The sequence below is a fragment of the Moschus berezovskii genome, chromosome 22 (assembly GCF_049115385.1).
Source record: "Moschus berezovskii isolate FMDL1 chromosome 22, NW_MosBer_1.0, whole genome shotgun sequence".
Classification (NCBI taxonomy): Eukaryota; Metazoa; Chordata; class Mammalia; order Artiodactyla; family Moschidae; genus Moschus; species Moschus berezovskii.
In genome coordinates, this window is record NC_142481.1 from 56,005,922 (window position 1) to 56,056,895 (window position 50,974).

General features: G+C 48.4%; 1 protein-coding gene across 1 annotated transcript; it reads right to left on the reverse strand.

Moving 5' to 3' along the window:
* Positions 1-8,156: 8,156 nt before the first annotated feature.
* On the reverse strand, positions 8,157-43,695 carry BCO1 (beta-carotene oxygenase 1). The gene is made up of 11 exons (XM_055411138.2): positions 43,632-43,695; positions 38,817-38,945; positions 31,623-31,752; positions 28,924-29,071; positions 27,255-27,406; positions 24,611-24,830; positions 22,409-22,666; positions 13,971-14,076; positions 11,824-11,918; positions 10,422-10,533; positions 8,157-8,589 (listed from the first exon to the last, which is right to left on the reverse strand). Exons 1-11 carry the CDS (start codon positions 43,693-43,695, stop codon positions 8,360-8,362), a joined length of 1,644 nt encoding a protein of 547 aa, XP_055267113.2. The 3' UTR covers positions 8,157-8,359.
* Between the last annotated feature and the right edge of the window lie 7,279 nt (positions 43,696-50,974).

Genomic DNA, 50,974 nt, shown 5'->3' on the forward strand with positions numbered 1-50,974 from the left:
GATAAAGGGATCGGGTGTGTGGGGGTGATGGAGAAATCAATTTGCAGTGTTAAACTACATACAGGAAATCTGTATTGAAGGTGACATTTGAGAAAACTTGAAGGTGCAGGGACCACACACATCTTGAAGCCCAGACGATGCCAGTGAAAACAGTAAGAGGCTAAGATTCACGCACTCACTCACCAAATATACACTGAGTGCACTAAGAGCTCTTTGCTTGCGGTAGGCTGAACAAACGCCCCCACAGACACCCAGGTCCTAACCCCTGGAGCCTGTCTGTGCCTGTCAGCTATATGGCAGAAGGGACTTTTCGGATGTCAGGAAGTCAAGGATTTTAAAACAGGGAGATGGTCCTGGATTATCCAGTGGGCCCTAAATGCAATCATGGGGGTCCTTATACAAGGGAGGTAGAGGGAGATTTGACTTTATAGAAGGGAAAAGTGAGGTGAGGAAGACAGTGGAGAGAAAAAGGTGGTGGGAGGCAGGACCATGGGCCAAGGAAGCTGGAAAAGGCGCTCTTGACTGGAGACTTCACAAGGAACCTGCCCGCCGACACCTCGAACTTACTCCCATGAAACTCATTTTAGACTTGTGACCCCTCAGTTCAGTTCAGTTCAGTCGCTCAGTCGTGTCCGACTCTTTGCGACCCCCTGAATCACAGCACGCTAGGCCTCCCTGTCCATCACCAACTCCCGGAGTTCACTCAAACCCACCTCCATCGAGTCGGTGATGCCATCCAGCCATCTCATTCTCTGTCGTCCCCGTCTCCTCCCACTCCCAATCCTTCCCAGCATCAGACTCTTTTCCAGTGAGTCAACTCTTCGCATGAGGTGGTCAAAGTATTGGAGTTTCAGCTTTCGCATCAGTCCTTCCAATGAACACCCAGGACTGATCTCCTTTAGAATGGACCCCTGGAACTGTAAAAATAGATCTGCGTTGTTTTACACCACCAAGTTATTTGTTACAGAAGCCACAGGAAACTAACACAGCACTATTTTAGACGACAATATAGTGAAGAACAAAACTGGTGAAAATCCCTACCACGTGGATCCCTGGGTCACTCATTCTGTGCCTGGCACTGGCCTGTGTCTTCAATACGTAGCATTCTTTTAATGATCACATCCGTCCTGGGAGATGGCCGCTGTTTGAGCTGAGACCGTGTAACTAGGAGACCCTGTTCTTTACCCATTGAATGGTCTTCTGGTCATACCAGATTAGACTGTTGTGTGATGGCTGTTTTGGGTGTGCCAGTGATATGCTTATGTCATGTCTGGTGCTACTGTTGACTCTGGGTGCCTGGGATGCGGTCCCCTTCTTCTCTCCCTAGACCGTGAGTAAGGCCCCTCCCAAAGACAGGAGGACTAGCAACAAGTAGCATCCTCTGCATGAACTGCCCCAAACTGCTCCCACAATCTTCGTTAAATCAAATGGTGACAGCTCAGAGGCAGGCACACCTTTCAAGGGCTACAAGGACATTATTTCATCCTCACTGTAGCCCTGTGAAGTGGTTCTAATGTCATCCCCATTTCACCGCGCAGGAACCAGAGGCACTGGGAGTTTAAACAACTTATCAAAGGTCTTATGACTCATAAGGTTTGGGAGCCAAGATTCAACTTCTTAACTGTTTTTAAGGCTCATCGACAACAGAGCTAAAACTTATTGAGCAACTATATGTGTCAGGCAACCTTCATTTAAGTTTTGCAACTCTCTGGATGAGGGACATGTACTGTCTCTGTTTTATGGATGATGAAACTGAGGTGACATCAGGTTTCGAGAGGATCAAAACCCAGGCGGTAAGACTGGAGACCCTATTCTCACCTCTCACTGTCCTTTAATTACGCACCCACTTTGTCCCAGGCACTATACGAAGTCCCGAGGGTGATGAAGTGAATGAAATTAAGACAATAAAAGTAGTGGTTAAGCAGTTTGACTTTGGGGTCCCAGGAACCACCTGCGTGATCTTGGGCAAATCACGTTAAGTGTTGTGAGACTCAGTTTTCTCATCCATAATACGAGAATGGTACCAGAACCGACCTCAGGGCTGCTGCAGTGATGATGTGGGAAACAGCACCCGTAGGTGTCAATACGTGTCAGCTAATGTTATATATACTGTTGCTACCAGCACAATAAGCTCCATTTCCTCCCTTAACTAGAGAAGAAGCAGTGTAGCCATCACTGTTCCTCCCACATTAATTCCAGTGATAATTTAAGGAACCCTGAACTAGGCTGAGACCGCCTGCCTGCCCAACCCAAACGGCAGACTGAAGACAAAATCAGGGAACCCGTGCCTTCCACTGGTCCCAACCTCCTGGAGGGGGTCAGCATCTCAAAGAACACCAGCCACCCTCAGCCCTCCAAGAACACAGTGGACGCCCTTAAGGAAAGAAAGTGCTAGAAAATCCTACCAGGGCATGTGATTCTGAATTGAACATGCATATGCTGGACTTTCCTGGAACTTTGCCAGGCCCCAGAGGTGAAGACGGAGGAAGATGCTACATCTCCACTGACTGAGGCTTCCATCTTGGCTTCCTCGTCCTGGACCAAGGCCTTGCTGGCACAAGCAGAGAGCTGTCCTGCAGTCTCTTCTCATTAGCTGAAGGAGCCCTCTTCTAGGGGGTGGTGGAGGAAAAGGACATACTTTTGTTTTCTCTGTGTAGATTTGTCAACCCTAAATGGTGACTTCTATTCTTGGACAATTGTACACCTGAATGCAAAAGAACAAAGTGGGACCCCGAGCTCACACTGTCGACAAAAGTTAACTCAAAGTGGACCACAGACCTAAATATAACTGCTAAAACTAAAACATTCACAGAAGCACACATAGGCATACAGCTCTGGGACCATAGATTAAACAACAGTTTCTTAGATACAACACCAAAAGCAGAAGAGATAAAAGAAAAATTAGATTAAATTGGACCTCATCAAAATTTTAAAACTTTTGTACCTCAAAAGGCGCCATCAAAAAAGTGAAAAGACTGCCCAAAGAATGAGAGAAAATATTGCAAAGCATAAATTTGATGAGGGATTTACTTCTACAATATGTAAAGAACTGTTACAGTTCAATAATAATTAAAGAAAAAACTCCAAATACCCCAGTTTAAAAGTAGCAAGGGATGTGAGTGTATATTTCCTCAAAGAAGATACACAAATGGCCAATTAGCACGTGGAAAGATGTTCAACATCATTAGTTATTAGGGAAGTGCCAATCAAAACCAGGATTAGATACCGCTTCATTGTATCTAGGATGACTAAAATAAAAACAGCAGACAATAACAAATTAGGGAGGATGTACACATACTGAAACTCTCAGATGCTGCTGGTAAAACTATAAAATGGTGCAGCCACTTTGAAAAACAGTTTGGCAGTTCCTCAAAATGTTAGACATATTCACCCTAGGATCCAACAATTTCACTCATTTAAGAGAAATGCAAACATACGTCCACATTAATAACTTGAACATGCATATTATTCACGACAGCCAAAAACAGGAAACAACTCAGACGTCTCTCAGCTGATGAGCAGATAAACAAATTGTGGTTTGTTTATACAATGGAATATTATTTATCCACAACAGGAACGAAGTACTGATTCATACAACATAGGTGAAGCTTGAAAACATGCTAAAAAATCAGTTACCAAAACATGCCAATATTATCATATGATTCCATTATATCAAAACACGCACATATGGTATGATTCCTTTTGTATGAAATGTCCAGACTGGGCGAATCCATAGAGATAGAAAGTAGTTTGTGGCTGCCTAGAACCAGGCCGGGAGGGGGGCGGGGAGGGATGCAGAATGAGGGGGGACTGCTCATGGGTATAGGATTTCTTTTACAGATGATGAAAATGCTCTAAAATTAGACAGTGGTAATAGTTACGCAATACTGAATATACTAAAGGCCACTGAATTGAGCAGGAGTGAATTTTATGGTATACGAATTAGATCTCAAAAAAGCTATTATTAAAAAAAGTTACTATCAGTCCTTGATTGTCCTTGAAGAAACCATCAGAGACTTCTCTTTAGTTAATGCCAATTCCACTTCATAGCTGAGTATGGATAAGCTGGGGTTCTGGCTGAAACTTGTCTTTTCTGTCCATCTTCTGTGCCACGGAAGTTCTTGGTAAATGTCTATCCCAAGTTTACCAAGTTCTCTCCTGACTCCATGCCCTTTTCTTTATCTGCTTTGCCCGTTTTACCTGGTTACCTACTACCATCCTTCACACGTCAGCCATCTCTGGCTCCCAAGACATTATTAGGGGTCCCTGGGGGTCCCATTTTTGCTGCTACTCCATTGAGTTGTGTTGGTCTGTTCCTTGGTGCTGTGTCCTTCACTGTGCTATATGATCCCTGCAGACCAAGGAGGTACTGGTTCTGCGGGTCATTATATGCCAGTGTGATCCTGGTCATCACTGAGGGAATGGCTGAGTCCACGGGTGAGTGAGTGACTATATGCCTGAGAAGAACGAGTACCTGAACGAGTGAAAAGATACAGAGCACAAGAAAGAACAGAGGGAAGGAAGAAGGGAGGATCCGAACCACAGTTTTTCCGCATGCGCGTACTTTTTTTCCTGTTTGCTGAGAAGGTTGGATTTCTCAGCTCTATAGCCACGGTGACCATTTGAGCCTCTTAGACTGTAGAATGGCTTCTCAGTTTCCTATGAATCAATCAAAACTTTTGGCCTTTGAAAGAACATCCAGACCTTGTTTTTCTACTCTTTGGCTCAGAAATCCAAAGTTGGGAATCTAGCCAATGTATGCGTGCTCAGTCACTCAGCTCTGTCCGACTCTTTGGACCCCCGTGTAGCCTGCCGGGCTCCTCTGTCCATGGGATTTCTCAGGCAAGAATACTGGAGTGGGTTGCCATTTCCTCCTCCAAGGGATCTCCCCAACCCAGGGATTGAACCTACGTCTCCTACTTCTCCTGCATTGGCAGGTGGATTCTTTACCACTGAGCCACCTGGGAAGCCTAATCTTGCCCCCCCACCAAAAAAAAAGATGACAATAATAAGAACCTGAATGTAGAGGGAGATGTGGGGTGGGCCTTGGAAACACACACATGAGGTCACACATCTTGTGTCAAAATGTCCACCAGCAGGCTGGTGCATATCACACCATGTCCCAGAGATGGAATAATCTGCATCCCTTACAAGAATTTAGTGATCTGGGAAAAATACTTGTATAGTAAGGGAAAAAAGCAGGTTATAAGCTGGTGGGTTATAAACCTATTGCCAATATGTAAACTGTGCATCAAAATTTTTTTTAGATGGGGGAAAAATACACCAGAAGGATTTCAGAACTTTTTATTTTGTGATAGGGTATAGCCAATTAACAGTGTTGCTGTAGTTTCAGGAGAACAGGGAAGGGACTCAGCCATACATATACGTGTATCCATGCTGTTCCAAACTCCTCTCCCATCCAGGATGCCACATAACACTGAGTAGAGTTCCATGTGCTGTATAGTAGGTCCTTGTTGGTTCAGGGGTTTTCTTTTGGTAATGGGGTTATGGGTATCTTTTTCATTTCTTGGTTAACAACACGAGGGGTTCTACAATGAATATATATGAATTGTATAATCACAGAAAGCAAATCCCCTTAATTCTCTCTCTTTCCACTGCTCTCCCGGTGAATTCACTCTGCACCTGCTTTGTTCAGTCAACCCACCTCTGGCTCCACACCCTCATCGGGAGCTGCACCCTCAGCATCTTGCCAGCTGCTCCCGAAGGCCACTCAGCACGTCCCTCCTGGTCCCCAGGAGGAAGGCAGGCTGGCTCATCCCCAGCTGTTCCAACACAGGGCTCCCACATCCCTCCCCACTCACTGTGTGCAAGGAAACTCCAGCCTCCTGCTGGTGCTTGACCTCGAGAGTCCACTTCCAGCTGCAGCAGGTGGCCCTATGTCTGCACCTGGTTCCTACTCCTGGAAGGAACCTGAAGAGCAGAGGCCCCGGGTCTCACCGTTGTTGGATGAAGAGGAAATTGGTGGCGACTTTTCTGTCTGCATGTCCTGATTTGCCGTGAGAAAGACTTTTCCCGGCCATTTAAAAACTATTCAAACTGTCTCTAAACAGCGTAAGAAGTGATCAAAGGTGTTTTCATGTAACCTGAACATGCAGCCATCTCAACAGTCAGTCCGATGCTTGGTGACTTTCAGAGGAAATGAGTACAACCCAGTAACGTGGATACAGTTGGAATGCACTTATATTTTCTGTGAGTTGATATTCCCTGGTAGCTCAGCTGCTAAATAATCTGCTTGCAATGCAGGAGACCCCGGTTCAATTCCTGGGTTGGGAAGATTCCCTGGAGGAGGGATGGGCTACCCACTCCAGTATTCTTGCATGGAGAATCCCCATGGATAGAGGAGCCTGATGGGCTACAGTCCATGGGATGCAAAGAGTTGGATACAACTGAATGACTAAGCACATGTCCATGTGCACATCTAGCTTATTCCTGGGGTGGAATCGAATTAGAGGAAACCTGGAAGGAAAAACTTAGTGGGTCAAACATTTGCAGGCTTACCATGTACCTGACACATCCTCAGAGCGACTGTGAAATACTGTGGCTTTATCAAAGCAGTAAACAAATCCCCGGTGATTTTTCCTGCAGAACTTCCTGGTCACCCACATGAAGCATAACAAGGCAGGCTCCCAGGGTAAGACAGACGGCCTCAGTTTCAAGAAAGGCGCATGCGTCTTGGCTCCTGCAGCCTTTTGAGCTAAATACCCTGGCCTGTGTCTGAAACACAGGGGATCGAGATAAATCGGATGTCCTACCATTGACCTTTGTTGTTTTTGAAACTGAGAAGAAAAGACGTGGTGTGCCAGGCTTCCTCATCAGTCTGGTATTTTACCTGTCTTCCTAAGAAAGGCAAATAAACCATGACATACTTTTCTTCCATGCCGAACTGCACCCTTTTTTCATGGCCATATCTGGGTACTGTTTGGCAATGAGAACTGAGTAGAATAGAGGTGGGGAAGCATTTTTAAAATATCACCCTCTTCTCAAATATATAAAGTAAAATAATGAATAGGTGAGTGACTGTCCTATCTGTCAACACTTTTCCGTTCCTGCCACCCAAATGCAGGCCTCCATTACACGTTCCTTAGGCCACCATGGCTGACATTTCCTCCCGATCCATCTTATCACCACTGGAGACGCTGAGGCACCCAGAGGAGAAGAGTAGATGGTCTTCATTCCACCATCCCCAAGGTTTATTTATTTATTTTGCCATCCCCAGGGTTTGGGTTTTTGTCTGATGGGCTCCAGGAGCTGAGCTGAAATGGAAATGCTGGAATGGTAAACAAGGTTTTGAGGGAGCAAGAGGGGAAGAAAGAGAGACCAAGGATGGCTGGAAGAGGAAGCTGGGGAGTCATCATTGGTCTCCATGTGAACCACCTTCCTGGTCTTCCTGGGAGACCTTCACTGAAATATGCATTTCTTTAAAAAAAAATACCCATTTCTTGTTGGTACATTACAGAGTTGGGTTTCTTTGTTGGCGGAATTCATTCATCCAACAAATATTTAATTGAGAGCCTGATCCGCCAGGCAGTTTCCAGGTGCAGAGGGTAGAACAGTGAATAAAACACACCCAACACAGGACAACGTGGACAAATCTCCAGGGGACACTGCCGAGGGGACTCCTGTCCCATATGGCTCTGATGCACCTTGCTGCCCTGACTCTCAGTCAGGCAAGACAGGACTCAATCCCGGACTCCAGCCGCTCCATGTCCTCCTGCAGTGGGGGACCCCCACGCCAGCCCTCTGTGTGCCATGAGGCGCCTGTCTTTGCCTCTGTTTCTCTGCCTTAGAAGATCTTCAGAGGAAGAAGCCATGTAAAAAATAAAATAAGGTCTGAAAGGGCTGTAAAGTTTTATTTTATATTATGCCATGCCTTGCATGGAATGACCACAAAGCACACGCCTTCTGGGTCAGCTGGTTGAGAAAGCTAGAACTCACGACCAGGTCCACTGGAACGCGGAGAGGGAGTGGGAGCAATCATAAATGTTTCTGTGTCTCTTCTCCAATGGGTCATATGTGCCCATTCTAGGGACAATGATTATGTGACAGTACAGTTTCTGATTCATGGTCATGGTCTTTGTACTCAAGGAAGGGGGCTTTTTTACAAGGACTAGAGCTAATCAATAAATATTTGATTGACTTTCAAGCAAGGTCCTCATGGCCAAAATAAAATGAAAGAAAAGATACTGACACGTTCTGTTTTCAGAACGTTGACTCAAAGCAGCTGCGGAAAGAATAAGTGTGAAATGGAATGAAGGACCACCTCTCCTGCATCTCCCCCGGGGCGGGACCAGCCGTAAGCTGGGCGGAGCTGGTCCCCAGGACCAAAGCCTCCAGGTTGTCAGGTCCGTGGGGCCGCACGTCCGGCAGCAGCCCTGGCTGGCTCCTCCCGGGAAGGGGCCTGTTTCCCCAGGTCCCAGCCTGCATCTGGGATGAACAGCCCATGGATATCCAGGTGCATCTCCACATCGACGGACGCACGGGCCAGTTCCGTAAAAGTTCTGGCATCGAGAACCAGCAGAAAAGGCGACTTCTGGGGATCGGTAGAGACTATGGCCGATAAGATAATCCCTTTGGGGAAACAAAGAGAGACACTTTGAAAAGTGCAGCCTCGAACCTCGTGAATCAGCTTCAACACTGCACTTAGCCTAAACTCAGACCAGCCACATTCAAGTGGCATTTGAATAAGTCCAATCCACCTCATGTGTGTGCAGCTTTCCCCTTTCTGAAACGAGAATAGTCTAAATATTCACTCTCAAAGGGACAGAGGGCTAAACAAAATACAGCAATAAACTTCCAGCAAATAATCCTGATTCTTCCCGAGGCCTCCCGGGTTTCAGAGTGACTGAGCACAGCTGAGGTCAAACCAGCTTGGACTCAAACCCTCCCCCGTGTATGTACTGGGCGTGCAACCGTGGGTAAGTGACCTCACTCTCCGAGCCTTTCCTCTGGTGGAATGAAGACAAGGCTGCTCCCTGTCCACAGGAGAATATGCAGGGCGTATACGCCCAACCCAGGGGGAGGCCAGCCTTGGCAGGAGGTGGCACCAACCATCCCCCACCTTAGAGGTGACAGTGACACGGGTCTCCTGCCTGGCACGCTGTGCCATGCAGGTCAATAGGAAGATACTCCTAGGTAGAAAACCACTCCCTTCTTGCCCGAGGGAAGCAGCTGGCAGCCTCAGCGGGCAGCCTGCCCTCCCCCCCCAGCTGTTGGCAGCCCCACCCAGGCTTCTAGTTACCCTCCTTGGCATCCCCAGGGGGATGGGCAGGGCATTTCTGGGGCAGAAATCAAGGAGGGAAAGGACCTTTTGGTCAGGTGGAAACCTGGACGAGAGAGGAATCCCATGAGCTTTTTGAGGGGCTCCCAGGAAAGTTTACATGCTCAGAGGAGTTACAAGTTCTGACCCAGCCACCGCAATGAATTTTAAAACCAAGATTCCACACTTTGGGCCAGGGCAGTGTTGCTCTGTGGAAAGGAAGTGGGCTTTTGTGTTAGTCTCCCCCAAAAGGAGGTCTCTCCTTCTACCCCTGGGAGATGACGCCCGAGTCCATGGACTGTTGGTCTGATGGAGGGTCTTTGTTTACCTGAGGCCATGCCATCCAACCCGGCCTAGCAAAGTGATTCAGGGGAGGCCTTGGGCCACAGGGCTTCTCAGGAGGCACTAGTGGTAAAGGTCTCACCTGCCAATGCAGGAGACATAAGAGATGCGGGTTGGATCCCTGGGTCAGGAAGATCTCCCGGAGGAGGGCATGGCAACCCACTCCAGTGTTCCTGCCTGGAGAATCCCGCAGACAGAGGAGTCTGGTGGGCGACAGTCCATGGGGACGCAGAGTGGGACACGATGGAAGCAGTTTAGCACTTGGGCCACAGCCATCAGCTCGACCTCCAGAGGGGCGAAGACTAGAAGTCTATGTGGTCCGCGCGACCATGCCCCACGCGTGCTCCGGCCGAGGCTGAGGGAGCACCCCCGGTGGGCTGCGCTCCGTGGGGGCCGTTGGGGGAGTGGGCGTGGTCCGTGACTCCCGCAAGGAGGACCACCACAGACCACCCACGGGACTCTCCCGGATCCCGTCCCACTGCCTTTTCTCTTTCAGTCCGTACCCTTCCGCTGAGAAAACCCGTCACCACGAGTGTAACAGCTTTCAGTGTGTTCTGTGGGTGCTCCTACTGAAGCTGAGGGTGGTCTTGGGGACCCCTGAACTTGCAGCTGATGTCAGAAGTGGGGGTGGGCTTGGGGACTCCCTCACCCTACCGCTTTGCACTCAGAACCGCCTGGACTTCAAAGTATGGCTACACCAGCTGTGTGATGAGGGCAGAGTTGCTGCCCCCGAACGGTGTCTCGGTTAGAGGGGTGACCACAAGCACAGTGCAGCAGGGGGGTTGCCCTTCCCAGGCCTTACCATCATCCTCGTCCTTGGCACCCGGTGTGGGCACGAACAGGGGCTCCGCCGGCCAGCAGTGCGCCTCTCCCCACTTCAAGGAGGACTTGGTAAGAATGTCATATTTTATTATCTGAGCACGCAAAGAGGAGAGACGCGAAATGAATGATTGCAGAGCATGCTCATTCCCAGCGAATACAAAGGCATCAAGGCCCCAGAGAAAGGGTGAGCGCCTCAGATGGGGACCTCACACTAGCAAGCATAGGCCCCAGATGACACCTGCTTCTGGTCAGCACAGAAAGAGAAAGGAAAGCAGCTCCCTTCCTTCTCTGACTTTAAGCTAAGGTCCTCCCACCACCGCAGAGCTGATATACACGCTGAATTCTTTAAGAAATAAGAACCCTGGATTTATCTGGTATTGGGCACTATATTGCAATTTTTATGCATATCAGATAATCTAACGTATTCAATGCCCAACCTTTAAAGCATAATGTGCTTTCTTTATAGCTTTCCAAGCGCGAGTCCCTGGCCTTCTCTCTGACTCTAATAAGCCTCTTTCCCCTTAGGGTGTGGGATTAATGGGGAGTGACTCGGGGCGTGTGGATGTGTGTGTGAGAACCTGAATTTTTCTCATTGGACATTCCTGCACTGCTTGCTTTTTTTAAAAAAAGTTTTTCCATCTTCTTAGTAAAAGATGAAGCTTCTAAGGAAAAGTGAAATTCTGTACAGCACTGAGCATGGTCCCTGGGAAACAGCAAGTGTTCAACAAATAGCAGTTTAAGAATGAAAATATGAACCGCTGTACTGAACACCTGAAACTAACGTGATATTGTTGTTTAGTTGCCGAGTCGTGTCCGACTCTGTGACCCCACGGACTGTAGCCTACCAGGCTCCTCTGTCCATGAGATTTCTCAGGTAAGAACACTGGAGTGGGCTCCCATTTCTTTCTCCAGGGGATCTTCCGGATCCAGGGATTGAACCCTCATCTCCTACATTGGCAGGTGAATTCTTTACTACTGAGCCACTATACTTGAATAAAAAAATTAAAAAAAGCAAAATAAATCCTCCAAGTTTCAGCGCTACCTTCTCTGCTTGAGACAATGAGTTCCTTGAGGGCAGAAACCAGGATCCTCCTGTTCACTTGCTTTTCCTGGGTGCCTAAGCTGGTGCTCAATAAACATGCATCTGATAAAGAAATCAGTGGATTAACTCCGGCCACCACGTCTTACCTGAGTGAAGCCCATTAGGTGCAGTTCCCTCTCCTGGATGCTTCGTCATTGCTTCCAGCGTATTTTGTCCCAAACTGACCTCACTCTCTGATCTACCCCCATCCCCAAGGGGATCTCAGTCCTGACCTCCGTGAGAACTCAGCGTTGCAGACAGACATGACCATCCCAGGCTGCCACCCGCCGGCGACCAGTACCTTGGTTGGGATGGGGCTCCACTGGACTCCAGCAGCAAAGACGTAGCGGTATGGCTTCCCATTGTGGGCATAATTGATCCGAGGCAGTTCTAAGCCTGGAGAGAGATGACACAGCTGACAGAGCCCCCTTCAGGAGGGCTGGGACCACCTGCCCTTCGTGGCATCCAGGCCATGCATCCTTTCTACAAAAATGGCTCCCAAGTCAGGATCCCTGAACTTCACTCAGGCCCTGAGTTGGATCAAGGGTGGTCAAAGGGCAGGAAGGAGGGAACCTCGGATAATTACCCCAGCTCTATTAGAAGCTTCGGGAGTAAGGTAAGATAGACCTTGGTTTTTAAGTGTATAAACATCTTTAATTATCCAAGATAGAAATCAAAGAGAATTGCATGATTAAAATCAGAGGCCACTGCAACTTTTTAAAAGCTCTTAAAAAAAAAAGTATGTGCATGCAAATGTATGTGGGTGTGAACAGAAACTTCTGAAGCGTGGAGGAAGCATCAGTGGGGAATATTTAAATAAATCTAATGAAATCGTATAATGAAAAGTAATATTTACAAAGAATTTCAGTAACATGGGAAAATGTCCCCATTATAACATTAGACATAAAAGGCTGCTTAGAGAATTATCACCACTATGTTATACATGTAGAGAATTATCACCACCATGTTATAAATGTAGAGGAAAACTTTAGAAGTGCTGCTGGGGTGATAACTTCCTTATTGTAGCTCATAGTTTATACTGTCCATTCTAAGTTTCTCATGTGAAAATTTCATTATATCTATTACTTTTGTAATCCAAAAAAGCCTTCAAATTTCATCCATGTATACATATATACATATGTCTGCTGTGTCAAATTAAATTTCTAAGTCCCCCCTTGGCATGGGGCAGTGATGTGGGGAGCCGGGCCCCCGCAGCCCTGCCTCTCCACTCCCCAGCCGCGTCCTGGGCAGGCCCGTTCATTCCTCACTTACGTACTGAGCACACCCTGCTCTGAGCCAGATTCCTGTCTCGTGCTGGTGACCACGCTGAGCACAGGGGCACAGGCGCTGCTCCACAGGCTTATGTTCTAGGACAGTGGCTCTCAGTCGGGTTGCAGGCCCCGGACGCTGCTCAACAGCCTGCAATGCCGCCCCCTCCGCAAGGAATGACCCCGCCCTGTGTCCGCAGCACTGGGCTGGGAAGCCTCGCTCCGGTTGCTGTGGCTTCTCTCCGAGGGGCTTTACGTTCTGCATGTCACACAGCCTTTCTGAGGCCCAGTTTTCTCCTCTGGCCGACAGAGGTGACAGCACCTGTTCTGCAGGGTATTCTCAGTGCTCCCAGGTAGAGATCCGCATATGCTGTGCTGTTCAGTACGTGCCAGCATCGGGACTGTGGTTTCCTCAGGGGGCAGGCCCTGCAGTGGGACTGCTGGGTCATATGGCAGTTTTACTCCTAGTTTTCAAAGAAATCTCCATACTGTTTTCCATAGTGGCTGTATCAGTTCACATTCCCACCAGCTGTGAAAGCAGGGGTTCCATTCTCTCCATACCCTCTCCAGCATTTAATTTTATAGATTTTTTTTTTTTTTTGGATGATGATGGCCATTCTGACCGGTGTGAGCTGATACCTCCCTGCAGCTTTGATTTCCATTTCTCTAATGATAAGCGATATTGAGCATTTTTCGCAAATGCACAACAGCATTTAAGATAGAGAACAAGCTAGTGGCTACCAGTGAGAGGGAGGAGGGGGTGATACAGGGGTGGGGAGAGGGAAGTACAAACTATTGGATGTAAGACAGGCTCAAGGATGACTGTACAGCATGGGGAGCAGAGCCAATATTTTGGAATAACTAAGTGGAAAGTATACACTTTAAAAAGTGTATAAAAATTTAAATGCAATAAATAAATAAATGTTTTAAAAGAAAGCAAAAAAATCACATGGCAGCATTCAGAAGGCCAGCCGTGAAAGTTCCTGGGTCTAGAGACCACCCCAGTGCTGGGAGGGGTGTGGCGGTGCGTGAGAGAGAAGAGTCTCCAATACGGTGCCCAGTGTCCCAGCCTGCCTTTCCCTCCCTGGTCCACACACCGCGCCTCTGCACTGGAAGGAGGCGTTAGGTAAAGAGGGCATTCGCCCCTTCCTCTAAACACAGGAGAGAAGATGCGTTTTACCTTCATGGAGCAACTCCGGCTGACAGTAGACTTGGTCGTCTTTTTCCTTTAGGGCTCGTGCTGTTGTAGATGACAGTTTGATTAAATTGGAGCCCACTTCTGCATTCTGAAAGAGATCAGTTTTTCCAAATAAATTAAAACGTTGTCTACAGCAAACACTTGCTTTATGTGCACATTTTTAAAAGAATGCTTCAGTGTCTGTCATCTGGTTTTGGCCTCACGCTAGCCACCAGAAGCAGCTATTATATGATTGATGTTCTCAGTTAAAAATGAGAACTGGGGACTGGAGGTGACTCCCCGAAGAAGGCAAAGCTGGTGGGTTGTGGAAGGGGGCTCCAAAACCCTGGAACTTTTCTTTTGCTCTGGGCTGCCTGATCCCTCACAGCTGAAATGGATGTACTTATAAGTGAAATGGATGTACTTATAAGTGAAATGGATGTACTTGTAAGTTCTTATAAGTTCCTGCTTTTTAAATACTGTATGATTCACTTGTAAAAGGCTGCATCAGTTATTAAAAAGGTGTTTATAAAGAGTTCATAATAACATGGGAAATGCTCATGATAGAACACCAAGCGAAAAAGCAGAAGAGAAAACTGAAGACATGGTCTGAGCTCAACCATGTTAAAGAAGAAAATAAATTACATTGAAAAGAGCCTGGGAGAAATATGCCAAATAGTAACAATATAGCATGCAGTGGGTTATGGAGACTTTAATTTCTTTTTCTGTGTTTTTCTAGATTTTCAGTATTTTCTCCTATGAAAAAATAGGAGAAAAACAAACAAGCAGGAAAGGAAAACAAACATGAGATTAAAATTACTTGGGAGAAAAAAATATCTATGAAGGACATCTCTTGGTCTTAAGCGACAGTCAAGACTTTGTTCAGTACTTTAACCCGGGAGAGAGACGTAACACAATTAAATATCTATCGAGCAGCAGTTACTCCTGTGTCCTCACACACTTGCCGTGGTACCTTGAACAAGTTACTTGACATCTCTGAAGTTCAGTTTCCCCACCTGTATAATGAGGTAGCACAAGCATTGTATAAATAGCATATGCATCTCCGAGTTATCATGCAAATTAAATAAAATAACCCATTCTGTTGGCTTACAAGAAGGCCAGGTTAACAGTAAGTGCTAAATAAATGTTAACTGCTGTTGCTCACATAATTGTATTATTATATTATTATTATTGCCATTACCCCTGGCGGGTGAGTTCAGGTTGGGCACTTGGGAGGGGATGAGAAACAAGACCACCGGCATCTGTGAAATTCCAGGAGGAGAATTACTGTCATGCCTGACTTCTCATTTAAATTTTCTCGACTTTCCAAATGTCTCCAAACAAGTTTTTATAATTAAAACAAATCAATAAATGGCAACCCACTCCAGTATTCTTGCCTGGAAAAATCCCATGGACAGAAGAGCCTGATGAGCTAAAGTCCATGGGGTCACAAAAGAGTCGGACATGACTTAGTGACTACCCAGCAACAACAAATTTGAACAACAGCCGCTTTTTGCTAGGAAGGCAGGACATTTACTGCATCTTAGAAGCTGAATTTTGAGCTGTGTTTAGTGCAATCCCAGTTAACAGAGGAGGAAACTGAGGCCCAGGGTAGGAAAGTAGCTTGCCCAAGGTCACACTCAGGGAGCAGAAGCTGAGCCCAGACCTCCGCACTGTGGTTCTTCTGCTCAGAAGTAGAAGCACTGCAGGCAGCAGGCAAAGCAGGTGCAAAGGCCCTGAGGCTGGTCCATTCCCCTCCCATAGGTCTCAGCTCCAACGTCCCTTTCCCTGACAGCTCAGTCTGCAGCGTCTCCAAGGTGTCTGTCCCACACTGTGATTATCTCCTTTATGGACCTGGTTCCTTCTTTGATGCTGTCTTCCCCGTGAAGACAGTGACCACATTTCACCCTGTGCATGGCACACAGGCAGCTCCTGGGAAGCAACTGCTATAGGAATGTGTGAACGCGTGCCTTAACGAGCCTTCCCTTCACCCCTCCAGAAGCAGAACATGTGCTTTGCAGGTGGTTGTAAGAATCAGACAAAGGGTGTGAAACAGTCGTCCAGCGCCAGGCACATCGGGAGTCTTGCTGGGAGCAGCTCCTATTTGCCTCCGCCTGTGTGCACAGCCTCACAGGCGGTGAGAGGCCCTGCCCGTTGCCTTGTAGTCACGAGGCAGCAGCCACGGGCCTCTTGTGCATGTCCCGGGCTTGATTCTCAGGGAGGCGGTCTGCAGACATGTTTTCTAGCTCCAGCATGAAACTGGTCAGACTGGTTGAGGCATGGACCATGAATTTTTCCACACACAGCAGTAACAAGCATGATTCGGCTGCTTTCTGTGGCCAATGTGCTTGACTTTGGGAAGAAATAGCTCTCCAGCCAGAATTCAATAAAATCTTGCAGACTGGCTTTGAAATTCTTCAACACGAGGGACCTCCCAGGAGAAGCAGTTAATCTCAGTCATCCCCGAAAAACACTGGCTTTGAAGTTTGGCAGTCCTTCGTGTGAAATCTGACTCTATAGATTTTTTCGTGAGTTTGAGCAGGCCTCCCCCAGACTACGTGAACTGGAGCCTGCTTCCTCGTTTGCAAAACTGGGGGCAATCTGTAACTTCTGGACGGATGGTGAGTGCAAGCGAAGGTTCCTTCGACCGGCATCTGAGAATTGTGGTTAGGATTGAATTAAATACTGAACTGAACTGAAATAATGGTTATGAAAACACCTGGTCCAGGGCCAAACCCACTGTAGTTAGTAACTTGGAATGAGACAGACAGGCATGCAAATCCCAGCTCAAATCCTATGATGATTCTGCGACATTAGGCAGGTTACTTTCTCTCTCATCTGTTGTCATGGGGATGACAAATAACTTCAAGCACTCTCATGCAGATTCAGTGAGGAGTGTGCAGACCATTACACAGCCCCACACGTTTGAGGGGGGCATGGCAACCCACTCCAGTTTTCTTACCTGGAGAACCCCCATGGACAGAGGAGCCTGGTGGGCCACAGTCCATGGGGTCGCACAGAGTCGGACACGACCAAAGTGACTCAGCACACACGCAACATTTGCAGGACCCAGGATAAGCACAGAGGCCCGCCAACCTTGTGTCCACATATATTGAATGGTTAAGTCAAATACCATTTTATCTTCCCTTCGTTTATACACAGAGCTTCAACATGTTGTGGAACTGCACTGTCCGGGTGAGGCAACCCCCCGCAGCCACAGGTGGCGGCTGCTGCTGCTGCTAAGTCACTTCAGTCGTGTCCGACTCTGTGTGACCCCATAGACGGAAGCCCACCAGGCTCCCCCGTCCCTGGGATTCTCCAGGCAAGAACACTGGAGTGGGTTGCCATTTCCTTCTCTAATGTGTGAAAAGTGAAAGTGAAGTCGCTCAGTCGAGTCCGACCCTTAGCGACCCCACGGACTGCAGCCTACCAGGCTCCTCCATCCATGGGATTTTCTAGGCAATAGTACTGGAGTGGCTTGCCATTGCCTTCTCCACACAGGTGGCTAGTTACATTTAAATTCAGTAAAATTTAAAATTCCATTCCTTGGCCTCACTGGCTGCATTTCAATAGCCCAGGCATCCAGTCCAGTGGCTACTGCGTTAGACAGAGAACATTGCTTCATCGAGCAGGTTTCTAGTGCACAGTGCTGGGTCTGGAAGGATGCATGTGAATTTAGAATTCCAGGGCTCCTTGGCCATCTGGAGTGGGCTGCAGGGGAGAATGAAGGCCAGCCTCTGGGCCCAGGCTCCCCACCCCCTGTTCTCTCCTCTGCACGGAAGCCCCGGCCTCCCCCGCCTCCCTCGTGGGCCTGAGGCTGACATACTGGCAGCACTCTCTGCCCTCAGAAGGACACAGGCAAGCACTGGAGGCAGGTGTGGGACATCTGGGCAAGGAACTCAGGGATCCCAGGTTACAGCTGGGGTCGGGAAGGTGCCCTTTTGGGTGGGCACCCTGTGACCCCGTGGGTTCCTCACCCTGTGGAGAAGGGGCACTGGAGAAAAGCCAGAGCAGGGGCCCCTCTGGCCTGGGTCTAAGAGAAGAAAAGGCATCTAACACAGGGTCCAGCGCAGAGGGAGCCCTCGAGGAACGGTGGCTTCTCTTACTATTTGAACACAAGTTAAACCAAATCCACTGAGCTGGGAGTTGGAGCCACCCCTTCGAGGTTAAAGATGCCACCCCAACCCCCTCCTGGAGGCAGTACACAGAGCCCTGCAGGGTGAGGGCAGGGCAGTTGGCACAGACGGGCCACACCACCCAGGCCCCTGGAGGCCCAGCCCTACCTTAGACAATCCCCACGCCACCCTAACAAACAGGCCAAGGGTACCAACGGGCCCCTCCTTCCTCTGACCCCAGCTGGCCCAAATGCCAGAGAATCTGGGACAGCTGGGAGGCCTCAGACTTCTGAAACACTTCATTCACTTTAGCCCATTCTACATGGAAGGCACTTTCCACTTCAGAAGTGCTCCAAATGCTAAAGGAAGGCCTTGTGTCCTTTGAGAGACCTTGCATCACCTTTCTCATTCATTCATTTAAAATATCTAAGGGTGTCACCCTGCTGATTTAACTTCTATGCAGAGTACATCATGAGGAACGCTGGGCTGGAAGAAACACAAGCTGGAATCAAGATTGCTGGGAGAAATATCAATAACCTTGGATATGCAGATGACACTACCCTTATGGCAGAAAGTGAAGAGGAACTCAAAAGCCTCTTGATGAAAGTGAAAGAGGAGAGTGAAAAGGTTGGCTTGAAGCTCAACATTCAGAAAACTAAGATCATGGCATCTGGTCCCATCACTTCATGGGAAATAGATGGGGAAACGGTGGAAGCAGTGTCAGACTTTGTTTTTTTGGGATCCAAAATCACTGCAGATGCTGACTGCAGCCAGGAAATTAAAAGACGCTTACTCCTTGGAAGGAAAGTTATGACCAACATAGATAGCATATTAAAAAGCAGAGACATTACTTTGCCAACCAAGGTCCATCTAGTCAAGGCAATGGTTTTTCCCATGGTCATGTATGGATGTGAGAGTTGGACTGTGAAGAAAGCTGATCGCCGAAGAATTGATGCTTTTGAACTGTGGTGCTGGAGAAGACTCTTGAGAGTCCCTTGGACTGCAAGGAGATCCAACCAGTCCATTCTAGAGGAGATCAATCCTGGGTGTTCATTGGAAGGACTGATGCTAAAGCTGAAACTCCAATACTTTGGCCACCTCATGCGACGAGTTGACTCACTGGAAAAGACTGATGCTGGGAAGGATTGGGGGCAGGAGGAGATGGTGACGACAGAGAATGAGATGGCTGGATGGCATCACCAACTCGATGGACATGAGTTTGAGTGAACTCCGGGAGTTGGTGATGGACAGGGAGGCCTGGTGTGCTGTGATTCATGGGGTCGCAAAGAGTTGGACACGACTGAGCGACTGAACTGAACTAAACTGAACTGAACTGAAGGGTTTCAAGAAAACCCGCTGAGAACCAGACCCTGTGATGGTGCAGGGGATAAATGACTGACAAGACCAAGAGTCCGGGCCCCCTCGGAGCTTTCACAGGAAGAGGTGACCCAACAAGCTCATTACTCCGGAGATCAATGTGAGCAGAGAGCAGTAGGTGCCATGGGAATGTACAGGCCCGCTGAGGGAGTCAGGACGCCAGACCTGAAGGATGAGCAGGAACTAGCACCCTGGGGTGGGGGTGGGGGGTGCCTGGGAGCCATGCCCATCCCTGACCCCTCCCCTGGAGGTTCTGCCCTCACTGAACTGGCGGTCCCAGAGCTCCCAGGCCAGTCCAACCTGCGGCCAGGACGAGAATGGAGGACTCACGGAAAGAGGACGGCAGAGGGACGTGCCACGGCCCCAGAATGAAGGGCATTTGAGAAAGGGTGGCATCGCCCGCCCCCAAGGCCCCTCCGTAATGTACTTGTGGATGGGATGGAATCGGAGCTGCTGGATCTGAACACACAGGCCATGTGTGCCTGCTCAACCTTCCCCTGTCCATGTGCAGTGAAGCAAGAAGACATTTTTTTAAGGGACAATAAATAGCAATTAAAAAGCGTGGCCAGAGCTACCCTTCCCAGCGCTCACTTTTCTTTGCAGATGGTTCACGCACTGCCTGTTTAAACTGTACAGGCTAAACTTCTTAGCTTGGTTCCAAGGAAGCAGATTGTTTCTCGAGCTTGTTAAGAGGTGACAGAACCCCGCGCTGCGGGCGTCGGGGGAGAGTGCTTCCTCTCTGTGCATCACCCCAGGCTGAGGTCTGTGAGGCAGGGGGAGGGCTCAGGCCTTGGGACTAGCCCTCTGGGTGACAGCCCCCAACCCCGCCCCCACTGTACCCTGGAGCCAGGAAATGCTCCAAGCGCCGCACTGTGGAACTTCCCAGAGTGGGGGGCACGGAGGCCACGGGCTCAGGTGGAGATTCTGTGGGGCACCGCCGTTCACTCGTTAGCCCTGAATCACACCGGGAGAAAGTTAATCCCTTCTCTTCCAATCTTCCTGACTGGGTCAAGGAGAGCGTCTCAGTTAGGTGCCACTATACCCTTAACTCTTAATACTTTGCCAGTGTTCTCTTTAAGGAAGAGATCGGGCCTTGGCAAGAGCAACAGCATCAGGCAAGCGCTCAGGACCTGTGCTTCATCACAGCCCTTCACGCTCATCGCTTCCTCCTTTGGCAGCACGCAATGCTGGCTTTGCCCTGGGTTGTCATAGGTTCCCTTCCAAATGAGTTAGGGAAAGAGCGAGTTGATTTAAATGAAAACATGATTTTGTAAGTTTAACAGAAGTGGTAGGAAATACAGTGAACACCATGACAGAGATACACAAGTGACTGCAGATGGGGGAAATGCTGCAGAGGAGAAAGGATCTAGCTCTGTGGTCTGACAAAGCTGGGTTCAAATGCAGGCCCCGGGGCCTCTGGCTGGGAGGGGTCTGGGGGGTGGCAGAAGCCTCCCTGGGCATGTGGGAGTGTCTCCTGTTCCCTAGGCCTGCATGGGGGCCCTGTGAGGGGTCAAGGTGACCCTCTGGGGCTCTTTCCAGGAGTTAGGTCAGCTCAGGAGATCTGTAGAGTTATACCCCTTACCAGCTCCAAGGAAGGGCTCAGAGCTAGTCTTGGCTTTGCTACCAGGCTGTGTGACCTTGGGCACATTCCTTAACTTCTCTGAGCCTCAATTTCTTCATCTATAAAATGAGGCTAACCTGTGGATCTCTCCCACAGGTTTTGATCATTAAGTGAGGTAAAAAAAAATAAAATGCTTAGCAACATACATGGTACATAGAGTGTGTTCAGTACAGATGAGCCATCAAAACTGAACTCAATTGGGTTTCATTTAAATTAATTAAGTCGTGAAGTAAGGAAGTTCTGGAGCCAGAAACCTCTGTAGCCTTTAAAACCAAGCCCAGAGCCTAGGCAGCAGTACCCTAACTGACGGTGATGTCTGGCCCGATGGTCATCTTGAATCTAAGAACAGGACTGTTCAACATCAGGGAAATGGGTAAGCAACTGGAGATGAATCCCCACTGCAGACTGTCAGGCAAATATTTAAAATGATGTCACAGAAGAATATTTAATGTCATGGAAAGATGTTTAGATATATGAGGACAAAAAATAGTATGTACGTATTCAGTCATGAAAAAAAGAGGCACTGATCCATGCCACAGTACTGATGAGCTTTGAAAACATGCTAAGTGAGAGGAACCAGCCACAAAAGACTGCTTACCGTATGATTCCATTGATATGAAATGTCTCAAATAGGCAAATCCTCAGAGACAGAAAGTAGGGCAGGGGTTACCTGGGGCTGGAGGGAATGGGGGAAGCTGATGGTTAACAGGTACAAAGTTTCTTTTGGGGGAAATGAAAATATTTTAAAATTGATTGTAGTGCAACTCTGTGAATATACTAAAAACCATTGAGCTGTACACTTTGAATGAGTGAAAATGGGTGAATAGTATGGTACGTGAGTTATATTTCATTAAAGCTATTAAAAAGTATGCACAGCACAATTTTTTCTCTAAAATTAAGAAATACATATTTATATGCTATATATTAATTTTAGAAAAGAAAATCATACTGTACATACTTTTTAACAGCTTTGATGTATATATACAATATGCATATGTTATATGCATATATAACACTATATATTAATATGTATGTATATCTTCCTGTCTATTTGCCTGTCTGTCTATCTATGGAGAGAGAGAGAGAGAGAGAGACTTGGGAGGCAATACAAATATATTCGCAATGAGCTTATGGTGATTTTTTTCCTTTTCACTTAATCTATATTTTCTAAAATTTCTACCATGAATATATTCAATATTTGGAAAAATAATGAAAGCATTATTTCTGCCTTCTCGAAGAACTCCTCATTTTGAATTTCAGCGTCAATGAAATCAGAACCAAAGCCACTTCCCGAGTGGGCTCACCTCCCCCAGAACTCAAGCTGTTACCTTGTCCAGGTGGAGGGGCAGCACGAACCTCTTGAGGGTGGGCATGGAGGTGAGCCTGGAGTTCTCCTCGAAGTCCTCGTTCAGGTTGGCCAAGTAGAAGAGCTGGTAGAGGCTGCCGTCCTCGTAGGCGATGACGTCGAACAGGAGGCAGCCGTCCTCTTCGTAGGCGTTGACGTGGTGAAACACCACCATGGGGCCCGTGTAATACTTGGTCGGCACGGGCTTCCGCGTCCTTCGGTCGATGATGTGGATGTGAGTCTGAAAGGAGGTGCAGCCCCGGGCTCAGCTCGGCCTCTGCCAGCCCCACGGTGCAGCACTGGGTGGGGGACAAGGCCCAGCTCACCAGTCGCCTGCCTGGGACCCTGAAGCAACCCCTCCCCTCTCTGAGCCTCGCTGTCCCACTCCAGGGGGCAGACCTCACCAGAAGTGATGGGGAGGAGGGAAACTTTGCCGCATGGGGTCTCGGCCTCACCTGGAGGACCGGACCTTTCAGGGAGGCCCCTGAAAGTGCAGCGTCTCCCCAACCTTCACTAGACTGAGATCCAGGTGGGCGGCAAGCGGCCAGCTCCCCGGCAATGGCCAGGTTGGGGAGGACCAGTCAGGGCCAGCCCTCTCAGCTTCCTCGGGTCCCACCCATGGCCAGAGCCCCTGAAGCCCCGTTCTGGGCCCCCTCGCCTGACCCCGGCCCACTGCAGACTGTCCCAGCAACTGGGCTGCCCTGAAGGGCTGCAGTGTCGAGCGACCGGTCTAGTCAAGCTGATAGCAGCCCCGTAGGCCTCCACACACACCTCTGGGTGTCACAGGCGGTATCGCTCTGGGTGGCAATTAGCCGTATCTGCAGCCCCAGTTGCTTAATCCGAGGGTGAAGGTGTTTTCTTTCTTTTGGCAGCGCTGGCCTAACCATCGTCCTCTGAAAGGAGGGAGGGGCAGCTCCAGCCACCTCCTCTGGCTCATCGACTCTTTCTCTCTTTCCCCAAAATCAAGCTCTGAATTTAAGTGGGGGTGATGTGGGCTGGGTGCTGCAGAGGAGGAGGGACAGTGGGTTTGGGAGATGAACACAGGGTGAAGTGACAGGCACTTCTTTCCCATAAACCCAATCCTGGGGTCAGTGGCAGGGACAGCTCAGAAAACTCTCCAATGCATTCAAAGCCCTGCCAGGGCTCGGGGGCTCTCACTGCCAGACTCTCTGGGGCCAGAGATCCCTGGGGGATCCCTGCAGCCTGGAGGCCTACGGGGCCCTGATGCTCCAGGTCCTCCAGAGCAAACCCACTTCCGCTGGCCTCCTGATGGCCCTCTTGCCCAGCTCATTCGTGCCACAAACGCTGACACATTTTGGGGGGAACTAGAGAGATAAACCCCCCACACTTTCATGCAGTTTCTAGTCCAGTGGGGGTGAGGCCAAAGGTCAGTGACCAAATGTACAACATGTGAAGGATGATGGCTGAGTACGACTGGGAAAATGAGGTGGGAGGTGGTGAAAGCCTGCTAGTGGGGAGGGGGCTGTGACAGCCAGGGGGACCTCGGGGTGACAGGGGGGCCTTAGAGCCAGACCTGGATTCATCAGGGGAGGCAGCCTGCTGGGGAAGAGTTTCCAGTGGAGGGGGCAGAAAGCGCAGAGGCCCCAGGCAGGAACGTGGGCGCGGCCTTTCTGAGGTGTTGGAGGGAGCCAGAGGCTGGGCTGAGGGCGTGACGAGGGCCTTCCCAGGCCGGTGAGGGAGGCCTGTGGGTCTGATTCTGGGGGAGACGGGGGACCAGCAGAAGTTTCTGAGCAGGGGAGGGACCTCAGGGAGCCGCTTTGCTCCCTCTCCTCCCCGAGAATGCAGGCATTAAGGAGGGGGCGGCCACAAATACCTCTCTGTATGGGTGCCTGAGGGTGCTCGTGGCTCCCGGAAGGGGAACAGAAGGGTGCTGAGTGGACGGCGGAGGGGCTTTCTGGCAGGGCTGGATGGGGAGGAGGAGGGGGCTTGCCTGCTGCTTTCCATACTCGTGCGCTGCTGGAACAGAGGATGCTGAGCCCTTGCCGTAACTCGGGACCCCTGTGAAGCCCACCCAGCCTCAGAAGTCTCTGGAAGGCTGGCTGGTGCCTCTGGGGACATTGCCTAGGAGCCTGCTTCCTCCCTGCTGAGCCGACCGCCTCTGCCTGCTGAACTCTGGCTGGCTCTGGCGTCCTGGGGCCGCGGGGGGTCCCTTGCCGGGCCTCACCTTGTCCTCCCCGTGGAAGGCCAGGCAGGAAGCCCAGCTCACGCCCCGAAGGTAGGCCGTGGCCATCTTGAGGATGTCCAACTTGAAAGGCTGCTCGAGGAAAACGATGTAGTTCTCGGTGACTCCGAAGCTGTGGTAATAGCTCGGGGAGAGGAGGGAGCGGGCAGCGATGGAGCAGAAGACCTCCGCGTCCTTCAGGGGGCTCCGGCCCTCCGTCCTTCTCCCTGGAGAGAAGCCAGTCTCAGGAGCAGCACGGGACCTGACTGCCCCCCAAGGACACCAGGGGGCCACCGCCTCCTACAGCCCAGCTTCTCAGCCTGCCCCGCTGAGAAGACGTTTCGAGAGTCGACAGCAAGCAAACCGGGCGAAGGCTGCTGCCTGGCTGATGCAGGGACCGGACCTTCCCCCCCCACCCCCCCCCCCCCGGGGGCCTGGTTTAGCATCTGAAACCACTGCCTCCCCAGGCTCTAGGCCCCTGGGCCTCTGGGCCAGGCATCAGCAACTCCGGCCTGGGGCTAAGCCGGCCTCCACCTGCTTCCGAAATAAAGGTTTATCTGGAGCGTGGGCCAAGCTGCCGCCTCCTGCAGAGTCCACAGCTGCTTTGCCTTCAGGATTCAGAGTCAAGCAGACCTGACGCAGACCACGCAGCCGGCAAAGTCTCAAATATTTACGTTGGAGCCCTTTACGAAAAACATTTGCCAACCCCCGCTCTGGAGCAATGCTCCTCAAGCTTCCACGGGTACACAGATCGTTTGGGGGTCATGACAAAGTGTGGAGGCTGACTCAGCCTGTGGGGCGGGACCCAAGGCTCTGTATTCCGTCAGTCTCCCAGGCCATGCCCTGGAGCAAGACATGGCAACCCACTCCAGTGATCTTGCCTGGAGAATCCCCATGGACAGAGGAGCCTGGCGGGCTACAGTCCACAGGGTCGCAGAGTGGGAAACTGAGCGACTAAGCCCAGCCACACCTGGGGCATGGGCTAGCTTCCCAAGGTTAAGCTTTGACATGTTGCCGAGGTCCATCGTCTAACATGCATTTCGCAGGGTTTCTGTGAATTTCTCCTGGGATTGCCTGTGGTGTTCTGAAACACTCAGGAGTGAGCCCAAGTGCCTATGTTGATGTGACAGACTGTGACACTCAAGGTGGGCTGTATGATTCCCATTTTACAGATGGGAAACTGAGGCTTGGCGGGACAGCCAAAGGCACAGGGTTAAGCCAAAAAGATTCCCCTCAGCCTGGCCACCTCTTCTGTTCTTTGGAGGGACAGCCCTTAGAGGGAAGCGGCGGGGAGCTGAAGGAGATACTGAAGAAGTCTGAGCACCTCGCCCGGCACCCAGCACGAAGGTGCTCAGGACTGCTCGGTTTTCTTATTCCTCTGCAAGGATGAGTCACCCGCTGGCCAAAAGGCCTCCCCACCCAGGCCTGGGGCTGGGTTATAATGAGTTACACGCAAGCGTCCCCGCCTTTCTTGTGGCCACCTGTGCACCCTGTAAACAGCTGGCTGGTGGGAGGCAGGCTGTCGGGGTGTGGGGTAGGTCTTTTCTTCACTAAACAAATGGAACACAAAGCAAACGGGAAGGAAAGGCACCCTGGCCTGGGAGGCAGGAGGCAGGTGTGAATCCTGGCGAAGCGCCAGCCTGGAGCAGGTGCGGAGGGTACCTGCTGTAAGCCATGGGGACGTCACCCAATCCCCTGGGGCTCCCAGTCCTCAGGAACATGAGGTGGCAAACTCAAATGGCTAGCCTACCCCCAGTGTGACATTCTAGGATCCTGAGCCGGATCCTGTATCCCTTTATTGGCTTAATTAACGGGGGTTCCATTTAACAAGAGCACTCACTGTACTGTTGACCCAGGGACTCAAGTCTGCCAGTGGAGCCTGGAATTTGCTGGACGGAGGGTGCTTTCCAGAATGGTAAGGGAGGGGCCAGGAGTGATCTCAGATAGAAACCTGTCTTCCTAAACCAGAAGGTCTAGCTGAGCACCCTCAGAGTCCTGCACCATCCCCGGAACCCGCGCAGCCACACTCAGAGGCCTGGTCTCCCGGGTGTGGTGCTGAGAGGGTCCTGACAAAATAAGGGCTAGGAGTCGCGCCCTCCTCCCCCGCAGGAACGCGCAATCACAATCAGCCTGGGCGCCGTGCCAGGCTCCCGGGCCTGAGTGAAGAATGTCTAGAAGGCCCAGGAAACAGGGCGGAATCTGGAGTGGATGCCAGCAGGCCTGAGCTCCCTGAACAACCCGGGGAGCCTGGCTTTTGGGGCTGGGATGAGAGAGAGCAGAACAGCCCTGACAGATGGAGGTTTGTCAGAAAACTAAAAAATGAATGAATGAAAGGAAGGATGGATGATGGATGGATGGATGATGACATCAGTGGACAGACTGATAAATACAGGATTAACGGATAAATTAATGAAATAATGAACGGGAATCAAAAGAAAAGGAGGTTGGAAGAGCAAAGGGATTCACTTCTTTCAAAAGAAAACGTAGCATCACCCCTTTTCTCCTAAAGAAGAAAAGCGAGTCCATGGTCCTCTGAGTCATCGATGTGGGCAGGTATCAGGTTGAGTGCTGTGCCACCAACCAAAACCAGAACTCTTCCCGAAGAGCCACCCTTGCTGTGCATGCCTCATCACAGCCCCAGAATGACCCACCTGGGACTGAGGCAGGGATCTTAAAGATCACATATTTTGTCTTCCCCTTGTCCACGATGGACGTGCCGACGTTGAGAACATTTCCAGCAGCGTCGTAGTGAGGATGTGATGTTGCCAGATTTACAGCCACGTATTTACGATAATCAACCTGCAAAACATGACAGTCAACTGCTTTTAAGAAGGGGAGAGGTGAAGTCCCGTAAAGAGCTGACTGACTCCAGGTTCACGGAAATGACGGGTATTTTAGCACGTCTCCCAACCTGAAAATAAGGCAGACATTGCCTTTAAAGGAGACGCTTCCTCTTGCGACCTGATGTAACCTCGTGGGGGCTCCCACAGCACATAGGCTGCAGGGGGCTTGGTGAGCTACGTGTGTGTTCTCTGACAATTATTCCTCTCTGGCCTCGCCGGGTGGCCTCGGTGTGGAAACCCGATGCCTCACCACAGACAGCTCCAAGTAACATCGTGGGCAGAGAGGCAGCCTGAGTGCTAATCCTGGCCCTGGTGAAGTCATTTAAATCCTCCCTTTTTGTATCCCACAGAGGCATAAATCCCCAGGCCTCTCTCCTAGAGTTATTCTGGGAACGGAGAGGTTACAAAGAGCTTTGGTCAAAGGGAAAAAGGGAAACATTGACTAATGACCTCAGTAACGATCCCGACTCCAAACAGGCCACAACCATGGAACAATGGGGTGGCCAGGGAACCAGCTGTCCGCCCTTCCTCCCTGAGAACAGCACAGCCTTCAGCCAAAAGTCGGCTGCTACCTCCTTCTCACCGAGGGATTCCTCTCTGCAGCTTTGTGGAAAGCGTTCATCAGTTGGACCTATGCTGCCTAGCTTCAGAGGAGCTGGACGTGATCTCATGCCTAAGAAAAGCACTCCCTCTAACAGATCGTTAAGATGTATTGCAAAGACATCAAGGCTTTGAACAGCCAGCTGGAAAAAATTGAAAGTGGGTCTATTGATCTTCACGAAAATGTAGACTTGCTTCTGCCCAGGAAAGGTATCCGCTTGGCACTGATTCTTGCACCCGTGCTCTGTGCCCGATGCCTCCCTTCTCAGGGCTGCCGGGAGTCCTGGACAGCCCAGCACTGTCATTCATTCAAATTTCCGTTGAGGGGCCACTCAGTGCTGATGGCTGTTGACACTGTTAGGGGTCGAACTGGATCTTCCAAAAAGGCAAGCTGAAGTAAGTCCTAACCGCTTATGTCTACATTTTGGAAATAGGGTTAAACGAGGTCATTCTGGAATAGGGTGGGTTGATTTTCTTTATAAGAGATTGGAACAAGGCATCTGTAAACCAAGGGGCAACCGCCAGAAGCAAGAAGAGGCAAAGATGTTTCCTCCCTAGAAGCTTCAGAGAGAACAGGGCCTGCCAGCACCTGATTTCAGACTTCCGGCCTTCAGAACGGTGGGGGAATACATTTCTGGTGACCTAAGCCACCTAATTTGTGTTCCTTTGTCATGGGATTGCTAGGAACGAATTCAGACACAGAGATGACAGGACAGAGTCCTGCCATCAGGAAGCTTAGAATCTAGTGCTAAGATGCCCGAGACGAGGGGATAAGAAGGGACTCCTCTCTGAGTGCCTGCAGCCTCCTGGCCTCCCCGGAGAGGGTCCATTCCTTAAGTCAGGCACTGAGGCTGCTTATAGAGTCACTGATACCTTCTCCAGGGTTTCCAGGGTCTGGGGGTTGATTTTCCTGATGTAATTGGTCTCTGTGGTTGCGTAGAAGTCTTCTCCACACCTCATGATGTTGATCAGACAGTTGTCTGTGAAATCGGGGATGGTGTGGGACAGGTAGGAGAAAGCTCTGGGGAGGAAAGCAAATCAGCGGGTCAACCACTGTGTCCACTCAGCTGGAAGGTTCTATTCTAGATGGCTTTAGTTTGCCTACCACTTAAAACACTCTGCTTCAACTAAGGGAGGGAAAGTGCTGGTCACTTGAGGAAACTGACAGTCCAGAGATCGAGTTAACCCAAAACACCACCACATCCAATCAGCTAAGAAGGGAGTCAGCTGAGACAGCAAGGCCTCTCATTGAGCCCTCCCCAGCTCCCAAATCCAAAGGTCTCCCCCACCAGAGCCATCAAGAGCTGGTGGACTGTTCTCAAGTCACCCTGCTTTATTTAACTTATATGCAGATTACATCATGAGAAACGCTGGGCTGGAGGAAGCACAAGGTTGAATCAAGATTGCCAGGAGAAATATCAATAACCTCAGATATGCAGATGACACCAACCTTATGGCAGAAAGCGAAGAAGAACTAAGGAGCCTCTTGATGAAAGTGAAAGAGGAGAGTGAAAAAGTTGGCTTAAAGCTCAACATTCAGAAAACTAAGATCATGGTATCCAGTCCCATCACTTCATGGCAAATAGATGGAGAAACAGTGGAAACAGTGGCTGACTTTATTTTTCTGGGCTCCAAAATCACTGCAGATGGTGACTGCAGCCATGAAATTAAAAGACGCTTGCTCCTTGGAAGGAAAGTTATGACCAACCTAGACAGCATATTAAAAAGCAGAGACATTACTTTGCCAACAAAGGTCCGTCTAGTCAAGGCTATGTTTTTTCCCGTGGTCATGTATGGATGTGAGAGTTGGACTGTAAAGAAAGCTGAGCACCGAAGAATTGATGCTTTTGAACTGTGGTGTTGGAGAAGACTCTTGAGAGTCCCTTTGACTGCAAGGAGATCCAACCAGTCCATCATAAAGGAGATCAGTCCTGGGTGTTCATTGGAGGGACTGATGTTGAAGGTGAAACTCCAATACTTTGGCCACCTGATGTGAAGAGCTGACTCACTTGAAAAGACCCTGATGCTGGGAAAGATTGAGGGCAGGAGGAGAAGGGGGCGACAGAGGATGAGATGGTTGGATGGCATCACCGACTCGATGGACATGGGTTTGGGTGAACTCCAGGAGTTATTGATGGACAGGGAGGCTTGGCGTGCTGCAGTTCATAGGGTCGCAAAGAGTCGCCTGAACTGAACTAGAGAAATCATGCTGCTGCTGCTAAGTCGCTTCAGTCGTGTCCGACTCTGTGCGACCCCACAGACGGCAGCCCACCAGGCTCTCCCGTCCCTGGGATTCTCCAGGCAAGAACACTGGAGTGGGTTGCCATTTCCTTCTCCAGGAGAAGTCATACACATACCCATAATGGCTCCCCCGAAACTAGAAAAGCAGTTGATCTCTGCTTTGAGAAGGAATGAGAGTCCACCCTCGTTACCTCAACTTTGTCCAAGAAATTAGTTTCTTTGAAAAAGGAAAGTAAACTGAGTTAAGAACTGATCGTTTGATTAGAAGGCAAACTCAAAGGCAGGAAGTCTTGGCCCCGTGTACTGGTGAGTGCTCCCCCTACTGGCAATCAGTGTAACAGCACGGATGCCGCACAAGCTGCGGTTTTCAATTCCTTCCTTCCCGGTGCCCCCTGGCTCCTCCCCCGTCTGCAATGGGTGTTCCCAGCCTGCTGTTTGCCGGACCCCCAGCGCTGGAAGCTGGGACTGGGGAGATGATGTCAGCTCTGGAAAAGCAGAAACCAGCTTCCCTCTCCAGGCCAGTCTACCTCTAAGACGTGTCACAACCCTTCTATGTCTAAAGTGTATCAGAAAGGAGATGAAGACCGCTGGCCTGATTCCCTGGCCAATTAAAAACTTATAAGGCATTCATATGCATCACAACCCAGATGATTTTAAATGTATACAACTGAAAATCTCCCCCATCCTTCCTCCCATTGGTTCCCCACCTCGCCCATGCCTTCTCCAGGCTTTCTGCACATTCAAAAACAAACTTAGATATCTCCCTGCCTTATAGCACAAATTACAGCATATTATATGCTCTTTCTACACTTTTTTTTCCTTTTTCCCCACTTAGCAGAATATCCTGGAAATCTTCCATTTGGTGCATAGAGAATATCCTGGAAATCTTCCATTTGGTGCTTTTTATATCTGCCTGGTGTCTTCCTGTGTAGTGTTACTGTGATTTATTTAACACTCTTCTGTTAATGATCACCTGAGTTATTTTCAGTTCTTCATCATAACACATCATTCAGCCATGAATAACCTTGTACATTTGTTATTTCAGATACAAGCAAGCACCTCTCTGGACTGAAGGGAATGTGTATTTGTAATTTTGATAGGTGATTTCAAAGTGCTCTCCCACCAGCCATGCAGGAGAACATCTGACAATCTGCCAGATGCTCTTTGCCTCGCCTCCTATCAGTGATCTAGAAGTACGTAGCCTGCATGGTCAAAGGCCATCACGGGAAGTTTTGCATGCACCCTAAACACACCGTCAGAGGAGCAAACGCTGGTTGTCTCGACTGTCAAGGATATCGGAAAGCAGGACTAGATACAAAATGGACAGTTACTTGGAAAATATGTTTTTGCAGGGGTCTGGATAGGCCATTGTTCCAAATTCTGACACCACAATCCTGTTTGCTTCAATATTGGCAGTGTAAGTATCACTTCTCAGGTATTTGCTCCTGTAGTAGACTTCACCTGAAAGAGAAGCAGCAGAATAATCCCAGGCTTATTTGAAACTTCAGTTCAGTTCAGTTCAGTCGCTCAGTCGTGTCCGACTCTTTGCGACCCCATGAATCACAGCACACCAGGCCTCCCTGTCCATCACCAACTCCCGGAGTTCACTCAAACTCATGTCCATTAAGTTGGTGATGCCATCCAGACATCTCATTCTCTGTCGTCCCCGTCTCCTCCCACCCCCAATCCTTCCTAGCATCAGAGTCTTTTCCAGTGAATCAACTCGTCGCATGAGGTGGCCAAAGTATTGGAGTTTCAGCTTTAGCATCAGTCCTTCCAATGAACACCCAGGATTGATCTCCTTTAGAATGGACTGGTTGGATATCCTTGCAGTCCAAGGGACTCTCAAGAGTCTTCTCCAGCACCACAGTTCAAAAGCATCAATTCTTCGGCGATCAGCTTTCTTCACAGTCCAACTCTCACATCCATACATGACCATGGGAAAAACCATAGCCTTGACTAGACGGACCTTTGTTGGCAAAGTAATGTCTCTGCTTATTTCAGCCATTCCAGGGACGTGACGGGGTTGGGGGTGGGGTGGCTTACTGAGACCGTTCCTTTAATGTGTGTGCTGGATACAAGCACTGGTGTGAACTCTCACATACATTTCGGCAAGGTTGACTCACAACAATATGGCGAGGTAAGTATTCCAAGTCCCAGCTCCATCTACGTATGAGGGAACTGAGGCTCAGAAATGTTCCATCTCCTTGTCCATCATCACCCAGAGACCTGCTGGCCCTGGCCATTGACCATGCTTTCCACTATGTTGGAATCCCTCCAGGTAAGATCCAGGTTTGGAGGACTGATCCAGAAGGCCTCAAACTCAGGCTGGGTTTCCCAAGGACCCAGTTCAGTTCTGGGAGCCTTACATGAACAATTTAGCCCCTGGAGTAACATTTTTTAATTGAAATAAACATGGTTTTATTTTTAATTATTAATGGTACAGAAGACTTTTTGCTCTCACTAAAATTATTTTCCAAATCTCTAAAAAATTTTACTTGGAGCATGCTTGCTTTACAATATTGTGTTGGCTTCTGCCGTACTGTTTACAACCAGGGAGCATGCTTATACCCATTCTGCACACAGGAGAGGGTCAGTACATGTGTTGATGCTGGAGAGAATCTCACTCACTCCAGAAAAGCATGGACCCTTGACCAATCTGCCAAGGCCAACTTGAAAATATACCGGATGGTTCTAGACCTATATTAATTTCTTGTGGTTGCTGTAACAAATTATCAAAAATGTAGTGGCTTCACAAAACACAAATTTGTTATCTGTTTTGAAAGACAGGTCTGAAGTGGGTTTTTCAGGGCAAAAATCAAAGTGTCAGCAGGACGGGTTCTCCCTGGAGTTCTTGGGGAGAGTCTAAGAGCTGCCTCTTTTCCTTGGCTTGTGACTGTGTCACTCTGATCTCTGATTCCCTTGCCACAGCTTTTCAAAGCCCTTGAAGGATGAGTGTAATTGAACCATGAATCGGGGAGGTGGGGTTAGGAAAGAGGGCGAGGTGTTCCCAGTCAGTCTCCCCAGAGAGTCTGTAAGTCAAGACCTGGGGTTGGGGAGCACTGCTCACTTCCTGTAAGGGCTGAGTCAGCACCGGCTGAACCACCAGTTAGGTGCTTGAGAGCAGCAGGAATGGGATGAGGCTGGGGGACCCGTGGGGACCCTACCAGGTCTTCAGGGCTGTGAATACTTAGGCCTGGGACCTTCATTTTGGTGGATAATTTCAAATCTCTAGAGTTTGGTGGGGTTTTTTTTTGCCAGTAATTAGCACATGGCATTATGTTGACTTTTCACATTCCTTGCTGTAGTATAACCTATGCTTCCATGGTTGGTGCAATTATAATATCCCAAAAAGTGGGGCCCAAGACACACTGAGAGCTCATTCCCATCAGAGAAATGCCCACCACATGTCCACTGTCACAATTATGGGCTTCAAGGAAAGACTGCATTTCAGGAAATTCTTGCCCAGGGATTGACATATATACACTATTGTATATAAAGTAGATAACTAATAAGGACTTACTGTATAGCACAGGGAGCTCTACTCAATACTCTATTATAGCCTATATGGGAAAAGAATCTAAAAAAAGAGTTGTTCAGTCACTCGGTTGTGTCCGACTGTTTTTCGACCCCATGGACTGCAGCATGCCAGCAGGCTCCTCTGTCCATGGGATTCTCCTGGCAAGAGTACTGGAGTGGGTTACCATTTCCTTCTCCAAAAAAAAAAAAAAAATAAGTAGATACATGTTTATGTGTAACTGATTCACGTTGCTGTACACCTGAAACTAACGCAGCATTGCAAATCAACTGTAATTAAAAAAAAACAACTCTGTGACTTTGACTCTTGGAATTCACTCATTCGAATCCTCATGGGATGACGACTTTGTTTCTTATTGGAAAACAATCAAATCTATCGCTAAGGGGGACCTGTGTTGACTCATCTCCATATCTGCTTTATAAAAAATTTTAATTTGGAAGAATTTTAGGCTTGAAAAAAGCGCTCCTGTATGACGCGAGAGACGCCGGCCCCCGGCGGCGCAGACGGGAGGGACGCCGGCCCCCGGCGGCGCAGACGCGAGGGACGCCGGCCCCCGGCGGCGCAGACGCGAGGGACCCCGGCCCCCGCGCAACCGACCAGGCAAAGAGGCGCAGCCGAGAGGAGCTACCCAACTCCTGAGGCCAGGGCTGGCGGCAGAGAGGAGCTATCCCACGTCCAACAGGGGGTGGCTGCGTGGGTGCAGGAGGGCCGAGAGGATCTACTCCACGTTCAAGGTCAGGAGGGGCGGCCTTGAGGAGATAACCCTCGTCCAAGGTAAGGTACAGTGGCTGCACTTTGCTGGAGCGGCTGTGAAGAGATTTTCCACCACCAAGGTAAGAGAAATCCAAATAAGACGGTAGGTATTGCGAGGGGGCATCAGAGGGCAGACACACTGAAATCATAATCACAGGAAACTAGCCAATCTGATTACATGGACCACAGCCGAATGTGGTCCACTGGAGAAGGGAATGGCAAACCACTTCAGTATACTTGTCTTGAGAACCCCATGAACAGTATCAAAGGGCAATATGATAGGATACTGAATGAGGAATTCCCCAGGTCGGTAGGTGCCCAGTATGCTACTGGAGATCAGTGGAGAAGTAACTCTAGAAGGAATAAAGGGATGGAGCAAAAGCAAAACCAATACACAGTTGTGGATGTGACCGATGATAGAAGCAAGGTCCGATGCTATAAAGAGCAGTATTGCATAGGAACCTGGAATGTTAGGTCCATGAAGCAAGGCAAATTGGAAGTGGTCAAACAGGAGATGGCAAGAGTGAACGTAGACATTCTAGGAATCAGTGAACTAAAATGGACTGGAATGGGTGAATTTAACTCAGATGACCATTATATCTACTACTGTGGGCAGGAATCCCTTAGAAGAAATGGAGTGGCCATCATGGTCAACAAAAGAGTCCGAAATGCAGTACCTGGATGCAATCTTAAAAACGACAGAATGATTTCTGTTCGTTTCCAAGGCAAAACATTCAGTATTACAGTAATCCAGGCCTATGCCCCAACCAGTAACGCTGAAGAAGCCGAAGTTGAACGGTTCTATGAAGACCTACAAGACCTTTTAGAACTAACACCCAAAAAAGATGTCCTTTTGATTATAGGGGACTGGAATGCAAAAGTAGGAAGTCAAGAAACACCTGGAGTAACAGGCAGATTTGGCCTTGGAGCAAGGAATGAAGCAGGGCAAAGGCTAATAGAGTTTTGCCAAGAGAACGCACTGGTCATAGCAAACACCCTCTTCCAACAACACGAAAGAAGACTCTACACGTGGACATCACCAGATGGTCAACACTGAAATCAGATTGATTATATTCTTTGCAGTCAAAGATGGAGAAGCTGTATACAGTTAGCAAAAATAAGACCAGGAGCTGACTGTGGCTCAGATCATGAACTCCTTATTGCCAAATTCATACTTAAATTGAAGAAAGTAGGGAACACCACTAGACCATTCAGATATGACCTAAATCAAATCCCTTATGATTATACAGTGGAAGTGAGGAATAGATTTAAGGGACTAGATCTGATAGATAGAGTGCCTGATGAACTCTGGACAGAGGTTTGTGACACTGTACAGGAGACAGGGACCAAGACCATCCCCATGGAAAAGAAATGCAAAAAAGCAAAATGGCTGTCTGAGGAGGCCTTACAAATAGCTGTGAAAAGAAGAGAAGCGAAAAGCAAAGGAGAAAAGGAAAGATATAAGCATCTGAATGCAGAGTTCCAAAGAATAGCAAGGAGAGATAAGAAAGCCTTCCTCAGTGATCAATGCAAAGAAATAGAGGAAAACAACAGAACAGGAAAAACAGGAGATCTCTTCAAGAAAATTAGAGATTCCAAGGGAACATTTCATGCAAAGATGGGCTCGATAAAGGACAGAAATGGTAGGGACCTAACAGAAGCAGAAGATATTAAGAAGAGGTGGCAAGACTAAACAGAAGAACTGTACAAAAAAGATCTTCACAAGCAAGATAGTCACGATAACGTTATCACTGACCTAGAGCCAGACATCTTGGTGAGGTCAAGTGGGCCTTAGACAGACATGTGAAGTCAAGTGGGCCTTAGAAAGCATCACTACGAACAAAGCTAGTGGTGGTGATGGAATTCCAGTTGAGCTATTTCAAATCTTGAAAGATGATGCTATGAAAGTGCTGCACTCAATATGCCAGCAAATTTGGAAAACTCAGCAGTGGCCACAGGACTGGAAAAGGTCAGTCTTCATTCCAATCCCAAAGAAAGGCAATGCCAAACTACCGCACAATTGCACTCATCTCACACGCTAGTAAAGTCATGCTCAAAATTCTCCAAGCCAGCCTTCAGCAATATGTGAACCGTGAACTCCCAGATGTTCAAGCAGGTTTTAGGAAAGGCAGAGGCACCAGAGATCAAATTACCAACATCCACTGGATCATGGAGAAAGCAAGAGAGTTCCAGAAAAGCATCTATTTCTGCTTCATTGACTATGCCAAAGCCTTTGACTGTGTGGATCACAATAAACTATGGAAAATTCTTAAAGAGATGGGAATACCAGACCACCTGACCTGCCTCTTGAGAAACTTGTATGCAGGTCAGGAAGCAACAGTTCGAACTGGACATGGAACAACCGACTGGTTCCAAATAGGAAAAGGAGTGCGTCAAGGCTGTATATTGTCATCTTGCTTATTTAACTTATATGCAGAGTACATCATGAGGAACGCTGGGCTGGAAGAAGCACAAGCTGGAATCAAGATTGCTGGGAGAAATATCAATAATCTCAGATATGCAGATGACACTACCCTTATGGCAGAAAGTGAAGAGGAACTCAAAAGCCTCTTGATGAAAGTGAAAGAGGAGTGTGAAAAGGTTGGCTTGAAGCTCAACATTCAGAAAACAAAGATCATGGCATCTGGTCCCATCACTTCATGGGAAATGGAAAAACAGTGGAAACAGTGTCAGACTTTATTTTTTTGGGCTCCAAAATCACTGCGGATGCTGATTGCAGCCATGAAATTAAAATTTCCTTGGAAGGAAAGTTATGACCAGCCTAGATAGCATATTAAAAAGCAGAGACATTACTTTGCCAACAAAGGTCCGTCTAGTCAAGGCTATGGTTTTTCCCGTGGTCATGTATGGATGTGAGAGTTGGACTGTGAAGAAAGCTGATCGCCGAAGAATTGATGCTTTTGAACTGTGGTGTTGGAGAAGACTCTTGAGAGTCCCTTGTACCGCAAGGAGATCCAACCAGTCCATTCTAAGGGAGATCGATCCTGGGTGTTCATTGGAAGGACTGATGCTGAGGCTGAAACTCCAATACTTTGGCCACCTCATGCGATGAGTTGACTCACTGGAAAAGACTCTGATGCTGGGAAAGGTTGGGGGCGGGAGGAGAAGGGGACGACCGAAAATGAGATGGCTGGATGGCATCACCGACTCTGTGGACATGAGTTTGAGTGAACTCTGGGAGTTGGTGATGGATAGGGAGGCCTGGCGTGCTGTGATTCATGAGGTCATGGAGAGTCGGACACGACTGAGCGACTGAACTGAACTGAACTGATACTCTTCCCCATCTCCACCTGGCCTTTATTACTGAAATCTTTGTTAATGTTTGAAAGCATTATCTTCTAGTGGCCTCTGCTAAGGGTTATGAGTCATTTTTCTGTCTTTGCTTCCTTACTCCAGTTCTTTTCTTCCCGGTTTGGCACTAATTTCCATTCTTCATGCTAACTGTGCACTAGAACCACCTTGTTTTAAAGATCACAGAGGCCTGAGGCCCACACCACCAGTGTGCTCAGGGTCATCTGGGAACATAGATGCTCTATCCTTACCCTTCAAGCCCTGGGCAGGGGTCTCAGGATTCACAGCTTAAATGAGCATCCTGGGGGATTCTGATGCAGAAACCCACAGACCACCTTTTGAGAAGTACTGGCTTTATGTTACTTGCAAATCAGAGGGCCCTAATTGCCTTATGCGTGCCCTCTTAAATTATGTATAGCAGTATTTAAATGTTTTTGTTTATATTTCCACTGTTAGACACAGGGGAGGCCTTGAGAGCTCTAGAGGACAGGAGAGACCAGGCCAGCCTGTGCTGCACCAACACTGGCAACCTGACCGACCATCTCAGAAAAGAACAGAAAACAGTTGCTTACCTCTGAGAGTACAGTTTTAGTCTGAGACCCACTAGAAACTTTTAGGGGCTTCCTAGGTGGCTCAGTGGTAAAGGCTCCACCTGCAATGCAGGAGCCACAGGAGATGCAGGTTGGATCCCTGGGTCAGGAAGATCCCCTGGAAGAGGAAATGGCAACCGACTCCAGTATTCTTGCCTAGAAAATCCCATGGACAGAGGAGCCTGGTGGGTTACCGTGCATGGGATCACACAAGAGTCAGACATGATTTAGCTACTAACCCAGAAGAGAATTGAAACTTGTGTGTTGCTTTAAGGTACTCCACCTGTGGTCATTTGTTACAGCACCCACGGCAGACCGTGCGGTGCTCTTACCGTCTCTGATTGTGAAGCTGTGGAGCAAGGCCAGGCCATCGAACCAGTGGTTGTATCTGGTCTCGCCCACTGTGTGCATCCCAGGCCCATTGCGGAGCAGGATTCCCTGCAGCCAGGCTGGAATCTTCCCTGATGAGAGAAAGAATTTTTGGTTTCCAGCTCTGCACCTATACCAAAAAGTTCAAAGAAGTGGCCATACAGCCCCTGTACTACTCACTGAATCTGTTCACTTCCAGAAAGAATGTGCCTGGCATTGTGTGGGCTCTGAGGATACCGAGACGAACAGGCATCGTCCCTGCTTTCAAGTAGGGCTTCCCAGGTGGCGCTAGTGGGAAAGAACCTGCCTGTCAATGCAGGAGACGTAAGAGACATGGGTTCCATCCCTGGGTTGGGAAGACCCCTGGAGGAGGGCATGGCAACCCACTCCAGTATTCTTGCCTAGAATCCCACGCACAGAGGAGCCTGGCAGGTTACAGTCCACGGAGACACAAAGAGTTGGACACGACTCAGCACCCACGCACACTGCTTCCAAGGAACTCCTCATCCATTAAGAGACAAAGACAAAGGAAAATACCCAAAATACACTGTGATGAAGGCGATGCAACAGACTCAGCAAGGGTGCTGGGTGGAGCAGAACTCCACTCCAAGGTGGGTTGAGAGCAGGAGGGTGAGGAACACTTTGTGGAGGAGGTGACCTGGTTGAGTTCTGAGGGAGAGTTGGTGTTTGCCTTGCAAAGGCATGAGGAAAGAACATTCTAGAGCTGTGCTGTCCCATGTAAGGGAACTGCGTACTGGAAACTTGGCTAGTCTCAACTGAGAGGTATAGTAATTGTGAAATGCACACCAGATTCCAGAGACTTAGTATGAAAAAGAAATGTAATACATCTCATTATCAATTTTAAAACATTAGTTATATGTTGAACATTTTGGATATGTGGCATTAAATGAAAAACACTATTAAAATATATGTTGTCTGTTTCTTTGTACTTTTTGGTACGGGGCTATTCGAAAAGTTTAAATTACACATGAGGCAGGCATTCCACGGCTGTTGGGACAGTGTTACAGGTGCAGTCAGCGCCCTGCCCACGTCCCCTTGGCTTTCATCTCTCCCTGAAGGCTGCTTTCTGCAAATACCTGAAGCTCTTCACCTGAGGGCTTTGTTCTCACTGTGGGGCAGCTCTGCACACACGTGGACAAGCTGGATCCACGTGGAGAGTTAATGCCCCTGGAAGCTGCTCTCACCCGATGATAGATGGGGTGCTGTGGATCCAAGGCCACCACTTTCTTGCCCTCGGTGGACACAACGTGAGGCGTGCTTTATACTTTGCCTGGAGGATCCGACTCCAATGACTCCTGGTGGTCAATGGCTTGACAACGCCTCCTTTGCTGCCTTCCCAGTGTTCCTTGGGAAGCACATCCCAAATAAATGACTTACTTCTGAATTCTTAGCTCTGGAGAAACCTGAACCCAGAGACCAGTTCAAAGACCATGAAGTGTGCAAGCTGTTTAGTAAGAGCTGGCCTGTAACTTTCAGGTGAGAGTATAGCAAGTGTTGAGGATGCAGGGTTAAGTAGGGCCAAGAGACCAAGGTCAATAAGACCATACCTAGCTTTGATTTGGTGCTTAGACGAAAGGGACACTTTTGATGGGTGTAACAGGGAATAACAGGATTAATTTTTTTTTGCAATTTAAAATATTGAGATAAAATTCACATAACATAAATCCATCATTTCAAAGTATACAATTCAGGGTGTTTTTTTGGTTGTTGTTTTTAGTATATTTACAATGTTTAGCCCTGTGCCCATTAGCAGTTAATCCGCATATGCCACCCAGCCCCTAGCAACCCCTAATACACGTTCTGTCTCTAAGGACCTACCTCTTCTCATACTGATGGAGTGTGATCAGATTTGGGGTACCAAAAGTTATTTCTGGCTATGGTGTGGACTCTGGGTGGAGGAGAAGCTAGAGAGAGGCGGGAAGACCCGAGAGAGGAAGATAGTAGCGGTGGGGCAGAGAAGCTGATGAAACAGAGGGACTGAGGGTTTGACTGATTGTGGGGGAAGCGGGAAGGGAGCACTGAAAGAGTGCCAGCCGAGTCTCTCGCCCTGGGTGTGACTATCCACAGCGACCTGGGACACAGGAGAAGGAGCAGGTTGAGGCAGAGCAGGGAAAGATGAATCTGAGCTTGTAAGGAAAGCCCTAGACGTAAAAAGAACATTTGTGCTGTGCTTAGTTGCTCAGTCATGCCCATCTCTTTGCAACCCCATGAACTGTGGCCCACCAGGCTCCTCTGTCCATGGGGATTCTCCAGGCAAGAATACTGGAATGGGTTGCCATGTACTTCTCCAGGGGATCTTCGCCACCCAGGGATCAAACCCAGATCTCCTGTATTGCAGGCGGATTCTTTACCAGCTGAGCCACCAGGGAAGCCCAAGAAAACTGGAGTGGCTAGCCTATCCCTTCTCCAGGGGATCTTCCTGATCCAGGAATCGAACCGGGGTCTCCTGCATTGCAGGCAGATTCTTTACCAGCTGAGCTACCAGGGAAGCCCTAAAAAGAACGTTTACTGAGCACTATGTGCTGTAGTAGATTAAATCACGTAGTCACTGCAGCAACCCCATGTGGTAGGTACGTGCTGACTTTATTAGCCATACGAGGAAACTGAGTCAGGAAATGCTCAAGTGCCTTGTAAAGGAAGAATCAGAGTAATGAATGCACAGCCGGATGTGAGGCCAGAGCCTTGGCCTGGCTTCCCTGGACAGATGTGGCCGCACAGCACCGTGTGTAGTGAGCTGCCTGCCAGCAGACCCTGACCGACGGGTTAGACATAACCCTGCAGGGAGGCCGGCCCTGGGCTGGAGCCTGTCCTCTGCTGGCCCGCCTGGCCTCAGGCAAGTCGCCGCTTGTCCCGGGCCCTCAGCTTCACAGCTGTTAAGGGAGGAGGCCCAGCTTACAGCAGTGGCCCCCCGCCTGCATGCAGCCAGAGGGCTCTGAAGACACACGTTTCTGGGCTTCACCCCTGGGTATCTGATTCAGAGGGTCTGAAGTGGGTCCAGGAATTTGAGATTCTAACAAGAGCCTGGGGAGTGCTGGTGCTGCAGGGTTGGGGACCATCCTTTGAAAACAACTGACTTAGATCTAAAGGTTCATTCAGCATCTCAGGTCCTGGGATTCTTGTTCTCTAAAATTTCCAAGTATTGACATGCAGTCAATAAGCATGAACTGTAAAGGGAGTATAATGGCAAAATGCCCACCGTACCCCGGAGCATACAATGATGGGTATCACAGATCCACTTTTTTTAAAAATAAAAAGTTAATAGTAAGTGTACATTTATTTTTTGAAAAAGTATTTATATATAAAGTCTACCTATAAACAGATTAATCTGTCTTTGTACTATCTTATTTCCCCAGTGGCTCAGTGGTAAAGAATCGGCCCACAATGCAGGAGACGCAGGTTCAATCCCTGGATTGGGAAGATCCCCTGGAGGAGGGCAGGGCAACCGACTCCAGTATTCTTGCCTGGGGAATCCCATGGACAGAGGAGCCTGGTGGGCTACAGTCCACATGGTTGGTTGCAAAGGGTCAGACACAACTGAAGTGACGGAAAGTGAAAGTGAAGTTGCTCAGTCGTGTCTGACTCTTTATGGCTGCATGGGCTGTAGCGCACCACGCTTCTCCATCCATGGGGTTTTCCAGGCAAGAGTACTGGAGTGGGTTGTCATTTCCTTCTCCAGAGGATCTTCCCGACCCAGGGATCGAACCTGGGTCTCCCGCATTGTAGGCAGACGCTTTACCATCTGAGCCACCAGGGAAATCCTGGTGGAGCACACATGCATACACTATCTATATTGATGTTTCTTTTAAAAACTTAAAGAAAACAGACTCAAATATTAATAGTCCTTAAGAGACAGAAGAAATACAGCTGACTTTTATTTCCCTCTGGGTTCTCACTTGCACTTCCAAGTTTTATATCTGTGTAATATACATACACATATAGATTGCACATTACCTCTGTAATCAGAAAAAATATACATAGACGCTATTTCTTTCTTCCAAAAGCCTTCCAAGGCAATTTGTCTGCTGTAAAGCTCCACTGTGACTTGCCTCTCAGTGGGCACTGCTGTCTTGTCCTTGTGAAAACTGCCCATCTGTCCAAAACAGTGGTGTGGCTGAGCTGACCCCCTTCCCTGTTCTCAGCACAGCTCCTGGGACCCGGAGGGCAGACCACTCTCTGCCCTGTAGAGTCTAAACAAGATGGTCCCAGGAAAGCGGCCATGCAGAAGAGGAGGAGAAAGCTATGAAAGGAGGGTTCGTGCGGCAGCTCCCACCCTGGAGCTGTCTCATCTGCTCTGCAGTGCTCGCACCCTGAAACCGCACCTTTGAGGAAATTTCATCCGGCTCTGCGGTGCCCCCCACTGCCCGCACCGCGCATGCACAGGAATGGGCCCTCGCACACGCTTCTCGAATCATTTTGAAATTAATTTAGGATGCATCCACTTTTACAAATACCGCACCCTGGGGACAGAGCACAGTTTGCAGAATAATCCCACTGGCTATGAGCCAATAGCAGTCGTCCTGGGACTTCTCTCCTGGAGTAGTGAGAACCACTGACCCCCCTTGAAAACTGAGTTATAATGCATAAAAGCACACGGAGATTTTCACAGGGAATACGCCTAGAATATGGAACATGTCTCCTCTATTTGCGGTTTTCCAGATTTTCCAAAAATGATTTACAATAAACATTACTTTTATAAGCAGGAAAAAAAAGTGTACATCTAAACATTTAACTGCCCATGGTTTACACAAAATGCTCACCTATTACTCTGGCCCTCACAGGCTCCAGTTGCTCCTTCTTATTTCTGCCAAATATTATTTCCATCGTTCGGGGCTCTGAGTGAGAGCGATGCTAAGAGTGAACAGAAGCTCGTCCGTGTTCAGGGACTGTTCTTGGCCCCTCCTTGTCTTCCCTCCCTGCAGCTTCCTTTACATCTCCTTCCCTTCAGATGGCACTGGCTTCTCCCCGAGCTGTCCCTTCTTGGAGGGCCCGGGATCTCTTCCTGCACAGGGAGAAGCTGTGCTGGCGTGACTTATGTTTGGTCAAAGGTCAGTTCCCCGGCCGTGTGTCGCAGCTAATCTTTAATCCTCTGATTATGTCCCCAGCTCTCCCTTTCCACTTCCACTTTTGGCTGAACCAGAAACAAACAAACAAACAACTTTCTTGATGGGTTTAAACTGTGGGATGGGGGAAGGGTAAATTGGAAGACTGGGATTGATACCTACACACTAATCTGTATAACGTAGATAACTAATAACGAGCTTCTGTACAGCATAGGACACTCTACTCTATAATGGCCTATATGGGAAAGAATCTAAAAAATGAGTGGCTATGTTGTATAGGTATAACTGATTCATTTTACTGTACACCTGAAATTAACATAACGCTGTGTTATGCTATTGCTTCAGTAAATCAACTGTGCTATTGCTTTAGTCGCTATGTTGTATCCAGTGCTTTTGCGACCCCATGGACTGTAGGTTGCCAAACTCCTCTGTCCATGGGATTTCCCAAGCAAGAATACTGGAGTGTGTTGCCATTTCCTTCTCCAGGGGATCCTCCTGATCCAGGGATAGAACCCACATCTCCTGCATTGGCAGGTGGGTTCTTTATCACTGAGCCACTAGGGAAGCCCCAAATCAACTATACTACAGTAAAAATGAAAAAAAAAATTGGCAAGATCATTTAGGGAAAACTGTTTTGTTTTATTTTGACTAAAGGTCCCTGAGTCTCCTCACCACCCCCTACCTCCTAGCAAGAAAAAGAATCATATGTAAAGAGCAACTTAATTATATTTCATTTTTTGAAGAAGTAAACATAAAATGTTTCACATACCCTTTTAAACAATAAATACTGGGAACCAAAAACTTTACTCACGAACTGTAAGGAATAGTATTGAAGGTTCCTCTGCATTTCTGAATCACGAGGTGATGCTATCACCGGAAATCCACACTCATGTTGCTATGAATGTTGGATGATGAGTTACTGACCTCACCTTCACTTATGTTGCTTCAAGAAAGAACCAACTGTTCCCTCTCTGGGTGGAGTGAGAAAAGTGAGAGGTGCTGGCCTTTGTATAACCGGCTGGGTCTAGCAGTGTCAGGGCTGGGTCCAGACTGTCTCAGGATCGCAGAGCTCAGCTCGGAGAGCAGCCTGGCTGGCTTTGCTCCACTGTGGCCACACGTTCCAATCACCTGGTTGGGAGCTTCAGCAATGCCCACGCTGGGCCCCACTCCAGGCCCACCCAGAGTCTCTGAAGGTGCAGTCCAGCCCTCAGGAGTCTTGCAATTTCTCCAGAAGATTCTCACTTGTGCAGCAGGTGCTAAGAAACTCTGGACCAAGGAAAGATGCTGCATGTTTCCAGTGATGCTAGATTCACGTTCCTCCCTTTTCTGGGGTGTCTGGGGTATGTTATGTACCCTTTTGGAGCCTCCATTTCCTTTTCCGTAAATGGAGGTTGTAGTGATATCAAAATCTCAAGGTCATTCAGAGTCAAGAGTCTAGCAACACCCCAGGCCCCCAATCACTGTGGGGGCCCTCTCCTCCCCACTGTCTCTGAAGGCATTTCTGTTTGACCCACATTTTCCATTCCACCCCACAATAACTCGCCAGTTTATTCTGCTGTCTGGTTTAAACATGTGTAGCCATGTCAGAGTTATTTATTCCTAGGCTGTGAACGCTGAGTTCCTGTGAGGATTAAAGGAGAATGTCTGGCATACACTGAGCATTTGGGAAAAAATTACACTACCAAAGACGGCAGCTCTGGTGCGGAAGTAAAGAGCTCAGGGCTTATGGGGATCAGAAGACCTGGACTCTATAATTTAAAAACTGTAACTCTAGCAAAGTGATACAGTCATATATATATATATGAATTAACAAAAGCAGTTCCCATCTTTTGATGGGGTGCTCATGGTTTATAACATAAATGGCATTACTTTGAGAGAGGGATAACTTAGGTATGGCATTGGGTTTTTTTTCTTTTGCAGCCTGAGGCAGTTGTAAAATAACTTAATGTAGCTTTTTACAACTGTGTATTCTATAGTGATTTTTCATTTGGTGAAATTTTAACTGTTAATGTTTTTGGCATTGTGCTTTGTACCATTTATTAAATAAAAAAAATTAAAAAAAAAAAACTAACTCGTCACACGACCCCTCTGAACCTCGCTTTATTCTGCCAAAAGTGTTGGCAATGCCCAAGTCATGGGGCTTGTTGAGAGGATCAGACTGAAGCTATGAAGTGAAAACATGACCATCTTCTCCTTGCTCATTTTGCATATTCAGAAAAGCAGTGGCCCCATCCATGGAGAATCTTTTCTGAGTCAAGCACTTGGTGAAGCACTCTGCATGTACTGACTTGCTCTGGCCTTATATAAAACTGTGACATGGGTGTTCTTAGCAGCGTTTGGGGGATGAGAAAACTCAGGGAAGACAACCAGGTTGCCTTGGATCATACAGCTACTAAGAGATAGAAGCAAAACCAGGAAGTCTGACTTCAGAACACACACTCTTGACAATTTCACACAGCTCCAATGAGTGGGGGGTATTTGCTAGGTTTCTACTGAACAAAGTAATGGGTGGAGGACCCCAAGAAGGCCAGTCTTGGGTTGAAATGCTGGCCTTATTATATATAGAACACTGAAGAACCCCAGTTCGTGAACCTTCATTCAGGTTCCAACTGTTCCTCAGGCCAATGTCATGGTGAAACAAGGGATTTTTTACAATGGTGATAATAACTTGATCATTACAATATATCTCCATCTTCATTATCTAGAGCTGCCATCACAAAGTAGCACGGAAGGTAATTTTCTCACTGTTTGGAGGCTGGGAACGCCATAACCCAGGTGTCGGCAGGGGGTTGATTTCTTCTGAGACGTCTTCTTGGCTTGTAGACAGTCTTCTCAATGTGTCCTCAGATGGTCATCCCTCTGCATGTGTGCATCCGCCCCCCCCAGCATCTCTGTGTGTCCACTTTTCCTCTTAAAAGGACACCAGTCAGTTTGGATGAGGGCCCACCCCAATGGCCCATTAATCACCTCTCAAAGACCCCCCTCCAACACTGTCACATTCTGAGGGGCTAGGGGTTGGGACTTCAATGTGTGAATTGGGGAGGGGCACAGCTGAGCCTACAATAGCATGAAGGCTCAATGACAAGTTAACACAGGGTGTGTTGGCTGAAAGAAACAGAATATCTGCCGACACACCAAACACATGCATTCATCTCAGACATCAAGTCACCCGGGGGTCTTGGGGGCTCGGAAGCTCACCTGGGTCATCTCGCCAGGCTCCCACCTCCCACACTGCCTTCCTCAGGGGGTTAGCACTCTTGGGCTTGTTCAGTTTTGCTTATGAATGACTGCCTTCCCTCCAGGAAACATGTCCTTGCAGAATAACTACAAAAGTAAGTAGATAAGATGGGGACATAGCAGGAATTTTATTTTTTACATTTGCCTCTCTTTTTGTGCTAGAGAAAACTCTTTCCCATAATGACCTGAGCAGATTTTTATTAGTCTCATTGGCTGAACAGTGTCACATGATCTCCCCTAGTCCAGTCCCTGGCAAAGAGGAACAGCAGTGCCCCGAGTTCCTTAAATCCATCAAAAGTCACCCCTGAGGAGCATGTTGCCATCTGAATCATACCAGGATTCCATGAGCAAGGAAAAAGGAGGGAATGGCTTGTAATAGGCAACCCACAGTGTCGGCTGCAGGCAGTACAATGTTCATTAATCTTCAAATTCACATTTCCTTAACACCAACTACAGGCTGAAAATGCAGCAGCAAGCCAAACAGGAAAACTATTCTGTGCCTTCTTGGAACTCACACTGACTACATGCCAAGTTCTGAGGATGCAGAAGTGATTAATGAGAGTCAGTCCCTGCCTTCTTAGACTCTCATGATGTTCTTTTGGTTTGGGGGCTGAGTCTGCATATCCCACAGGACATACATTTCCTAAGGCTGTTAGAGGTGGTGCAGTGGTTCACAGGGCTGTCTTCATGTCAAGCTTCCATCTTCCCTCTTTATAAACAGCGATAACAAACAGCCAAACGGTAACCCACTCCAGTATTCTTGCCTGGAAAATCCCATGGACGGAGAAGCCTGGTAGGCTACAGTCCACGGGGTCGCATAGAGTCGGACACGACTGAGCGACGGAACGGAACAAACAGCAGCTGCTATTTCCCAAGAAGCTCTGGCATCACTCTGGAACCATAAAAACCTGACGCCTGCTTTCTATGTCTTTGCTAATAGGGAAGAGTGGACAAGTAGGAGTTGTCTCCTGGCCTGTCCTCCAGCCTCTGATAAACACCACTCACTGGATGTTTGACACATGCCAAGAAGTGTACTAAGTGTCTTATTAGCCATCTTTTACTTAATCTCTTCGAGGGACTCATTAGTAATCTTATTTTTACAACCTCAGAGATGTGGAGGAATTTGATCAAGGTCAACAGCTAGTCAGTGCATGTTCTTGCCCAGTACCCAGTAATGCTGCCCACTTTTTGAAGCTGTTGGTTGAGTAGATACGAGAGCAAAAGTAGGTGTTTCTTAATTTCTAAAATGCCTTAAAATGGGACAAAAACTGGCCAATGCATAAGCGAACAGGGCAAGGGGAATATGAAAGGAAGCAACTCTTCACACACAAGAGTTTTGGTCATTTATTGATATGTAACAAACCACTCTAAGACTCAGTGTCTTCAACATCAGTTCAGTTCAGTCGCTCGGTCGTGTCCGGCTCTCCACGACCCCATGAATCGCAGCACGCCAGGCCTCCCTGTCCATAACCAACTCCAGGAGTTCACTCAAACTCATGTCCACAGAGTCGGTGATGCCATCCAGCCATCTCATTCTCCGTCGTCCCCTTCTCCTCCCGCCCCCAATCCCTCCCAGCATCAGACTCTTTTCCAGTGAGTCAACTCTTTGCATGAGATGGCCAAAGTATTGGAGTTTCAGCTTTAGCATCAATCCTTCCAATGAACACCCAGGATTGATCTCCTCTAGAATGGACTGGTTGGATCTCCTTGCAGTCCAAGGGACTCTCAGGAGTCTTCTCCAGCACCACAGTTTAAAAGCATCAATTCTTCTGTGCTCAGCTTTCTTCACAGTCCAACTCTCACATCCATACATGACCACGGGAAAAACCAGAGCCTTGCTCAACATCGCTAATTATTGTGTGTGTGTGTGTGTGTGTGTGTGTCACTTGCTCAGTCATGTCCGACTCTTTGCAATCCTACGGACTGTAGCCCATCAGGCTCCCCTGTCCATGGGATTCTCCAGGCAAGAATACTGGAGTGGGTTAGAGAAATCCAGATCAAACTATAGTGAGGTACCACCTTACACCAGTCAGAATGGCCATTATTAAAAAGTCTGCATAAAACAAATGCTGGAGAGAGTGTGGAGAAAAGGGAACCCTCCTCCTACACTGTTGGTAGGATATAAATTTGTGCCCCCACTATGCATAGCAGTATGGAGGTTCCTTAAAAAACTAAAAATAGAAATACCATATGATCCAGCAATCCCACTCCTGGGCATATATCCAGAGAAAACCGTAATTCCAAAAGATATACACACCCCTATGTTCATTGCAGCACCATTTACAATGGCCAGAACATGGAAGCAACCTAAATGTCCATCAACAGGTGAATGGATAAAGAAGACGTGGTACATATACACAATGAGTATTATTCATCCTTAAAAAAAATGAAATAATTCCGTTTGCAGCAACATGGATGGACCTAGAGATGATCATACTAAGTGAAGTAAGTCAGACAGAGAAAGACATATACCATATGATGTCACTTGTGAGTGGAATCTAAAATATGGAACAAATGAATCTATCTACAAAACAGAAACAAGCTTACAGACGTAGGGAGAAAACTTCTGATTACCAAAGGGAAAAGGTGGGAGGGGGTAAATTAGGAGTTTGGGATTAATATATTCATACTACCATATATATAATAGAAAATCAACACAGAGAACTCTACTCAATATTCCGTGCTAACCTAAATGGGAAGAGAGTCTGAAAAAGAATGGATGTATGTATCTGTATAACTGCATCACTTTGCTGCACACCTGAAACCTGTACAATATTGTCAATCAACTCGACCCCAATATAAAATAAAAATTAAATTAAAAAACACTATTTAATGAAAAAAATGACTTAGTGACTTCAAACAACAGCCATTTTGATCGTGTCTGTGGGTTCAGCGAGCTCAGCTCTGCGGGTCTGCAGTGCTGTGTGGGTCAGTCCTCTGCTTTCACTGTGTGTGGTTCCGGGCATGGTTGGGAATCCGCTGGCAGCTGACTGGGACACCAGGAGGGCTGGGCCTGGGCCTCTCTCCCTCTCCATGCAGTCTCAGAGCCTGTCACTCACCCTCTCCCTGAGATCTATCAAGGTAGCCAGAACTTCTTCCGTGGCAGCAAAAGTCCCCTTAAGGTGAAGGCTTCAAGACAGAGGAAGCCAAAGGTACCAGTCTCTGTTAAGGCTGAACCCAGGACTGGCAGATCTGGGCAATTCTAGCAGGTGGATGGTGAGGAAGCAGGGATGACCCTGCCAGGGACATCATAAGAGATGCTAACAACTATAAGTGCCATTTACTGAGAGCTTCCTGTGTGCTGGGCTTTCTTCTAAACCTTTTGTACATAAAAACTCACGTCCTCCTCAAGTAACCCCAGGTACAGGTGTTTAGCTCCATGTTACAGAGAAGGAGAGGGAGGCACAGAGGAGCTAAGTAACTTTCCCAGTAACCAGGCAACCTGGCTCTGCCTGTCCACGGGGTCACAGAGAGTCAGACACGACTGAGTGACTGAACTGAACTGCAGGCACGTGCAGCTGGTGGCTGCCATATTGGACAGTGCGGATCGTCATGGAAATTTCTGATAGTGCTGAGTTAGCTGGAGAGCTGCCAGGATGGCATTTATATGTGACTCGGAAGACAGAAGCAGGTATGACTGCACAACAAGCCAGTTTGGAGGGTACGAGGGTCAGAGAAGAACATGGTTCACAATGGTAAGTTCATTCATCCATTCACATATTCGTCTGTTCCGCAAGTACAGGGTGCCACCCTCGGGGTGGGCGGTGGCACATCAGAGGTGACACAGAGGCAGGAGTGGGAAA

Bases quoted from the DNA above. Each gene is read 5' to 3' on its own strand.
- BCO1 (XM_055411138.2), bottom strand. From the start codon at position 43,695: ATGGAAATAATATTTGGCAGAAATAAGAAGGAGCAACTGGAGCCTGTG. The intron at 31,753-38,816 runs GTAAGAGCACCG...CTTCTCTTTCAG, and splicing joins CAGCTTCACAATCAGAGACG to GTGAAGTCTACTACAGGAGC. The intron at 10,534-11,823 runs GTACTGGTCGCC...TTGCGTGCTCAG, and splicing joins GGAGCCCCATCCCAACCAAG to ATAATAAAATATGACATTCT.